This window comes from Squalius cephalus (assembly GCF_949319135.1).
Source record: "Squalius cephalus genome assembly, chromosome: 19".
In the NCBI taxonomy this organism is placed as follows: domain Eukaryota; kingdom Metazoa; phylum Chordata; class Actinopteri; order Cypriniformes; family Leuciscidae; genus Squalius; species Squalius cephalus.
In genome coordinates this window covers 21917221-21989309 of record NC_137140.1, presented here as the reverse complement: position 1 = coordinate 21989309, position 72089 = coordinate 21917221, and the positions used below count along the sequence as shown (strand labels likewise).

The window sequence follows — 72089 nt, the reverse complement described above, 5'->3', positions numbered from 1 at the left end:
AAGCCTAAAAAAAATCTGTTCATCATATAAAGCGATCGAGTCTCTTCAGAAAATCGCTCAAGTCATATGGATTAGTTTTACAATCTCTTTATGAACTTTTTGAAGGTTCAAAGTGGTAGTTGCTTAGCTGGAGAGACAGACATCTCTTAGATTTCATCAAAAATATCTTCATTTGTGTTCCGAAGATGAACAAAAGTCTTACGGGTTTGGAACGACATGAGGGTGAGTAATTAATGACAGAAATCTTTGGGTGAACTAACCCTTTAAATATTAGTACGGTTCTAACATAAGATATTTAATTTATATATAGAAAATAGCACTTTATGCTGCTTGGAAAAAGAACATCTACAAAGGCCATTCATTTTATTTTTATTTTTTTACCTTGGGTCAATTAGAGATCCTAGACAAGTTGAACAGTACCAGAGGGACGTTTAAAAAGTTATTTGAATATGGTACAAGAGGACTCTGGTGGTGCAGTATAACAGGAGTGATGTTTCCTTATGAGACTGTGTTGATTTAATGAGAAAAAAAGACAGAGATGGAAGAGGGAGAGTGTTCAGTTCAAAGAGTGGGACATTTTATGGTGAGAATGGGGTTGGTGCACGAAGCATGGACACAGAAGTGTGAGGGAGGGGAATAGTTTCCCATCTCCAGACGGAGAGAGCTCAAGGGACCATGTAAACTATCGCACACCATAACCTGTGTGTATGTGTGTATATGTGCGTTTTGGGTGGAGCACTTGACTTTGCAAAATAACCTCTTATCTGTTTTATCAGACAGAGCACTGGTCACTCTAGACATCCTGTGAAACTCCCTTCTCTTTAAAAAAAGTTTATATAAATGTAAGACTCAGCACTTAGACTTCTTTCGTATGCGTCTGTGAGAAGATTAAGAATAGCAATGCTTTACAGTCGCTTTAAAGGTGGAAAAACCCTATTCTGCCATTTTTGTATCATTACTGGTAACACAACATAAACATCATGACAAACAGTATTTAATCATATTTGCTGGATCATCCCCCCAGCATCTGGAATTCCAGGTATCTCAATACCATGGCAATATTTTAATGTTTAATGCATTTAAATTTTAACCCTGAATTACAATTTCAGTTTTTATTTATGTTTAACACTGAATTATATGTTAAAAATGATTAATTTCATCAAGTTAAATATTTTAATATAATTTTTTTTATTTAATCGAGTTAAATGTTGTAAAAAATAATAATAATGTAATCAAGTTAAATGTTTCAATATTTTACTTGTTGTATTTAAAGTTAATTATTATAATTAATATATATATATAATATATAATATTATTATGGTTAATCAAATAATTTTGTTTATTTAAATAATTGTACAAAATGAATGAGTTCAATTGACAGCCATATTTCAAACCTATACTTACTATTGACAGTAAGACATCATTTCATATGTTTTTAAAATGATACCTGTAACGTCTAAATCCCATCAGAGTAACATTAAAAAATGAAAAATGAAAAAACAGGTGGATTTTGAAACATTCTGAAGCAAGCCTGTACCCCTACAACATGTGTCTCTAATCTAATCATTTTAGTTTATAGGCAGAGCCGCAGAGGTTAATGAGACCTGTTACCTAAAGCCAACAGTTTGATACTGAAGGGTGTTCGTTTTCACACATATCTGCTCTTTCATGAACACAGACCAACTTCTAATATGAAGCTGCACGTCATGGCACAGGGCCTGGGTAATTCATTTAGCATGCTGAAGTAGATGAGTCCACTTAAAATACAGGATCATGTTAAATACCATTTATTCCATATCCAATGTGGGATACTATATGTTACCATTATCTACAGCAGATCACTGTTTGGTTTATGGATTTTTGGCTAAATGCCCTGAGGCCTGTTTGCAGCTAATATGCAGAGAAATGGAGAATTCTTATATAAACAATTAATGTGGAGTCATAAAGTCTAAACACATAGATTTCACACACTTATAACTATATTTATGTCTGTGTTTTACTCCTAAATATGAATGTACACTATCAGTCAAAATTTTGGGGTCAGTACATTTTTCTTTTTTTTTTTATTATTATTATTCATATAATTATTCATTATATTGATCAAAAGTGACCTTTTTTGTAGCGATGTAAAAAGCTTTATTATTTAAAATATATTAAGTGTAATGCTGCTCTTTTGAGCTTTCTATACATCAAACCTATATTTTGTTAAAGTGATGTGGCAAACGTGGTGTCTGAACATCTGTGACATACACATGCACCTGTGTGTGTGTCTAGCTGCTGATCGTGTGTGTGTGTGTGTGTGTGTGTGTGTGTGTGTGTGTGTGTGTGTGTGTGTGTGTGTGTGTGTGTGTGTGGCTAGAGGATTTACTCTAAAGGTCCCCTCAGCATCCCGAGGGATAATTCCCTGCAGCCAATGTAAACAATAATGGCCTCTCCCTCACAATCACACACACACACATGCACTCCGCCCAGGACTTAAAGACTACAAAGTGTGTTTGCCGCTTACAGTAAACTCTGACCTGCCCGTGTTTGTCGCTGGTAATTAAAAGGATAAGTGCTCTCTGAAAACACAAAATGTTAGCGTAGATAAGTCAATGAAGACATACAAAAGGTAAATATTTGTAAAGTGTCAGGCTTTCTTTAATTAATTTTGGACGTGTTTGATAAAATATTGGCTACTGATAATTATAATTATACTAAAAGGTTTGTTCTACCAAACTTCTCATTTTAGGTCCACAAATATAATTTCATAAATTACTTTTTTTTTTCTTTTTTCTTTCCAGGTTGTGAGTCAAAATTCCTAGTGTTGTGGTCATACAGCCACATGTTCAGCCTCCACACAGCGCAGGACAGGGAGAAGGAGAGATTACAGATTACAGTGGCACAAACATAGTAATTAAACAGCTGTTCTTCCTCGAGCAGGTGTGTGATTATGTGTGCGTGTCTTCTTTGAGAACTGTCCTTTCTGAGAACTTTCCAGGTGCGTGTTAACATTCTGTCTGTGGTATTTACAAACTCAGGAAAACATTCACATGAAAACACGCTCCCAGTCTCACTGTCCAAGAGGTCAGATTAGATTTGATTCCAGAGAGGTTAGTGAGGTTATTTGTATTATCAGTAACAGGCAATGGGTGAACGATAACTGAAATGCTATGTATATATATGTATATATATATATTAAAGAGAAATCAATACCCCTGTACAATCTGTTATTGAATGTCAGTGATCAATAATACAGAACTGTACATGCAACTAAATCTAGTAACATTTATTTTTATGGTGTTTTGGATTTGATCTTAAATGAGATTTCATTGAGCCAGTTTCTTAAACCAAGGTTAGCTGGTTTGCTATAGAAAATTAAACAAGGCTTGCTGATCTAAAAGAAAACGCTAGCTCGCATGTACCACGTTGCATAAGAGTCATCACATGGTTGTTTAATAGATTCTTTCTTCTATATGTGACCCTCCTGGATCACAAAACCAGTCTTAAATCGCACAGGTCTATTTGTGGCAATAGCCAACAATACATTGTATGGGTCAAAATTATAGATTTTTCTTTTATGCCAAAAATCATTAGGATATTAAGTAAAGATCATGTTCCATGAAGATATTTTGTAAATTTCCCACCTTAAATATATAAAACATTTATTTTTGTGAGTGGATGCAGCACAGTCGCCAATAGAAATGGACAACTTTAAAGGAGATTTTCTCAATATTTCGATTTTTCTGCACCCTCAGATTCCAGATTTTCAAATAGCTGTATCTCGGCCAAATATTGACCTATCCTAACAAATGTGTAACAAATTATGTATTCAGCTTTCAGATGATGTATACATCTCAATTTAAAAAAAAAATTACCCATAAGACCAGGGTCACATATAGAAGAGAAGACCCACATTTTACATTGGATGATGGTAATCCATGTCCACGCCCCAACTTGAATCAGTAAGAATATTTTAAACAACCATGCAATAACTGTGTGTGTGTGTGTGTGTGTGTGTGTGTGTGTGTGTGAGCTAGCATTTTCTTTTAGATCAGCAAGCCTTGTTTAATTTTCTATGGCAAACCAGCTAACCTTGGTTTAAGAAACTGGCTCCATGAAGTCTCATTTAAGATAAAATCCAAAACACCAAATGCATCTCATAAACATGGACGTTATTGGATTCGGTTGCATGTTCCAACAGGGTGGAGAGCTTAAATATTCTTTCTCAGGAGGAGCTGTAAATGTGTAAGTTCAGGTGCTGGGCAGGAGAACAGAGAAAAAAAGCAAATATTGTTTTTCACCTGACGTACATCAACAGTAAATGTACAGTGAGTGAGAATTTTAAAAAATAGCATGAATATGGTTCTCTCTCTATAAAATGCTCTTAGTGTGTGGTCTGTCTGCTTCTTGAGCACTTGTGGTCACTGTTAAGAAAGTTCTTACACTCTTTCTTTATTTCATCTAATCAGTGGCTGTTTTTCCATTAACCGAGTGAAATTATCAGCCCTCGCTGCTGAACATTGACTACCAGTAGATGTCTGCTTATAGCTTCAGCTTATAGCTTATTAAAGTTTGGTTTCTCTAAGTGGTGTTACAAAGCTTTGGTTGAAAAGAGAGCTCATTTCATCTGTCACTCAATATAAATGATACCAGCTCCCTGCTGCTGAGTTCCTCGGTTTGTGTAATTGGCTAGCAAGCGTAAACCACTTACCATACTTGAGTAATAAGGCATGATGGTGAGGCATGTGAAGACACAATCTATCAAAGTGTGGCCTGATTGGAATGATAGAAGAAGGTACAATGTGATCTTTTACGTATGGCTTTAAACTGGCATTTTACTGACACATTATCAATTCAATATTATGGCTCTTGGTCAGTTAAAAAGTGAATTATGTATTATATATATATATATATATATATATATATATATATATATATATATATATATATATATACACAGTGCTATGCATAAGTTTAGACACCCATACTAAAGTTGACTAAAAAGAGGAATAAAAAATCATCTTTTGGAAACTGAACTTAATGCCTTAATTTAAAAAATTAGGAAAAATCCAACCTTTAAGGACACCAATTTTCTTTGTGAATGAATAATGTATCGTAAATAAATAAATATTCTTCCTTAAAATACAGGGTGCATAAGTTTGGACACCCCTATGTTAAATTCCCATAGAGGCAGACAGATTTTTATTTTTAAAGACCAGTTACTTCATGGATCCAGGATACTATGCATCCTGATAAAGTTCCCTTGGCCTCTGGAATTAAAATAGCCGCACATCATCACATAGCATTCACCATACCTAGAGATTGGCATGGTTTTATTTCAGTTAGCCTAATAGCTAGTTTGATTTGCATTGAGAGATGATCTTATGGAAAGTACGCCATGCCAATCTCTAGGTATGGTGAAGGCTATGTGATGATGTGGGGCTATTTTAATTCCAGAGGCCAAGGGAACTTTATCAGGATGCATAGTATCCTGGATCCATGAAGTAACTGGCCTTTAAAAATAAAAATCTGTCTGCCTCTATGGGAATTTAACATAGGGGTGTCCAAACTTATGCACCCTGTATTTTAAGGAAGAACATTTATTTATTTATGATACATTATTCATTCACAAAGAAAATTGGTGTCCTAAAAGGTTGGATTTTTCCTAATTTTTTTAATTAAGGCATTAAGTTCAATTTCCAAAAGATGATTTTTTATTCTTCTTTTTAGTCAACTTTAGCATGGGTGCCTAAACTTATGCATAGCACTGTATATATATACGTGTGTGTATCTATTTACATTTATTAATTTTATTTAAATTGCTGACATTTTGTATATATTTTTTTTAAATGACAAATGTTTTGTAGGTAGTAATTCAATAAAATGCTCTGTGTGTGTGTGTGTGTGTGTGTGTGTGTGTGTGTGTGTGTGTGTAGGTGTAGGTGTTCAGGTTAACCCTTAGTTATCTATATACATATTATTCATATTATAAATTAAGAATTCTAAATGAGTAAAACAACCTAGAGCTTAATAAAACATTTTGTATATATTACGGCTGTCAAACGATTAATCGCGATTAATCGCATCCAAAATAAAAGTTTGTGTTTACATAATATATGTGTGTGTATGGAGTATAATTATTTTCTATATATAAATACACACACATGCATATAAGAAAAATGTGTTATTTATATATAAAATATTTATATATAATATAAATATATATACACAGTATATACATGCAAATATTTCTTAAATATATACATGCATGTGTGTGTATTTATATATAGAAAATAATTATACACCGTACACACACACATATATTATGTAAAAACAAACTTTTATTTTGGATGTGATTAATCGCGATTAATCGTTTGACAGCCCTAGTATATATCTTAAACTTAAATTTAAACATATATATATATATATATGAATACGAATCACATAAACTAAATAGTCCATTCCCTTGTTCCATTTAGATTTAAACAAAATGTTTTATTAAGCTCTAGTTTATTTATTCATTTAAAATTCTTAATTCATAATATGAACAATATGTCAGGAATCAGGATTATCCAATTCAGATTGATGGAATTTTACTTTTAATTGAAATGCGTAAATCTTTTTTTGAGTGCAGTTTGTGCAGTATAACAAACGTTATGTTTATGGGAAGTCCCCATAAAATACGGAAACCATGTGTGTGTGTGTGTGTGTAGACAGAATGTGAAGCTATAAGTTTAACAGCAATAGCTGCTCGAAAAGAACTCATAAACATGTCACTAGGACCTTGACCTTGCAGTAAACAGCTCCACTCCCCATGGTACCTCTCTTTCACTCCTTCCTATTTCTTTCTATCTCACTTCCTCTGCTTTTTTCAACTTACCTCTCCCTGTCCGTCCCCTTCTAACCCTTTGACCCAAATTTGTCCTCAATATTTTTTTTAAATTCATAAAATCTTTGTTTAGTTAAATGAATTATATTAAATTGTGCAAAGCCTTTAGTTCAATCCCTCATTCTCTCTCAGGACATCTGCCCCATCTCCTCTTGAGCCCGACTCTGCTTTCAAACAATCCCTGTCGTTTAACATTAGCCAGAGAACTGCCATAAAACATCTCAAAAGAATAATTACCAAGCATTTAACCCTTGTGTTTTGGACCGACTGTCATAATTCACTTCCCGCCGAGCAGATGATGCTCAACACGTGGTGGTGGTGAAGATGTCGTTCTCCAAAACAAACAAACAAACAGATAAATTCATTTTGTCGGTCAGTTTTATGACAAGATGATATTTATTGCCCAGCAATTCTACAACCGTACAACCTGCGAATCACATTTGTTGTTCTATTTATTTAATATCTTTATGTAGCGTTTGAAGCTCAAGTTTCAGTCTGACTACTCAAACACCTGGCGAAAGTGTTACGCTATCAATTTTTTTTCAAAGAAAAGCCGAACACAATGATGATTATGAGTCTTTCTGAAAAGGCATAATACTCCAGCAAACAGGTCTCTCAGAAGTGGAGCTGTTGCCAGCAGACTCATTGTCATATAGAGCGCTGTGTAACCACACCCTTTAAATAATTGCTCAGGAGGTGTGGTTACAGGTGTGGCCCTTGGCATTCTTCACTTATCACCAGCTTGACTAAGAGATAATTGCCTTTACAACCTGTAATATACAGTCCTGGCAGAGTGTTTCGATAAGACGCACATGAAAGGTCACGTCCACCGTAACATGGGCTTTCATCTTGATCAAAACCAAGAGCTGGCACAGAATAAAATGCTGATACATATACTCAGCTGCTGATTGAAGCTCGCTTTAGTTAAACCACTACATCTTACACTACCTATTCACTGTATATCCTTCAAATGTTTGTGGTCGGTAAATCTTTTAAAATGTTTTTGAAAGAAGTTTTGCCAAAGTTGCAGTTATTTGATCATAAATAAAACATTTTTTAAATGAGATATTGAAACATTACAACTGAACTGTTTTCTATTTTAATATGTAATTTATTACTGACATCAAAGCTGGATTTTCAGCATCATTACTCCAGTCTTCAGTGTCACATGATCCTTCAGAAATCATTCTATGCTGTTTTGCTGCTCAAGAAATATTTCGTATTATTATCATCAATGTTGAAAACAGTTGTGCTGCTTAATATTTTTTTGTGAAAACCGTGATGCAGTTTTTTTTCAGGATTTTTTGATGAAAGAATTGATTTGAAATAGAAATCTTTTGTGACAATATACTGTACATGTCTTTACTGTCCCTTTTGATCAATATAACGCACTCTTGCTATACATATATACGTATATATATATATATATATATATATATATATATATATATACATATACATATACATATACAGACACACATATATCTGATCTCTGATCATGATATACAAAATAAATGTTCTTTTTTCTTTTATAATTTTTTTTATAAATATATATTCAGAGTTATAACTATATATTCAGACTTATAACTATATATTCAGATTTACATTTATATATTCAGGCTTATAACTATATATTCAGATTTGTAGATTCAGATTCAGATTTTGGCCCCCCATAATATATATAAATACAGTATATTATCAGATTCTATAAATATCCTGTTCAAAAGTTTGAGGTCAGTAAGATGAAAAAGAAAAAAAGAAGATTTATATATATATATATATAAAATCTCCAAATATATTATATATATATATAAACAAGAAAACAAAAATACTTACATGTATTTGAAATTCATAATACATGGCTTAGTCAATTTCCATGTTATTAAACTCTTGGGAAACTGTGTCAAATGTATTGAAAGTTCAAAACAACAACAACAAAAAAAAAAGTTGAAAAAAAGCCCAAAAGGAAGCGCTGGGTACATCAATGCCGGCGCTTTTCAGTGGCAGCGTAGCAAAGACACAGACTGCTCTTCTTTCAGTGCTGTAATCCAGGGCTCTGCACTCACAATACACACACATTATATCTCTGCAGGAGGCCTCAGGCTACGGCTGCCAAATCAGGGTGTGTGTCACAGTTTAAAAAGAAGAGAAGAAAAAAGATAAGAGGCTTCTCGGGCCAGGAGCCAATTCTGTCTGTGAAATCCATTATTAGTCTTCGGCATGCACGCAACCTTTACCGTTTTTTTTTTTTCTTTCTTTCTGATTCTTACCTTTGTTTTGATTCCTGCCTCCCACTTCAAAATCATTAGAGGACATTTTCAGACTTTTTGGCAGTGATAAATTGTGTCTGCATTTACAAAGACATAGTATCGCCAAATCTTCACAATATCCTGATTGAAAAAACATCCTGACTCGAAATCCATGTGAGATCAAGTTTTTTATATATATAGAGAGAGAGATAAAATACCATATTTTTAACATCATTATCATCATAAGATAAAATAGTATTTGTGTAATCTCACCTATATTGATTTCTACAGTCAAAAATAAAAAAAATAAAGATGAATCCACAATCACTTCGACAGTCCTGTCACCTGTGCATACCTTTTTAGTCCAGGTAGGTAGGTAGGTAGGTAGATAGATAGGTAGATAGATAGATAGATAGATAGATAGATAGATAGATAGATAGATAGATAGATAGATAGATAGATAGATAGATAGATAGATAGATAGATAGATAGATAGGCAGGCAGACAGACATTTGCATTATAAACATAATCTTGACATTTGTGTAAATGTTTAGACATGAGAGTTAGATGGGGACATCGTTCCGGTTTGTGTGTTTGTGAACTTCAAAGCTTGTCTCCCGGCTCTTTGAGTTGTTCAAATATTTAGGTTCTGTGTCCAGTACACGGACTCTCGACAGAGGACTGTCACTTGAGTTTCCATGCCATCAGGTTTCTTCCAAATCCTGCCTGCATAAATAAGGATTGTGGGATGACATGTTGTGTTTGTTTGTTGGGAGTGGCCTGGTTTATTTCATTGGTAGAACTAATAAATAATCAACCGAGGTAAGGAGAAGATCTGTTATTATTTTTAGAATTACAGATTGGGCTGGAATTTAACATTTTTAAAAGGCGAACAGTATATACAAATTTTAATACATACACATAATGTATGTACGTTTGACTGATGTGCTGGATGTACTTAAATGAACTTGAGACTATTAACTTGATTGGCTAATCACACACGTCACAATCAGACTGTTAATAATAACGGCCCGGCATTGAGGCCACAGAATGATTTAAATGTTTTCATTTGAATAAATCTAAAGGAACTATGCCCAGAGGCTACATGGGGAGGGGGCTCAATAAAGCTGCACTCCTGAATAGGAGGAGAGCAATGGTAGTTTGAAGTCAATTCAAAACAAATTAAGCTTGTAAAGAAGGCTCAGCCGGTGCCCTTGTTAAATTTGCATGTCAATACAAACGGCCATGCTGACTACTGCCACAGCAATGAGTGATGCAAACACACCTCATGCTGCTTTTACACAGACCACTGAGACCAGTGTTTTTTATTTTATGACAAAACTCATTGCAGCATCTCATTCAAAGCTCTCTTTATTCATTGATTGTTCAATTACTAAAATGTAAATAAAAAGATATTATACCAGAGTGGCCAGTTAGCTGCAAGATGGGGACGAAAAGTGAATAAAACTTATTTGGAGACACATTTGAGTAAAGCACATTTAGTCTCAGAAACAGGTGATTGGCCATAGTTAAGCTGAGAACCCAATGAGATCATTAGCTCGTCCAAACTATCAGGCTTTTGTTATCATTAACCATGCGCTAATAGTCCAGGGGGAGGCTAAACTCACTAATGCTAGCGTCTGTTAAGTGGACCGCCTGCTAATGGCGTCGTCCTGGGGTCTTGACATACAGCAAGGTCAGCTGAGAGAGAGAAAGAGAGAGAGAGAGAGAGAGAGAGAGAGAGAGAGAGAGAGACAGAGACAGGAAGCTGCAGACAGGACAGTTAGTCTTTAGCCCGAGACAGAGTAATACTGGAAATATTTCAAGTTCAAGGTATTATATAATCATGTCTTTATGACTTAGTTATAGAGCTTTTAGAAGGAATTTGAAATGGTATTAATACTACACTAAAGCTTTCTATAACAATGTAACTTACTGTAAAGCTGCTTTGAAACTTGCTTGTGAAAAAGACTACATAAATAAACATGACTCGACATAAATGATGTTCATCCGATCATTTTTAACACACAAATTTGGAGCTATTCACATACAGTGGCCTAAAAGTATTTAAATGTGCTTTAGGAAAGTGTAAATGTATGAAACTCATTGCATGAAATTATCTACAAACTAATGATGCTAAAGCTTTTCTCAGAACTAACTTCACTTTCTAAGCCTAATTTTGCAGTGACTTTTAACCAAGTGTTTATTTATTTTTATTGATGTATGAACCCAGCGAACAGGGAATGTTCTCAGAAATTCTGGCAAGGTTCTCTCAAAGTTATGAACATAAATATTGTTTACAAACATTAAATAAATGTCTGTGTAAAGTTATCTGGTCTTTAATAAGGCTCTCAAAACATGATATATGCATTGTTCGTGGAACCTTTTTCCTGAAACAATTTAGTTAGAAGTTCATTTTTATGTTTTTTAAATGTTACTCAGAATGTTCAGAGAACATACAAAAGTAACATTCCCATAATGTTCACAAAAAGATCAAATAGAATGTTCCCTTGCCGTTCGTATAACCAAGAAATGATTATTTTTTAAACATTTAATAAACTGGATTTTTTTAATGTTCGCAGAACATTACGAAATAACATTTTCATTCCTTAAGGCTTATGAAAACAGTAGCAAAAGACTCTTAGAACATATTGTGTTTGCTGGGAAGTCTTTTTTTTTAAGTTCACACAGGCGTCATTAATCACATTAACTATGTATGTACATGTTACAACCAGAAAGTGTCACATACACTTTGTCTTAGTTTTAACCGCTATATTTTTTGCTTAAAGTGTGCTTGTAAAAAGGGTTTAATATTTTCTAATCTAGCGCAGTCATTTTTAAGTGTGCTTTTTTTGTGGCCACTGTATATAAACCTAATACTTTTTTGCCCTTCTCAAAAGTATCTTATAATATAAAGCACTATAATATTTCAGTATGTTTGTTCCTTTACCATCTAAAGGAGTCTGGAGTCCATGCCGTTCACATCCACTGCAATGAACTAGATCACAGAGGAATGTTAGCACTTGCTGCTGTTCTTAAGGACATTTAGTGTGTGAAACTGCAAGCATATATTTTCAAAGTAGTTAAAAAAAAAAAGTTGCACAGTTCTCAAATCTGTCCGTGATTTGTGGATTATAAAGTCAAGCCAGAGTGCATACAAGGGAATTACTGTGTTCAGCGAGTGCAGGCGAAGGACTCTGAACTCACAGCTTACCGACATTCCCTCACTTACTAAATAAATACTCGCTCTACCTCCAGTATTAATCCCAAGAGAGCAGCCCGAGAAAGCCAGAGAGATGTAATGTGTCCCTTTTGGAGGGGTTTCAGAGATGACGCAGTCAGATGAAGGGCACTACTTTAGAACAAGGCCTCTGTGTCAGTTTCCCTGCTACTGACTGAGCTCCATCACTCAAACACACACACACACACAGTTGAATAGAGCTAAAAAACACAACTACACAAATCTGTTTGATTAATGAAATCATAAGCAGAGGCTCGTGATTTGTTACAGTCAAGATTGGATCCTTTATTCATACAATTTGACTACAACAAACCTTATTTGTACCCTGGTGTCAGTGTAAAATTCTTCAACAACAAAAAAAAAGCCGCTTCGATTGCAACTTTTCAACCATCCGATAGTCATCTTGTCCGTTTTATACAAATGTGCAAAATAAGACCGTCTTTACGAATCCTTCAGTCTTCAGTGTCATTCCAGGATCCACAGGACACGGCTTGTTGGGTAAAGGGCGGGGTTTGCAGTCCTTAGCCCCGCCCTTTTTCATATTTACCACAACCCCACAGTGACCGGCCATTCTAATTCAAGTAAAGTGCTCTTTTGAGAAAACACAAAAATTTGCGTCCTTGAAATTTCTTCACTCTCTATGGAGACAATAAAATAACGCACCAAGCGGGACGATAATAAAATTACGACAGCAAACTAGTTACCCTTTTGTGCCCGAACAAAGAATTTCCGAGTAGTCATACGAACTCCAGCTTTCCGTGCCCCGAGTACATCCCCCAGTGCACCAGAGATAGTAGACGTTCGCCTCCGCTTCCTCCTCCCGCGCACAGCTCCGTCTGCCGCAGTTTATCGCAGCCCAGACAACAGTTCTCATGTCCCGTTACCGGCACCATGCACTCCAAGTCCAACTTGGCCACGTGGCCTTTCTTGGCATGGTGGTGTCCATGAAAACTGTAATGCAGGCGAGACAGCATCTGTTGGCGCTGGGCCTGCAGACGCTTGTTTTCGCTCCGGAGCATTCGCAACGCCAGCATAATCAGCAGGACCAGGATAAGGCCACCTGCGATGGGAACCGCTATCACTGCCGCCCGGAACCACACCTCTTTAGCGGACGTCAACTCTTGTACTCTTGTGATCAGGTTCTGATTGGAGCTGTGGTATCGGTCTAGACAGAGACAAAGCATAGTGAGAACAAAGTGAGATTTGGATTGGGGGGAAAAAACAGCATGAGATTTAACGCTAACGTGTGTTACGTTACTTGTTCCACTCTCTTTAATATCTCAGCGCACCTTTTTCATTAAACGGGATTACATTTATGTGATTCGAGCCGTCTGTCAAAGGACGCTGTGAGAAGCACATTCCAGCACAGTGGGAACGTTTCATGATCCACGTGAAATAAAAAGTATGTGATCTGAATCCAAGTGCTAAAAGGTAAACTGCCAGCTACCCGCAAACTCGCGCTGCACTGGAAACCATTAAATATCAGCCTACAGTTTGGAGCCGTGAGAACCGTAAAAGTCATTGTGTGCGCACATGTCTGATACTAAAATATCTGTCACAAGGGTCCATGTTTGCACAGGATTGACGTCAAACATCAGTAAAGATAATAGCCTACTTCGATTAGATAAAAAACACAACTATCTACTCATCAGGGAATCACTGTGTCCTATTGGCCTATTCACTGCCAGACATTCTGTACCAAGGCAGGAAAACTTAGTTAGGTTTACAGAACAATTCACCCAGAAATTTCATGTTGTTCCAAACCTGTAAGGCTTTTTTCTTTCTTCTGTGGAATAAAATACTTAATTGTATGGACAAAAAGACATTTATCAAAATATTTGTTATGTTCCACAGAAGAAAGAAAGGCTATACAGGTTTGTAACCTTGACATGAGGATGAGCAAAATGATGATTTTTGGGTGATCTATCCCTTTAAAACGTGAAACAAACATATGATACAATCTACATTTTTGTCACATTTGTGTATCTCACCTGTTGAGTCACCTCGAGGGTGTGTGAGGTCATGCAGACCCCTGTAGTTACACATATCATCATGGCAACACTCTACGGGAGAAGAGCTTCCGCCGGAAACATCCAAGTTTTTGCTGGAGCACACATCTGCAGAGTTTAAAAGCGAATCTACACAGCCGTGCGTTAGAGGTGAGTTCGTGTTAAGTGGGTCCAGGACCTTAGTGAAGCACGCGTTGAGCTCAGATTTACACATGTATCCAGTGGCAACGCAGTGCGGTGCATCACAGTAGCACCTGATCTCTCCTGCAAAACAGAGAAGTCGTGTTAGTTCAAATTTTGAAAAGAAAACTGATAATCATCTGTGGTAATAGATAACACTGACATTAATGCACCATCTTGGATGTATTAAATCATAAAACACATATATTATGTATATATTAAAATACAAAACTGTCCAGATGTTTTTGCAGTTTCCAAAGAATCTTGACTAATTTGAACATTTTAGACTAGCACCAATAAATGCAAGTGAAAATTTGCCTGATAGAGCGTGGGAATGCTGAAATTCCCTTCACATCCATTCCAACAGAAATTGAGCATTTTACTAGGAAATTAAACTGTGCAGTTTTTCTTACATTACTAAGATGCTGAAACTGGTTAACTTTATCACCAGGAAGGCATTCTTCATTTCGCCAAATAGGATGTGAGGAAAAATAAGCAACTAAAGCTAAACTACTCAGTTCTCATGCCAGAAAAAGCCAAAAAGAGACCGGGTTAACACAGTGCTATGACTAAGTGTTTGTGTCAGAGCACTAATATATGGCAATTCTGTTTAACACAGTAACTATGTCATGGCTTTTCATGCAAGGGATCATTTTAGTCTGTCTTATAAAACAGGAACCGTGTAGCTTATAATTAGTGGTTTGTTTGCCAAAGTCAATTTCTTTCAACCCAAATGGAAACTCGTAAAGGGGGGTGAGAGCAGGACTCCTTTTTCAGTTAGCACGCAAACTCACTTGTGGTCAAACCTGGCATAATCTCGTAGAGTAACTTTAAAGAGACAGTTTCCTGAAAAAAGAAAATTCTCTAATTGTTTTCACACTCGTGTTGTTTCATACCTGTATGACTTTATTTTTATGTAGAACACGAAAGGAGATGTTACGAATTGACATCCACGGTCACCATTCACTTTTGTTGAATCATTTTCCAATACAATGAAAGTGAATGGGGACTGTCATTCTGCTTAACATCTTTTTAAATTTTGTCATCTAGATTTGGAGCGACATGTGGAGGAATTAATAGTTCCTTTAAGGTTTCCTCCAAAGATTTGGCAATAAAGGGGTCAGTTAGAGGACGGCGGATTGTTTCGCGCTTGTATATTTACGGTTAAAACGCTGTTTCAGTAAGCGGTCGGTCAGTCCGTAATTTTTACCTACCACCGAACTAGCACTGCGCGTGGACGTGAAACAAAACACTAAACACACACCACGACACGAACACAAATAAACACGGCCTTTGTGTTGTTGTAAGCTGCTTGTATACACTGTCCAAGGCTGGAGTTACATGTCATCTCATTAGTGTGAGAAATCACTTCAGTTCTTCTTATCAGTTAGGCTAAATGGGTTTACTATTTATTTTGTGACTGGTTGTGGTGCTTATCCAACAATGTACAAAAACGAAGCATAGCCTACTGTTCTTGGTAAGTATTGGAAGTCGAAATATTTAGGAAAGGCTCAGAAAATGACATAGCTGTGTTTTGGAGCATAATAGCTGGTTTCAAGATGGTCTAAAGCCATATTATACCACTTTAGACCAGCAACAAAATAGCTCAAGATGTGTTTTTTTTTTTTTTTTTTTTTTTTTTTTGGGAACATGTTAGCTGGTCAACCAGTCTTTAGCAGCTAGAAATATTTTATTTCGGCAGAAATGCATATCCAGCATGCTATAGAGACCAAATTCTTGGTTTCCCCCTTATTATAGGCTATATTAAATGCTACAATAAATCGACTAGTCTATTCCAAAATAGACGACCAAATCAACATCCAAGTTGTAAAGGCACAGTTGTAAGAGTGAAATTTAATAATGAGTTGTTAACATATAAGTTTATCTTACAATATTAATTAACATTGTAGCCACGCGTTGAGACGTCAGTTTTGTTTTCGGCAAACAAGGCCATTAGCCGAAACACAAGTGTTGAGAAATGTAGGCTATGTCCTATATAAATATTTTGAAGGACTTTTTGTGTTTGAGCGCTGCAGTTTTACATGCTCTTAAAGTTAGTTTTAGTAGTGTCGCGCGCTTCTAGAAACGACTATATAATCTCAATGTTACCTTTCGTGAGAAGAACAGCCATCGCACAAAGTTCCAGCTGAAACCAAAGAGAAACAAGGCTGGAATGACGATCCATTTACAACTGCTTTTCCTTGTCTTGATACCCTGTGGCAAGACCCTCCGAATGGTTTGAGGACTTGTTACATATGTCCTACATTGATTACTGCATTCCAAGGGATCTGTGATCTACGCTGTATCCAAAAACAAACGGGCACAGAAAGCCTGTGTCTTGTTCCATCAGAGACCAATGCCGAACTACCGCAAGTGCAGAAACATTCCTTGTGCGTAACACGAATCCGTCAGGCGTAAGAAACCCCACTATGTACGCAAAACAAACTAATTCGTTAAATAATAAAAAGAAGGAGCCAAAAGAAATGAGACACGGACAACTATCCTCGATCACGGAGCAGCGGATCACTGGACGGACAATTTCACAGGATCAGTTTTTGGGGCTCAGTGTAGCCACACCCACTGGTACGTTCATTGGTCGGACACGTTGAATCATTTGCATACTGCGTCCTATTGGCATTGGTATTGGTTCACACAGCGGTCATACAATTTGTCTTTCCGCCTACAGATGCTGAGACAGAATCGCATGATGAGGCAGGTAGCAAGGAGAAGAAAAAAAAAAAAACATAATAGCATAATGGTTATTAAAATGAAAGCTGGTGTGGCAGATTACGATATAGAAACCTAACATATTGTGTCATCAAGATTTAAAGACCCTATCAAAACCATTAAGATCTTAATGGCAGTATTAGAATATGGATTTTTTTTTTTTTTTGATTTTTTTTTTAAGAAACGCATTAAAGTATGTTTCAGAGCTTTGTCAGCCATACGACAGTGTTTCCCAGGCTGCTGGAGGTGGAAACTGCAGGTCTGCACTAGAGAGTGGATGTAGGCGGGTCGGTTAGAGAAATTAGCAATCCAAAGAGGCACATGGCGCCAGCGAGACGACACAGACAGACAGTGACACTCAATTACCCCCCAGACAATCCCATGCAAAACACACAGAGCACAACGATCGATATCTCAACTGCCCTGCCCGCCCTAATGTGTTGAGCACTTTGGTCAGGGCATGTGCTTCCCAATTGAAGGCATTTTGGGCAACCTTGAACCATAAATAAACGAATAAATGTAACCCAAGTGCTGCTGTAGACCCACTAATCAAACATACCCTACGATGCTTAAAATTAAAAAATTTAAATAAAACAAAATTCATAATTAGAAATTATTAAAGTATGTTTTGGTTAAAAGGGGGTTCTGTAATTTAATATGTCGTTGGTTTGAAAAACCTGCCTGAGTTTGTTTATTTACCTCACATTTGTACACGTAACTGTTTTGTTGTATGTAGGCTACACTAAAAAAACGCTGGGTTGTTTCAACCCATGTTTGGGTTAAATATGTATAGTATGTATGTATTTATTTATCATAGCGTATAGTGGGACGAGATAAAAATAGAAAATGTCAAACATACAGCTGAAAAAATGTCCTCCCATGCTACACTGTAAATAAAAAATGTAAGTACAATCAACTTGCATGTGTAAGTCATTTCAACTTAAATTACATTAAATGAGTTGAATCTTGTACAACTTATAAAAAAGTTGAAAATTGCTTAACTTTCTTTGGAGTTAAAGCAATGTAAAACATATTTTGTCATAACTTAGGCTATTAATCATACCAATTTTTACAGTACTGTAAAAAATATAACTCACAATTGTTACTTTAAAGAGCTATAGGCTATGTGATTTAACGCATAAAACATTTTTTTTTGTCTGCATTAATGTATTCAGTGACGTTAAATAATATTTTAATATAAACAATTTATTTGAATAAAAATTAACTGACTGAGCTTGGTTTAGCTCAGTCTAGCTCAGCACCCAATTGTTTTGCCAATAAACTTTTTTCCTTTAAATACAACCATATGTTTATGAATTTTACTCTTTCTATCAGATTCATAATCAGCATTCACTTCAGAAATCGCCAGATAGGCTACCTTTGTTGGAAAATTAGGATGCAACAGTCTATCGTATTATTTATTTATTGAGGCAAGTTTAATGGATGGCCTAAAATGCTCGTAAACCAAAACAATTTTTTTTTTTTTTTTTTTTTTTTTTTTTGTGACTAAACGTAAAAAAGTCTTGATAGTGTGGGGAATGTGCAGATACTGAGGTTTATACTGGAGGTAGAGACGGACGGCAGTGGAAGTGTTTGATGAAGAGAGACAGACTGGGAGACGCTCACATCTGATAGATGGCCATCGATTCAGTGTCAAAGGCTAAAGACAAGCGATTCCGCTTCAGGGGACACATTCAGAGACCTACAGAAATTACCGGATTGACAGCAATTATCCTAATTGTTGGTAATTTAACTGAGGCGCCAGTTCAAAACCAGTCCTCCCTTCAAATGGTGAGATTCACACCTCCACAGACTAATCCAAGCGTCTGTGAAACTGCCCACGGAACATCACTAGCCTACTGATACTTCTAATGCCACTCTCAGTGAGTTGTTTGAGGGGGAAATGTTACATTTTTGTGCAGTCATTCTTAATTCGACCCACTTTAGCTCATTCATCATATTGAGTTTAATGTTAAGTGGTTTGACTATGAATAATGACTGTTCAGTATAGCCTATATTTCAGTAATCCACTCTAAAGAACAGTCTAGTCTTACTAATTATGAGGAATCACAAGATAATGAGGAATACAGTAATCAAGGCTTTCATCAGTCTCAAGCACTTTACAATAATTGACCAAATAACACGTTTTTCGTAATAGGTAGGCTAGTTTAAATAGGGCACCAACCTTTGTAGAGACTGTGAAATTAGACTTTTTATAGATAAACACTTCCAACTTCATGTCAAAAGATGTTAATTAACATTTCAAACAACGGCGTTAGACTATTTGCAGTCGTTCAGTTTGAATGATCACGTGCCGCCCTCTGCTGTCCATGAGTGGAATTATTTATTTATTTTTTCGCCATGTCCCTTGTTCTGGTTCTAGTTCGATAAAAAAAAGCAACCACTTACAAAATCATTGTTGTCTAATGGCTACGACGAGGAGTAGAGAAGAAACTGTAGCTACTGACATTTGCTATAGACTAATTGGATGATTTATCCACATCATCAACCACAAAAAGGTCATGTAGGGCGAATACAGAGAACACTTTATGCTAATTTGACGGGTGATAAATCTGATAGAAATGGCTCCAGCCTTCAAACGATATCATTTTAGATAGCTCTACACCAGGGGTTTTCAATTTTTAGATGACACAAGACCCCCAAATGACAATCCTCGTTTGAGGGATTCCCATCCTTAAATTTAAAATCTATCTTTTATAAACACTCAATGTATACACTGAAAAGTAATAGCCTATTATAAATCTAAAACGAGTTTCTATGAAGTTACATTACTATAGTATATTCTTTCCACTCACTAGTAATGTACTGTTAAATGTAGGCTATTATTTAATTTTATTTATAATAATCAAATGTCTTATTTAATGTAATTTAATCTAATAGATGGATACATATTTCTAATCATTCTTAAACTTATTTTAACCATATTATTATTATAGTTTTTCCTCTAAACTTTTCCACAGACCCCGTCACTCCCTTGCCCTCTGAGGGTCCCGGGACACCAGTTTGAAAACCCTTGATCTACATTATATACAACTAAAAAGAAGGATATTATATACAAATGCTTACTCAAAAGAAATATCTGAAATGAATGCTTTATTATTATTGTTATAGTGAATGGGTGTGAATGCCAGTAGATGGCAAACCATCTTAGTTTCATAAGACTTTCAGCAACCTTAATAACGAGTTTCTATATGCTGAAACCATTGAGCATTTGATGTTGAGTTACTCAGCATGCCAGCATAACCTACTCTTCACATCTCAAGACCTCAAGCTGAGGCACATCTGAGTCCTATAGGGAACAGACATCCAGGCTCAACGTTACCCGTTTCTCTGGGCTTTGAACTGTTTTTAAATGATGGGACACGTCATGCTGCTGGTGTGCTGTTAGTTGAGAGGCATTCAGTTATTTAAAGTTCATGGTTGTGTTCCAACCTCTGTTGATTCTCTTTGCGTCCACTCCACACAGGCAATATGACATTTATTTTAGTGAGTGTATTTTAAAGTATAATCTACAGTTGTTTTTATTCCACAGATGGACCTTGTGTTGGAATATCCGGACAAACTGGAAAAACATGGAACACGGGCCAGGTAACATCTGTCCAGATCTGACATGATGCAACTTTTAAAATGGAAAACCTAAGAAATCTGTCTTGTTTCAAGTCACATCAGTAAAATAAAAAGCTAGCAAATATTCACTAATCTGTAATAAACAACAATGGCTCCAGGTGGACATCACCTTCTTAGAAACAGTTTTAAAAGTAGGGATGCAACTATATTCAGAAGATTATTTACCATGAACAATAAATGGCCTGTATTAATGGTTTAGATAAATTAAAACATTAAATTCATGCATGTTAAACGTTATATGTGAATCTAGGCATCACATTATGGACAGTGTGAAAAGTGATGTCTATGTAGTATTCATTAATGTTTTAAATGAGCTTTTATTTATTTCAGTCTTCATTTAAATTTTTGTAATTTTATGTGCGTTTAAAAAAAAAAAAAAAAAATCAGCTTTTAAAAAATAAATAAAACCAAACTTATTTCAATTCATTTCCAAGGTAAAATTTCTCACCTTCAAGTTTTTCCATCTAATATATATATATATATATATAGTACGTCAGCTTTATTTCAATTACTGAAAATAAACGTTAATGGTTCTAATTAACAATAACACTTGTATGAACAAATATTCATTGAGATTTGATAGTGTTAAATTCATGTTTTTAAAAATTAACTAGTAGATGGTAAAGTTAAATTAAATGTACATATAGGGCAAAAGAACAAACCATTAAAAATATCCAATATTGACTGAGAAATGAACAAGTAAACAAACAAATATCAATTGATACCGATAACTGAATAAGTACCTTAATATCCTCCAAACTGTGTATAACCCATCTTTTAAACTTATTCAAGTCTGATTTAATTGTATTTAAACTTGACATGGAAGAAATTATAGCATAAACACCTTGCAAAAAAGCACAACAAAAATGTTAGTTTAGCATGTTTATTACAATACATACATTTCACATTTGACCTTCTGACCCCAGGTGACCCTGCCCTGACCCTGGTATAACAGGGTTGGTGATGTCCAGTCCTTGGCTGACCCTCAGTTTCCTGTTTTCCAGTAGCACCCCCCCTCCCTCCCCCCATCCCATTCCATTCCATTCCATCCACTCAGGGTGCAAAGGAAAATGTGTGGTAATAATTTATGAATACAACATATCTGATAGACTAGTAATCACTGCAACTTTAATAAAACTTTAACTTCATTATTACTTAGCAACTGTACATAGGAATGAACTCTAGTTTTTAACGCAAGTCGCCACTGCATCTCACATTCATTTTTTCCTTTTTCTTTTTTTAAAGTACAGTTTTTTTTTTAAACAAAACAAGGGTACAGAAAAGAAATCAAAAGAAAAAAAGAACCTGGAAAGATTAAGAGAAAAGAAAAGGGGATTCTGGGTGACAACCAGTCTTCATCTCCTGCCAAGGGAGGTGAGGGAGGGGAACGACATGGGTTGAGCAGCAGGAATGATTCTTTTTCTCCTTTCGTTCTTGCTCACATTCACTCCATCACTTAAGCAGGCACTGGTGTTGACCATGGGCATATCGCTGGGCCATTAGGGGTAGGTAGGAGACCACTGAACCATTGTGGACAAACATGATGTAAACCCCCTCAAAAGGCATGGGGTGAGGGAATGAAACCATTATAGTGCAACCAGAGAAAGAAAGAAACTAACCAAATAACCATGTAGCATTACTACCATTTTTTCTATGTAGCGAAAGAGAAATGAACCGGTGGATACGTGTGCAGAGTCGTGAGAAGACAAAGAGTGCGCGTCATCGTCCTCGTTAAATGTCCCGGTCGACTAGTCCACCTTTTCCATGCAGGTCTGGTACATGCTCAAGGCAAATGGTTCACCGATCGTATAACTGAAGAGCATTTGTTTTGTTTTTTTAATCATGTCATTTAAAAATCTGCAGTCAAGAGTTCTACATATGGTGACAATGAGGGCACTTGAGATCCCAGTCTGCCTCGGTGCTGATTAGTTTAACGTTTGGATGTCAAAAGCTTTGATAGGCATGGCTTCATCTACAAAATATATTTACAACATGGAAATAACATCTACAAATAATCTACATGTACAGGGACGGGGCGAGGGCAGCTCCTCTGAAAACCTCTCCGCACCCCTCTCCCCTCCCCCTCTCAGTCCACGCAAGACCTCGCTGCAGTTTGTTTAATGTAAGACTGGGCCCAGAGCAGAACGCAACAGAACTTTGGTTCTCCAGGGTTCCGCGCGCATGAAATGGGTTTTGCCCGCCCATTCACCTACCCCCTTCTCTCCTCCTGTTACAAGACCACATCGCAAGCCCAGAGTTCCTCAAACCATGAAGGAATTTTGATTCTTCAACTTTTCAAGTTCTTTAATTTGTTGTCTCAAAAACAGTATCCTGTAGAGAAAGAGAACCAAGTTAGTGCATATGAGCAATAATGGGCGTCACATGAACATACAATGCTGTGCGAGAAAGAGAAATGCACCTCTGCTCGCGCAATGTGGCCTGGATCTCGCACACTCGCACCAGTGAGCGCAGGTTCTTCAGCTCTGTGCAGTTCTCTGACATGTAGATGCTGCCCATGGTGTGAGCCTCTTCACGTAACCGCGAGGCCTGGGCGGGAGAGCCGCATGTGAATAGTTAGCAATGCAACAAAAATATCAACATTTTTGGATCATGTGTGCCATTTTGCGATGAGACAGAATATATAGTGCCAACTAAACTACGCTTTCTTCATTTTCTTTCCTTTATTTTCAATTTTTTTGTTTATTTAAATAGTAAGACTTAGTTTTCATACTACAATTGAAAAATCAGGGGTTGTTAGGATATTTAAAATTTTTTGGAAAGAAGTCTCTAATGCTCACCAAGGCTTATTTGATGAATTTCAGTATAAAAAGTAATATTGTGAGCTCTTATTACAATTTAAAACAGAGTTCTATTTGAATATATTTGTTTCTGTGATGGAAAATTTAAATTTTCAGCTTCAGTGTCACATGATCCTTCAGAAATCATTCTAATATGGTGATTTGGTGCTCAAGAAAAAAAAAAAAAAAGGATTCTTTGCTGAAAAGAAAGTTCAAAAGAACAGCATTTATTCAAATAGATATCTTACGTAACATTATAAATGTCTTTGTGTTCGCCTTTGATCAATTTAATTAATGCATTTAACGCAAACCCAAATGAAATCCAAATAACAAATAAGGTTGACAGATTCACGTTCCCATACCTGCTTCTCCACGTGCTCCGCGGGCCACCCCTGCACGTGTTTGATGAGGTTCTCATTGAAGTGCGCGGCCAGCGTGGGTGTGAAGGTACATGTTGCTCTGCCTGAGGCTGCGCCAGCAGGTACTGAACCCGGGGGCATCGCTCCGCTGACTACACCTGGTCCCTGACCTCCACCGCTGCCGCCATTATTACTGCTGCTGTTACTGCCCATGTGGTTCGAAGCCGGAGATGGACTTCTCTGACTGCTGCAAATCACAAACAGTGGATGGGTCAATGTCTTTCTACATTTTTATGAAAAGCAAAACTACTTTGTCTGCACCAACTCTTTACAAACACATTCATTTTAATGTGATCCTAGAACACCAAAAGCAGCAATACCACAAACAGCCAGAAGATGGCAGTCGAACACCACAAAAGCCACTTTAAGCTACAAATATGACATGCAGTGGGCAGTTAATACCCATACGCCTTCAATAAACTTCAACAAAGTTCTGATGGATCTGTTCAATCACTTCCAAACGTCTCATGTCACCTCTGTCTCTGCAGCGTCCGTGGAGAATTGCCGTTGTCGTGATGTTTGTCTGTGGGGAGGGACTGCTGGGATGACGGTGGAGGGAGAGAACTGGACTTATTTGTCATAATGTTCATCTGAGAAAGAGAGAGAGTGCATTACAAAGCCATAGTTTCATTTGACATCTGTCATCCTATTTGACCGCTGTATACCTTGGTCTGTGAGGAGACCGGCGTGGTGCTGAGGGGCGGTTTGAGGGAGGCTGAGTTGGTCTGCGGCGTGCTGATTCTGGGAGACACGTACGACCGAGGAGAGGAAGCGTCTGATGTCAGAGACATCGGAGACTGGCTGGACTGCTGGGCTACTCCATATGACGAAAAGAGAGAGGAGAAAGATAAGGTGAAGCGATATAGTGCCATAAGTAATCACAACAGACATGTCATTAGCAACAAATGCAGTTCTGGCTCCGATTCCAATCTAGTTTTACACACTAGTGTTCTTATTAACTAACTGTGCGTTCACTCCGCCGCAGGCGAGAGCATCAAAGTGCCCGGAAGTGCCAAAGTGCGCGTCTTGGATGGTGAGAGACCGGCGAGGAAAGTTGAAGTCAGGTCAACTTTATGGAAATAAGCTATGACGCGGTTCGGAGGCAACCAATCAGAATGTAGAAGTCCTCCAGAGAAGGATTCCAGAGAACGCAATACTGTAAACATTGGTTTAAAAAGATCACACCTTCGATCTACGTCAGCGCGTCCCCAAATCTTTCTCCGGTGTCGTTGGCAGGGCGGCAAGAGCGAATTTTGCCACTCTCGCCAACGGCGGTGTGAAAGTACAGTAAGACTATTAAAACATTTGTAAATTGAAAAAGCTGAAGTATAAATATTAGATGAAAAACCTAAACTAAAATTTTGAAATGTGGCTTTGGCAACTGACTAATAAGTTAAGTTGAAGCACTGAAGTGAATATATATATATTTTTTTTTTTAAATAATAAAAATGTCAAAAGCACATAGTTACAGAATGTTAAACTGAAAATATCTATATTTTTTATTAAAAACAAACTATAAAAGTACATAAATAATACTAAAATAACACTGGCACACTGTAATTTCATTAGTATTTTTATTCAATTTATTTGTTCTTGTGTGTCTTTTTTTGTAAATTCAATTCAAGGATAAAATCAAGCTTCCTTGTGCAGAGTTAACTCATGAGCAACAAAATAAATATACAAATCTGCATATACAACAAAATATACAACAAAATATACCCCACTATAAAAACACAAATAAACAGAGTGAGCAAACAATTTAGGTGAGATAAATGACATTAAAAAAATCCCATAAGAGTCACTCAAAGAGGAAATTCAGGTCGAATTTCCCTTTGTACAATCACCTGTTGTAAACAACAACTAAATATACTTTCCCAGTGAACTCCTCATATGAATTTCACAATAACAAAATGAACATTTTGTGGACAAGGGGTTCTCAGTAATAGTCATCAATATCACTAGAAGAACCGAAAGTGGTGAATCTTACTTTATTTTTAATGAAATGTGCTACACTATCTGAGGTTATTTACAGGCTAACCAGCCAAATTTGACCTATAGTTGCTTTGAATAAAACACTAAACAAAAATGTGACAGCCTTTATAAATGCATCGCGATTTTCATGCACATTGGTGTACTTTTCAAAATTGCTTTCTATTTAAGCTCTGTGTGATTTTTTTTTAAGCCATGATGTTTAAGCAACAAAAATTGTTCATTTAATTTTTCAAAAGAAAAATATAGGTTGAAATTTACTTATTTTGAAGCCATTATAGAGATGATGTAACTCGAACAAGAAAAGTCACATGTTTTTAATGTTAAAAAATACAGCTTTAAATAAGTACCTGACTAAGAGTAGTTGACTACAAAAACCACAGAAGATACCCACAGTAAGATTTACATAGATTTTTACAGTTTAGAGGTGAAGGGGTGGATTCTGGAAACAATGCTGCTTCAATGTATATCTAATGAGTGATTATAATCAAGGTATTAATCAATATTTTTCCTTCTAAATATCAAATGAGTTGAATGACTTCTCTAGGCTTGTGAGATTTTACTCTGTTATATAATTTACCAGTGTGATTACTGAAATGTTCTTTTCATGTATTCTTTAATGTCTGTATTTGATATCTGAATGCAGTAAAAGTGCTTGCTTATTTAGCCCCGTTTCCAGAAATGAAACATGGACTCGTTTTGTGTTTGAGAAAGGTCTTCAACGTGTTAAAACATACAGGGGTCATTGATGTCTATAGTTTAAAGGACCATTTATCAGTTAAAGCTTTACTTTACTGTGTTATATTAAAGTGTCCTCTCATTGAGAGAAAGAACATATCTTGATGTTTTGAGAATACTCCAAATCCAACCTGAAAGAAGCTGTGTGTTGGTGTGTGTAGGCCTGTCGCGATAGTCGATAAGTCAATTAATCGCACGATAAAAAAAAATGAGCTCGATAATTTTTCCGGCCGCGATAATTTCATTTGCATGCTTGTTTGTTTTCCTCGTCTCTCTCGCTCTCTACCAAAGAGACTGGATGACCACTCTCACTCGGTTCTTTAGCGTATAGGAGGAGTGAACCCTCTTGTTGTCAGTTGCATGGTCTTTGTGTGGGGAGGCGGCGCCGCGTTTGCGGCTACTGCCGGGAGAGAGAGAAGACGCTAATTGTGAGTTGCGACAGCGAGCCCGATCACATGAAAATGCGTATCTATACCACGAATGTTATTTCTCGTGCCATTTATACGCCAAAAATAGTTTTTGCGTGCATATGATACGCTCTTTATGGCGTGTAATACGCACGCACTCCTCACCCCTAATCCTAACCAAGTATTTTCAGTGCGTAGCATACACACGCAATAAAGTGCGTCTCCGTCTTCCCGACAGTACACAATCACTTGACAAAGTAACAGGAGGACAAAGTAACCGGAGGACAATGCAGAATGGTGTGATATGGCTTGTTGAGGCTTTTTTTTATTTGTTTACAAAGGTCCTAACTGTCAGTTTGGCCTGTTATGGAATGTATCACTATTTATGCCTAATGTCTAAAGCCTATGTTTAATATTTTTTGAAGTGCAATTTTACATCCATTTTATTTATTAACAGACATTTATTTTGTTAACAGACACTAAAGGGGGTCACACACCGGACGCGCAGCTCAGCGCCGCGCCGCGCCGCGCCACGTCTAGGACAACTGTCACCTGAAAATCCGATAACATAAGCAATTTTCTGATTTCTGTAAATAAATATAAAACTAAATGTATATTGCAGCACAGGGTTAAGTCCATATATACATTAACTACGATTTGAGACACATAAATGTAAATTTAATATAAAACTATTTAAATGGCGCTCTGTGGCGCGGCAGGATTTTGAACACGGTCCTGAAGCCGTTGCTGGGCGCCGCGGACAGACGCCGCCGGTGTGTGTACTCTCATAGAGAATAATGTGTTCGAATTTAAAAAACGTGGCGCTGCGCTGAGCTGCGCGTTCGGTGTGCGAACCGAAGAGTCCATTGCTTTCATTGTTTTTGGTTGTTTTGTTCATTTTTTGGATATTTAAAATGTTTTCCGTTTTCAATGTTTAATATTCTTTAGAAATAAAAGTTTATAGATCGTTGAAAAGGTGTACCTGCATTATTATGCCATTATAATTATATTAAATGAAAATGGTCTCAGAACGACAATATTATCGTTTATCGCGATAATTTCTTGGACAATTTATCGTCCAGCAAAATTTGTTATCGTGACAGGCCTAGGTGTGTGTGTTAGTCTTCTTGGTTACAGGTTAAGGAACCACTGGCATTATAGGAGATTGACTGACTTCTTGTTCTGGACAGGCTGCAATCCAGCAACCCAAATCTGCGACTTGGAAGGTCACGACGTGCCTAAGTTCAGGGTCTGAGTGTCAGCTGCATAATCGATGGAGATATGCTTCCGTCTATCTGTGTATGTGTGGAAAATTACTGTTTATCTGTTTCTTAGCCAATCAAAATCATTCAACCTGAAGCAAGGACGTAGCTTAGACCTTGGTGATGGGTATAACTGCTGTGGTCTTTGTAACTGTAAGCAGGGCGGCCTACAAAATCTTTGTGAGTCTTGAAGCTGACTACTTCTGATGAAACTGCAAATCTTCAGTAAAACTTTTCTTTCATTTATTATAATTCTGACTCTTGTCTTAATCATTTTGGATTCTGGGTCTTTGACTGTAAATCCCCTTACAGTGGACTATAGAAATACCAATATAGAAATATCAACAAAGCACAGAAACACTATGGACACTGACCCCTAGTTTCACCACAGTACAAGTTTTATCCATTGATTACATTTTGAATATCTGAAAACTAATGCTAGAATAGGACTGATCCCATTTCATATTAGATTCACACAATGCTGTGGCGATGATGATATAAAAAAAAAGTAAGTATATCCTCGCATCACTAATAGTAACTGACACAGTGACAAAGAAAAGACATTAGAGGCGTGCTTGACATTCAAAAGAGTTAATAAAAGAAAGAGGAATAAACTGCAAAAGAGAACTCAATTTGGTACTGGCACACTGAAAGTAGCTTTCTGTGCACTCGCAAATCACAGTCAAATTGAGTTCTCTTTTGAGGATTACTGCACAAGGTCAAATACACACAAAAATGTGTCAAAATGCCCATTTTGGCAAGTATTCACATAAACAATTGGTTATGATATCTATCATTACTGTGAAATAAAATTACTCGTATTGTGAAATAAGAGTGTGGTGATATTGCTCACCCCCATCTAACACACACAATCTATATTCAATATGCAATTAAGACATTGCCAAATAACAGATGCTGCATGACAAATCCATACACAAAGCTACTTGTGTTAAAACCAAAAATCATTTTTGAAGCCCACGTGGCTCATTATCTGCTCAGACAGCAGCAGCCAAGCCTGTGTGAGATCCTTGTTAAGCTACCAACCCCATCTGCTAACTCAAGGAAGCTGACTCAGAACCCCACAGCTGACATGAGTCGACAACAAGCAACACAATCTCACGCCAACAACCAATCAAAACCATGAGCTCAAGTTATAAACTTCAAGATCAGGTCACAAAACAGAGCTGACCCTAAAACCATGTGATGAAGGAATTGAGTTTGGACTACATTGTAGCACAAATGAAAAACATTGCAAGTTTGAGAGTAAGAGGTAGTAGCAGCAGTGTGTGTTAGGGCTGGGCGATAAATCGATTTGATCAATTAACTCGAATGTGTAGTTTACGTCGACTTGTTTGAATGAAAATCGGTTTTCTCTTTAACATCCGCCAACGCTCCCCTCTGGACTCCCGTAGTTCTGAATGGGCTCAGCCCTCCCCCCGCACGTTTGCCATAGAGATACACAAACAACATGGCAAATGAACAAGACCGCGGAAGCACAAGCACACCCGCCAATAACATTTACAAACTGAATCCGCAGAGCTGCCAACTCTCACGAATTCACCGTGAGACTCACGCAACTGTCACTTTTTACACGCTCTCACGCCACACGCCCATTTTCTCACGCAGAAAATCACGAGGCAAAAGAGGACACTGACACTGACAGACTAGACAGAGAAGGTCAGCGTTTTTTAACTATGGAAAGAGGTCCATTAAACAGCTGGAGAACAATGCGTCACGTAACGTTACATTTACCTCAGGGAAGCCATTAAATGACCATAGCATGTTAGTTGGACTTTTTGCTAAATTTTGCCAACATTTTAACATTTGCTATAGAGAGGAGCATTTTGCTAAATATGATAACTACATTACATATTTATTATATTTTTACCTACATCTTAAAATATTATAATGTTGTTATTCTAAAAAATGCATTATATTTAATTCGAGATGTTATTTTTAACCTTTAATAATAATACCAGCTGACAGGGCTCTGTATGTTTACAGCATTAGGTGAGATTTTTTTTGGAGAAAAATTAACATGTATCTTCTGTGCCTAATATTTATCCAAAGGAATCAATATTGAATCAAGATCAGAATCAAATCATTGAAATTGTGAAATTTGTGTCAAGCAATAATTAAAACAGTAGCATACCAGTCATTGTACCATGTAAACATTGTGTTGTCACTAAACTTAATAAAATTCTGTTTAGTTACCAAATCTTTTGACAATAACTATACACTTATCGTGATGCAAGTTTATTTATTTACTTAATTATTTTTTAAAGGGATTTTTTTTTAGGCCGTATCGCCCAGCCCCCTACTGTGTGTGTGTGTTGCAGTGTGTGTGTACCTTGGCTGGACAGCTGAGTAGCCTGGGAGAGCAGAGTTGTGATGTTGAAGGCAGACGGACCAGCAGTCAGGATCTTATGGAGCATGGACTGCAGCGAAGCCTGAGTTACTGCAGCCGTGAGAACTACAGAGAATGAAGCAAGAAAGCAAGGACAAAATGTGAAGACAGGAAGCAGTCAAAAGAACAGTACTGAAATCACTCAGTGATAAAAGGTGTCTACATAAAAAGTAATATTGTCAAATATTACGACAATTTAAGATAACTTCTATTTTAATATATTTTTTAAATGTTATTTATTCCTGTGATGGCAAAGCTTAATTTTCACCATCATTACACCAGTCACATGATCCTTCAGAAATCATTCTAATATGCTGATTGGTGCTCAAGTAAAATTTCTTCAATTTTACTGAAAAAATATAAATAAAATGAAAAAAATATCTTACTGACCCCAAACTTCTGACCCAAATTTATTTAACTTTCAATAGCATATACACATGTATATTTATTTATTTATTTGTTAGAAAATGGTGAAAGTTCACTGGTATTGGTATCATGACAACCCTAGGTCAGAAAAAAAAATTAAGTTTAAGTTTCAAGTGGGGTGATCGAGAACTGAACACCTCTAAGCAAAGCACTTTACCACAGCTTGAACCACAGGGATAAATTCCACTGCAACAAATTCCAATATTCATGCATTTTGAGGAAAGGATACAGCAGTCCTGGCACTGGGTCATGCCAATTTCACTGTTTAGACATGTGCAATATGCAGCGATTAGAGAGCAAACTCCAATCCAGACTATTTGGACCAAACTTCTCATTTGCCCTAGCACTGGCTTGGAAAATCAGCGGGTAATTGAGTATCATAGTTTGCAAATGTGGCCAATGATGGAAAGCAAGAAGCAATTCACACAGGCCATGTTCAAGAAGCAGCAAAGCTATGATTCATCCCTGAGATGTGAAGTTAAGAGAGGAAAAGCTGACGCAAGCCCAGCATGCACAAGTACACAAGCAATTCTATACACCTGCTTGAGTGGTACAAGAAACCCAACAAGAATAAAGCTGCAAAACCTACACTTGCAAACACACCACATTGAAGTCGTAGTGGCTAAAGCTCAAAGGTTACCGCCATCACCGCAGTACCATAAGCAAGATTTTTAACCTCAGGTTCCTTAAGTGGGACTGTCCCTTTAATGTTTTGGATGAAAATGTCTGCTAACAGTTTCAGCGGTCCATATCCTACCCGTTGACAGATGCAGTACACTTACCTTCATTAATCTTGGCCATGTCTACACTGGCGTTGTTCAACTGCAGGGCCGTTTGTAGAGCGGGGAGGAGCTGGCGTAAGAGGGAGGGGTCTTGGAGAAGAGTGGGCGGGGCCGGCGACTGCATCACCGGAGAAACCGGGACTGTGGAGCCAGAGGCGCCGCTGGCTGAGTTGGCCATGCTTAAGCCAGACACAGCAGCAGAAGAAGAAGAGGGTGTGAGTGAGGAAGGCTTCTCTGTGGCATTTGAAGACTCTGTTTATAGGGGAAAAAGAAGTTATAATAGAAGTTAATGATGTTCAGTAGGGATGGGAATCTTTAGGCACACGATCAGATCCAATTCTGAGAATCACAATCCAATTCGAAAACAGTTCTTGATTAAATTTTTTTTTTTTTTTTTTTACAAACTTTAAATATCAAATTTCAGCATTTGTATAAGTACTTTTTAAAATATTACAAACTAATAAATCAAACCAATTGCATGTAAAATTGTAATTTAAATCACATTTAAAAACATAAATAAAGGGGAACAAAGAAATGGATTACAAGCAATAAACAAAGTGCTCTCAGTGTCAAAGTTTTCCAGACAAGGGCTGTGAGGGATTTTTCTCTCTTCTCAGCATTACTGCAGTTTGATTATTACTAATAACATCATAGACTCGGCAGGTCTAATGGGCCGCATTCATACTAAAGCCAAAGACCTATTTTAACATATCAGAAGTTTTGTACTAAGACAACTGGCTGTGTTTACATTAATTCACATCATAAAAAAAATAGCATTTGAAAGCAGACATCTGTCAGTAAGTGGGTTGCATGTGTCAAATTTATTCTGCATTTCAAACGGCATAATTGAGTATTTGGAAGGTAAAACACTGAAATTACAGAGAGTGAAACCGCACATTTTCAAGCAAACTGCTCGTTTCTCACAAAGCAGTGAAGACTGTGCGAGATTGTGCTATGGATCTCACTATCGCGCTTGTATTTCACATCAACCATGAAACCTTATGCAAGTTTATGTACTTTTTCCAATGGTTCGCTAAAGACAGAATACATCTGTTTTTAGCGTACACAATAGTGATGCACAGATCGTTACTATATCCGTGGACACTGCGGATAATCCACTGGTTGGGCAGGCAAAGGAATAAATAACATACCAATTAATTGCGGGTGGATTTGATAAATTATTAATGGAAATATTAAAGTGTTTACAGCTTAATTTTTCATCAGGGACTAATTTGGACTCATATTTCATAGGTTCTGGAAGGTTGATTTATTTTTAACAGTGGATTCAGGTGACGTTAGAACTGATGCGCATCTCTAGTACACAAGTGCCATCACACACACACAAAAAAAACTAAGCTCAGAATTGATTCTTAAGTTTTCTGAAACAATTCAAAATCGTTGAAGAGAGAATCGTGATGCATCGGAGAATCATTTTTTCCCCCACCCTTGACGCTTAGCGGCTGCAGTGAAAAAATAAATAAATAATTTATTCCCTCTAAACTTTCTAACTTAGACCATGGTTGTGTGGCCTTCATAAAATCTCAATCGGACACCAAGCAGATCAACAAAAAGAACCCTGAAACAGCTTATTGAAAGTTTCTCAGTAGTTATTTCAGGTTTTGCCAAAGGATACTCTTAACATCTACAGTCAAGATGTCACCTGAAAACATCTTATAGACAGTTGATTCAAAAACTGGAAATGAGAGCATGTCCATCTGTGGTGCATTCAGCTTAAAGGGTTAGTTCACCCAAAAATGAAAATTCTGTCAGTAATTACTCACCCTCATGTTGTTCCAACCGCGTAAGACCTTCGTTCATCTTCGGAACACAAATTAATATATTTTTGATGAAATCTGAGCCATGTCTCACTCCTCCGTAGGCTGCTATGTGACCGAAACTTGCTGGCCCAGAAAAGTTATTAAAGAGATTGTTAATATAGTCCAAGTGACTCCAGTGGCTCAATCTTAAGTTTATAAAGCGACGAGAATACTTTTTGTGCGCAAAAACAAACAAAAATAACGACTTTATGCCACTATTCATTTCCTTCTCTCTGGACCTCTAGTTGGTTCGCGTAGTGTTTTTGCGCAGCGCGTCTGTGTTACACGTCACCACGTAGGCTCACTATTGGCCGACGTCGGTCATGTGTGTGATGCGTGATGACGTGCAACACAGACGCGCAGCGCAAAAACACTACGAGGCCCAGAGAGAAGGAAATGAAAAGTGGAATAAAGTCGTTATTTTTGTTTGTTTTTGCGCACAAAAAGTATTCTCGTCGCTTTATAAACTTAAGATTGAGCCACTGGAGTTACTTGGACTATATTAACGATCTCTTTAATAACTTTTCTGGGCCAGCAAGTTTCGATCACATAGCAGCCTACGGAGGAGTGAGACATGGCTCAGATTTCATCAAAAATATCTTAATTTGTGTTCCGAAGATGAACGAAGGTCTTACGCGGTTGGAACAACATGAGGGTGAGTAATTACTGACAGAATTTTCATTTTTGGGTGAACTAACCCTTTAAGCTGAGGGCAACTGAAGTTAAACTGAATTTTCATTGTTTAATAACTGCTGCATATGTCAGGATCTAAAAATAGCCCATGATTCCCAATGCTGGAAACATGGCGATACGCTACTGAACATTTCTTAACAGGTGCCCTCAGAACAAGCGCTCTGAGTAGGCATGTGCCGGTATTCGGTAATGCGATAAATCGCGGTAATGAATATGCACGATATTGTTATCGCGGGAACTTCAAAATACCGTGAAAAATAATAGATCTGAATTTAGATTTTTAGAACACGCATTATAGCTTATTTTCCATCAACCGCTTAAACAAACACTGCGTATATGCTGCGCGAAACATGTGCGCACTCTGATGTAAACAATCGCCACGTGTATAAGCATGCGGCCGGTGCGCACTTCTAGTCCAATGTAAACAGTCCTCACATGGAGAAGCAGCATGGTGGAAGGAGGAAAGCCGCCGCCTACAGTCTATGGCCGCCGCCGATCTATCCGGATCCATCCCGCTTCTAAAAGCAGAGCTGCCAACTCAACGCATTCAGTGCGAGACTCTTCACACGCTCACGCCACACAACCGTTTTCTCAGGCAGAGAAAAATCGCGGAGCAAAGAGGACACGAAGACCGTCAAACAAGACAGAGCAGGTTACTTTTGATATGAAACAGGAGAACAATTGTGTCACAGAACGTTACATTTAAACCATTTAATGACCAGCAGCATGTTAGATGACTAAAACAAATAGATGAAGAGGAGTATTTTGCTGAATATGTGCACTTTTTTACATATTTATTATATTTTTACTTGTGTCATTACATAATTGTTATTATAATGAAAACCACATTATATTTGATTTAATTAGTTATTTGTAACCTTTAATAATACCAGCTGATAGGGCTCTATATGGTTACATAGCATTATGTGCAATATTTTTTTTCATGAGAAAAAAATAACATGTGGGCTATCTACTGTAGCCTTCCTAATATGTATCCAAAATTAGTCAATACTGAATCGAGATTTAAATCAAATCCCAAGTATTGAATTGAAATCGTTAAATTTGTGTTAAGCAATACAAACAGTAGCCTACCAGTCATTGTACCATGTAATCATTGTAACATGTTGTCACTAAACTTAATAAAATTCAGTTTAGTTACCAAATGTTTTGACAATCACAATTACACCTTGTGATGCAAGTTTTATTTTATTTTTACATCCCCCCCCCCCCCCAATCCATCTGTTTCTCATGTGCAATTAAAATATCGTGATAATACCGTATACCGTGATAAAAGCTCACTCAATTAATCGCAGCATGAAAATGTGATACCGGCACATGCCTAGCTCTGAGACGCTTAAAAAACAATTAAGAGACACAGCTTCTCGTCATAAACACAGCAAGCTTTGGACAAAGTAAGATATAAAAATCGTTACAGGCAAATCATCTCTGCAAATCTGCCTGTTAGGCTTGCTGCGGTAGTGTTCAGCCACAACAGCGGTATCATCACTTGCCCACCGTGGCACCGCCGTTTTGCTTTTTTATAGTAATAAAAATAATTTAGTTCAGTTAGAGAACAGACTTTGCAATTAAATTCAATGCAGCGTGAGCCGAACAAGAGTCATAACAGCAGTCAGATTTCACCTCACTTCGCCCATTTCCCCTCACTCTTGAGTGACAAGACGATGGGGGAAGATTTGGTTTCAATGCAAAATATAAAAGCACCTTTTTAAGCAAGTTTGTCATTGTACTGTTTTTTTGTTGTTGTTGTGTTTTTCATTAAGAATAATAATGAACCCACCATTTGAGCAATTGCCAGACCCGAATTTGCCCTAATTGTTTGTTTTATTTATTTTTACAAAGACTAATTTCAAAATACTGTCAAGTTAATGTTACATTTAGGGATACCGCTAAAGATTATTTCGGTAATCGGTCAATTATTCGCCAAAAACTAAGCTCAGAATTGATTGGAGAGAATTGCGATGCATACCAAAAAAAAAACCCCAAAAAAAACCACAGAATCGATCCACGAATCGCTAAGCAACGATTTATTGTCCCAGCCCTAGAATTCAGTTTGATTCATAGATTAAGTAGGCCATTTCAAATAGATTGCTTAGTTTTTTGACATTCTTATGGGGGTTTGTTAGACTACTCGGTTACAAAATTTCCATTTAAACGTTAATGAAATTAGTTGTTGGGTAAATCCTTAAGTACTAGTAAAATCTCTTCTTAAGGCACTTTTCCCTGTTCACAATGCTATGTCCATTAAATGTTAAGTGATTACAATTCCTGACAGAAGACCAACAAAAAGAGACCGCCTTCAGGGTTCCCACACTATCTGACAAATCAATTACTTTCCAATCATTTGTGTCATTTGATAAGGACTTAAATTAAATCAAATTCAATATGATTCATTAATGATATAATGTGTGAATAATGTGTTAATCATTTAGAATAATGTGTGTTCTGGCTTGTCTGACTCATTAGGGGAAAAAAAAGACGATTCATACAAAATCGTAGATTGCTACGCTTGCAAGCAATTTTACTCTACCCAAGAGCAATATCTAATTGAAGAAATACTTTAGAATAGAGCACAACAAAAATGTATTATTCATTACAGAAATTTCCATGACTCAAGTCAAGGAAGTTAACATCCTTTCCAGGCCTGGAAAACTATTTTAAAATTCCCTGATATTCTCAGGTTTCCCATGACAGTGGAAACTCTGTGCCTTAAACCTACTGCTTAGCACCTGCTACTCTCCAGCTGCTTTGAAGTAGCCAAGAATTGAAAACTAAACTCAAAGAGAAGTACTTCTGTGATGACTGGCAAATAAATAAGAAAAAAAGCAGCATGTAGCACAGGAGTGTTTAAAGAGCATTATCACGTCATGCTGCATAGGGACGCACCGATATTATTTTTTCAGAACCGATACCAAAAATTCTGAGTATCGACTGATACCAATACCGATCCGATACCAGTGCAGTTTTTTTTTTTAATTAAGTTGAATTTCTATAACTCTGTGTGTTGAACTGATAATCACTCTTTTGTGTGTTAAACAATCTACTTAATACAGACAACTTCATTATAAAGAAAAACAACAAATCAAAAAAAATATATGATCATAATCTATGATCTATATCTATAATCTATCAGTGGATAATTCAGCAGTAAAATTGACTCTAGAAAAGTCACAAGTGCATAATTTTATAAAATCTGAAAATTTAGTGAAAAAAAAAAACATTTAGTGGGGAACAAAGAGACAATAATTGTAGTACTAAATCTAGTAAAACGTTACATATTGCTCGAGTCACAGCGCTAGGGTTGGGCCGATAGACAATGCCATCGTCCATCACGATGGCTGACAGACATCACGATGTTGAGCCGGCAAGCGCTGAAAGCACAGTTTGAATCTGGCAGTTATGTCACGTCACTGTACATTCGCTTCTTAGTGGTCAGCTGCTGCAGAGTGTGCCAAAATCGAAATTGCTGATGAGATATAGAGGAAAATATCTAGTGGAAAATGAGAATGTTACGTTACCCCCGACCCCATCGTCCATCGCGATGTTTCACGGTGGACATCGTCTGATGCCAGATTTGTAGACATCGCCCAACCCTACACAGTGCGCAGCGCGTCGAGTCCGCATTGAAAAGTTCAAAGCACAAAGGAAAGACATATTGATGCGTAGTGTATTATACAGTATCTATCTATGCAATAGTTTATTCAGCATTTTCTTTTAACAGTTTTAAATTCCATTTACTGTGCGCGTGAAGAACAATTATAGTGCCCTCTACTCCAGTGTTGTGATCTAACAGACACTCGGTAAAAAGTAACATGATTAAGGTACAGCAATACAGACAGCAAGATAAAGTCATTTTATGCGAAACCATAGACCGTTATCTCCAGATCAAATATGATAATAGCAACACTGAATCATCTTAGAGAGAGTTTCATCGTGTTGACTGTCGTAACTGAACGTGACACGCTGTTTAAATGCTGAATGACTGACAGCCGCAGTGGAGGGAAGAGTTTACGTGAACTTGAATTTAACGACTTAAATATTCATTTCTACCTCACATTATACTATAGAATGGCTTCTGAATAGAGATGCACCGATTGATCGGCTGGTGACCGGAATTGGCCGATTTTCACGTGATCGGCTATGACCGGCGACCGGCCAGTTAGTCTGACATATGCCGATTTTATGCCGGTCAAATGCACCCGGCATGATTAACATCGCGCAACATCAGCATCACACGTGCAAACGGAATGCAATAGGAAACCTCGTGAATTACGGCCGTTTCACACCGCAAGCGTGAGCGGCGCATGAGCAGCGTGTATTTTTTTCAGCGTGCATGTTAATCAATGAGTGCATTCACACCGCGAGCAGGAGCGTCACGTGAAGCGCGGGTTTCGGCGCCAAGTCTATTTTTGCTGCTGCTCACGCTCAATTAAAGTGAAAGCACACTTTTGATGGACAAAATAAGTATTATTTTACACAAAATGTGCCCAAAATGCACAGAATTTGCATGTCTAGTGTGTTTTAACAAGAACTGGATTAGGCTATGTCAGAAAATAATATTTATAGAAAATCTACCCATTTAAACTGGTTTTTATTATTCAGTTTAGGTAAAAGTACTATATGGTGTTGTATAAAAAATTTTTTTTTTTTAAATTAGTAAACTAGTCAGATTATACAGTATAAGCTTTCTTTTAGTTTAATTTTAATTCACTTTTAATTTCCCACACCAGGAGTAATTTATATAGTTCCATTGTTCTATGCAAAATGTTCTATTAAAGACAAGATAGAAAATAAATATTTGTGTGTGCTGTAAAGTGGTTAGAAAAAATGAAATCGGAATCGGTTAAAATCGGTATCGGCAGATCAAACTCAATGAAAAATCGGAAATCGGAATCGGCCAAGAAAATTGTAATCGGTGCATCTCTACTTCTGAACACTTATAATATAGTGCACGAAAACTTTATGGTGCTTTATAATGTTTGTGTGCCTTTTGTGGGGCTTAACAATAACACAATAGTATACGAACAATATCGGATTTGGATCGGCCTCGTGTGACCGATACCCGTTCCGGCAAAGAATGGCAGTATCGGAGCCGATAGAGATACTGAGTATCGGATCGGTGCATCCCTCATGCTGCATAAGGCAAAGACTTGCTGCTGCCTCCTACCAGCATGGACAAGGAGACCCTGACACTGCTTATGTGGGTGGTGCGGATAAGCAAAAGTTAGAGACATAAACACACTGCAAAATCTCTGAATGTTGTCATTCTATAAATACAAAACCAATCTGTGATCTTTTGTGGGAAAAAATTAAAAGAGTATCTCAGTAATGACTCTGCAACAAAACACAAACAAAAGGACATTATATATTTAACCTCCACACCAAAAAATGTACCCAGCATCATCTGCTACCTACACTATCTCTCTGTATGTCTACCCAACAAAACATATGAAAAGTAACAAAACTAGGGATGTGCCAATCTGATACTCAGTATCGGCTCAGATACCGCCATTCTTTGCCGGATCGGATATCAGTCAGACGAGACCGGACCAAATCCGATATTGTGCGTATACTATTCGGTGTTATTGTTAAACCTCACAAAACGCACAAAAAAATAAGGCACCATACATTTTTGTGCACTATATTATATGTGTTCTAAAGCCATTCCATATGTTAATGTGACAAATGAATATCGAAGTTGTTAAATTCAAGTTCACGTAAACCCTTCCCTCCACTGTGCTGTCAGTCATTCTCCATTCAGCATTCAAACAGCGTGTCACGTTCGGTTATGACAGTCAACATGATGAATATCTCTCAAAGATGATTCAATGTTCCTATTATTAAACTTGATCTGTAGATAAAAGGTCTATGGTTTCACATAAAATTACTTTATCTTGCTGGAGTTTATTGCTGTTCATGTAACTTTCTCCCGGGTGTCTTTCAGATCACAACACTGGAGTAGAGAGCACTGTGAATAGTTCTTCATGCGCACAGTAACTGAAATTTAAAACTGTTAAAAGAAAAGGCTCAAACTATTGCATTGATATAATATACTACGCATCAATATCGCTTCCCTTTTTGCTTTTAACTTTAAGTAAATTAAACATTTTCAATTAAATCAGGATGATCCCGTTACAAGTGGCTTTGCATCTTTGTGGTATTACCCGAGCACTTTACTTTCACCAGGCAGTTCTTGCATATAGTGTTGATTTTGTTTGTCCCATCAATGGTATATAAGCCAAAGTGGGTCCACATTTTGGACTTAAACGTGGCTGGGGCATCTATTATTTTACTCACACTGCTGTCCGCCATCCCGTTAAAAAACTATTTTTCTTGGGCTAGTTAGCTAATGTTCATGTTTCCCTCATTCATGTGTTGAGCGCCAGCTCGAGGAGCCATGAAGTAGCGACACTGGGAGCAGGGGAATCTATTTAGAGCACCTTAGTTTATCGATATTTGGCACCAGAAAAAACTGAGACAGACAAAACCAGAAGAACTGTGGCAACGTCGCCAAAACACTAGAAACCTACCTGCAAAGCTACAGTACTGTGAAAAGTGTTAGGCACTTGTGTAAAAATGCTGTAATGTGAGGATGCTTTCAAAAATAATGTCATAAAGAGATTTTATTTATCAATGAACTTCTATTACCCAAATCAAATCACTATTTCTTCAAGCGTTTGAGACGTTGCCGCAGTTCTTCTGGATTAAGTCTGTCTCAGTTTTTTCTGTTTCTTGATGTGATCACAGGGCATTGAGACTCGAGGATTGTGAGATCAGATCTCTGTGTGCATCAAAAGATATAAATAACTGGCTTAAACCCATTTTTTTGTGAAATACTAACGTGCCTAAGACTTGCACAGTACTGTATAATCATTCCCTTCTGAAACGCTAGGATTTGAAATCACCCCATTCGTGGCATCACAATTTCTCTCTACATGACCCTTAACGTGCATGTATTATCAAGGTGTGCTCGTCCGATGTTATTCTGTCCCTGAATGTAAACAAACTGCAACCCCAAAAACTGCATGGCTGAAGTTTATTTTAATTATGTGCCTGACTGATTGAAAGAATGTTTCTATTTGTTTGTATCATTTTACAACAGATTCTTAATTGTTGTCAAAATGTTGCAGTTTTCTCTAAATATCTTGTACTGAAAACTACAGCACTGCCAAGAATTTTGACCTCAGAGGAAAATTATGTGGTTGCATTTGTTCATTTTAATCGGGCTCAAACGTATACAACTCTCGACCAGAAAAACACAAGTCACACATGCTGTGGGGAAGAGCATGGAGACAGTACGAGTTAACCAAGTTCACCAATCACAGCAGTGGGCCATTTACTTTAACGTCCCTTGACATTTTGACAGTGTTTCCAATTAGGATGGAAAATTATCGTTTTTACAAATATAGATTTAGTGCAAATAAAAAACTTTGCTCCATAAGCTGACCTCAAGAAACATATGCATTTTATGACCCCTTTAAGAACACAGTCTGAAGCCTAAACAACCGATTCTGGCCTTTTGATTCAGAACACAGAGTTTTTCCATGGTTTCCATGATCATGACATTCCTGGTTATAGAGATCCTGCATCACTTTTGAGATTACCCCAATAAACTGGACTGCACTCACTTAAACAACCTTTACAGCCACATTACACAGCTGAATGATGTGGGTTTTCAGACTTACTAGAGATGGAGAAGCTGGCGGGAGTAGCCTGCATGGCTTCACGCCTGTAGTCCCTGTCTTTAGGGAAACTGTTGACCACTGCAGCCGTCTTGGTTGCCTCCTTCTGCCTGTGCTCTCTGAAACAGGAAGACATTCACAAATGATACAAAACCAATATCGCAATATGGCTTAGCGAGATTATCAAATCCCAAAGGTTGTGATTTAATTACATATGTGCTATTATATATTGTTTCAAAGTGAAACTGAGTACTTTAACACATGACCAGCATCTAGTTTTCAGTGTCTCAGAGCATCTCTACGTGTGCAGTGAGTCTGAGGTCACTTAAAATGCATATTGAAACGCAACGTGATCTTTCCAAAATTGTCATGCAAAGTAATTATAAACCGGCTGTTGTCAACACAAGAAGCTTTAAGGGCTCCATGCGGTTTTCTGGCAAAATAAAAGTTTGATGTTTTTTATAAAATGAAGAAATTAAGTCAGATTTCCCCCCCAAATCATGCAGAACCTAGTGCACATGGATGGTTCTATACAACAGAAGCAGTTGCAGCCCTGAGCTTATATTTGCTGCATACTGGGTTGTGGGGTATTTTGACTATTTATCAACACAATCTTTTGCAAAACATTTTATGAAGCATCGCCATAAACGATCTCTGTGAAAGCTCAGTCGCACTGTCAGTTTAAAAGCACAATGCGTGATGCTGTTGCCATTACACTGCTTCTTTGCTGATGTGCTGCAGATGCAAGATATGTGAAACAGGCCTAAGTCTAGGGCTGGGCGATTAACGATATCATATCGAGATCCGTCGATAACGATGTTAAGCTCTGGACATTTTTACTTGATATGAATTTATTTAACAGCCTATCACACAGCAGAAATAAGCACGACAACAGACAGTCAATGCATGTCGCTAATAAGTGATTTCTGCGTCTCTTGTGAATGAACAACGTGGTTTCGCCCGATACACAAATTCACATATATGACGCTCACAGTGTTTCCAGTGTCTGCCGTCTCAATATACGAACTACATGAACAAATGAATTTAATCTCCAGAGCTGCTTTGAGAGTCACTTCACAAGCTTTTGACAGTTTCATTTGAGAAAAACTACCGTCAAATACACACTGAAACTAAAACTGAAAGATCTTCACGACAAACCGTCAAAATAAAATGTTCAGTTTAACTTCAAGAAATTATGACGGAAATAAATCACTACTGTACACTAAAATGTCCTCCTTAAAGTAATAATAATAATAATAATAATAATAATAATGTTGTTGTTTCTAATTACCATACAACCAATATATTTTTTCAACCATGTTTTAAATTTATCTTATTTGACACAAAATAAAAATGCAATGTTTTGTTGTAAATTAATTTGTTATATTTTCATTTGATTACAATGAATCAACAATTGATTACATTTTAAAAAGTTTACATGAATTTGTATTAAATAAACACAGAATCTCAAAAAAATCTAATGGAAAACAAAATAGACAATGGGGCCCTAAATAAAAAAGGTAGCTTACTCTGTGGAGTTTAATTGTGAACAAACAAGTTTACATAAGCAAAAATATATATAAAATATTTTATAATAAAATATATATCGCCCAGCCCTACCTATGACTGCATAATGCGAAAGCAAAGAGCTGCTAAAAAGCATTTTCCATATGACTGCTGGAAATCTTCTGCAGAAACATACTAGTTTAAACATTTTCTACTTGCATCGATCACCTGATGTTTCACGGGCAAGGTGCATGGATTAGAGTATTAGGGTATAATTAAGCACAATTTGTGTTTGAGGCGAGGGTTGAAAGAGTGCATGTTTAATACCTCTCCAGCCACTCTTTGGGTTTCTCCCACTGAGACACCTCTGTCCTGCAGTTGTAGTAGTACTTCTTCCCTGAAGAACTGATGTGTTCAGACCAATCATCTGCTGGCTCATACGGCTAAATAGAAGGAAAAACAACAGGTGTGAGGACTGGGAACATTGAGATTGTTTAAAGCGACAGGAGGTGTTAAAGACAAAAGAGCGGTAAAGGAAGGAAGATGGAAAGGAAGGGAGGGGAAAAGAACAAAGGCAAAAACAAAAGGAAAGACCTGAAAGGGAGGGAAAAAAAGAGAAGACAATCTAGGTGTTTGTTGTTTTTCCTCTGACTTAAGGAAAGGCCAAACAGAGCAACAGTATGAGGAAGTTTAAAATAAAGTATATGTCTGGGAAGAAAAGAGGGAATGGGAGCATTAGAGAGACAGACAGATGGAGCGTGCAAGCGAGAGAAAGCGAGCGCATGCAAGCTGAATCCTGATGCAAGCATGTGTAATATTTGATGAGGTGGATCTCTGCGCATCGCCCCTGCAGGATGCCTCTTTAATCTGCCTGAATACACCCTCCACTTACTAGCAGTCTGACTGTAAAAGCCTCACACCACCACCACACAGTCTCAATTATTGAAGCTAAAGTGTACAATTTATGTGCCACTAGCATCACCAACTGGAATTAAAATAAGTTTCCCCGTTGGCCTATGGGTCATGAATAGGTTGTTTATCATGACCCAGTTAGCTGTAGTCAAAAAGCATCTTTCTGCCTGGATGGTCATTCAAAACAAGACATGTATTCTGACTATATTTTTGCTTGCAATGCATTTATTGGGGTCCTGTGCGATAGTTATCTCGTCTCTTGTAGAGATTTCCTTTGAAAAACTCTTACTGACCCCAAACTTTTTAGTGGTAGTTTATTTCTCAAAATCTAACTCAGAATACAATGATGTTCCATGCAGAACTATGATTAATTAACACTGTTAATTTTATTGCGCACTAAACTCTGTCTTTGCCCTTGAAAGAAACCCCAATTAAGTAGTATATATTTCAAACCATGAAAAAAAGAATTCACCTCTGTATGGCTGCCCAAAGCTAGTTCTCACCTTCATAACATAATTACAAGGTTTAATACAAAACATAAAATCTTGGGAAAGGTAATTGAGCAGATGAAGAGGATTTGATGAGTGAGTTCGTAAAGTAGGTGGAGCATCTCACCATCTTCAGAGTGTGGAGGAGATTTTAACATATAATCATAACATATAATCAAAGACCATTTTATACCAACAGTGGCACAAGCACAGAGATAACATGTCAATACTAAAGGATTCAAATTTTATGCTGGCTAATCAAAACAATCTTGGATTCATAAAGAGAGCTTATGCCACAAATATTAGATCCATTCATCGAGTTTGTTGAAATTACCTTGGTTCGTTCTAACATTTTTTCACAAAACAACCCCTCAATATTACTATGGCTTGGCAGTCTGTTTTTAGACTTAAGACACTGAATACGGTCCAATTTGTCTTCATCCATGACCAAAACAGCCTTTTAACAAATGATCTGCTTGACTGCAATACTTTTTTTAAATGTCAATTTAACAGAAATCAAACCACATGATTTCAATGTGTATCGTAATTTACCAAGTTTCAAAACCTTAAATGAATGATGTAATGCTGAAAAGCATTAAATCTCCTTTCTCTACTCTGGTAAAAGTACGCTGTGCCTTGCATCTCCCAGAAGAGCTCATATTATCTACAGAAAGGGGACAGATGGTCTGCACACAGGAGGTTTGACACACAACCAGACAACACATTTAACAGTGCTGCCGAATTTATGCCAGATCCAAATAATGGCCCATAAAATAACATACCACTTATTAGAAGTCTGAAATATTTGATCAGATCTGCCAGGATAAATGTTTTCAATTTTGCCCTGGTACTAAATTAAAGCATCCTAATTGCGACTATTAGTAAGACAGTTATTCAACATGATTTATGCAAAACTAACAGCACAAAATGGCAATTAGGGTATCATTAAATGTTCTGATTTATTCAATAAACATTCATTCTATAACAGGATGATTGTGCCAAAGCGTGAACATGGCCTTGTTATGCACGCTGATTCAGTTAAGTTAGAAAACATTGAGAATGTAGGTCTTACCGTGTCTGATGATTTGTTGGGATTTGAATGAGAGTTGGAGCTGTGCAGAGAGCTGTGGTTATGAGAGTTCTCTTGAGGGGAAATACTGGTCCCTAAAAGAAAAAGAAGAATATTGCCTGTAATCATCTGACAAACCAGTTTAAGTTCTTTCTAAAAACTAGTGAAGGACAATGCAAATCTAAGAGTTATTACCACTTCCGGTTGGTTAAAACAACTCACCTAAAACATTCTACGTTATCTACGCAACTATAAAGCTTCACAGACAATATCCCATAATTCATTACCGTTTTTCCACTTACAGCTAAATCAAGCATCAATATCAATGACTCTTATAGCACTTGAGCTTTTCATAGCTCGATGCCGAGACAAACACTTCTATGCCATCCAATAAATTCCTGCTTATTTTGATTCATTAGAGTCATTTCAGCTTGAACTGCACCAACACGTTTACACTGCAAAGAAATACAAGCTCTCTAAGACGCATCTAGCAAGCATGATTTCAATGCTAAAAAAAAGAGATACAGAAAGAGTCACATTGTAAAGCGATGAATCAAATGATTTTTAATACTGATTTGTATGCATGTTCATCACATGAGTGTTAAAGCACTGTTTAAATATCTAGTAAGGCCGTTCTTTACAATATGCCCATAACCGAAAGCGACAAACTGAAAGGTCTTACCACAAATTGAGGTAACAAACCAGTGAAATAGAAGCATCTTCAGACAAATTACAAGTGTTCAGTGAGATTACTCATTCTGACAAAAAACTAATAATCAGTAGAGCTGGGAAGAGTTATGAGCATAATGATTTTATAACACACCAGACTCAAAACTCTTAATGATAAATCTGGCGCACAATCAGTAACAACACAAACAAAAAAATTACTCATGGTAAACAAACACATACTGGGTTTAAACCGATGACCAATTCAATGAGCAGATAGTCTGCAATAGCATTTTGGCGTAACAGACAAACCATTGCTAGGCTACTTGATTACTGTAGGAGTTATATGTCTTAGTGAGCTATTACAGTGCAAGAATACACAAATTCATACAAGTTTCATACACTGGGTAAACTCGCTTCAGGTGGAAAAGATAATGTTTCATGGTACAAGAAAGTCACACAGAAAGCCCTAAGTCACCTGCAGCCAACTGCCAAACCCTCACTGGGGCATTTCAGCTGCAGACATCCCTTAGGGTACAGACAGTCTTCACCGCCTCAGAGAAGATGTGTCAGAAGTGTGTCAGTAACAAGAATATAAAGCCACTGTGAGTGAGGAAAAGATTAGACTGAACAGACATACTATGTCTCAATGGCTTTGTGGCTTTGTGGCTTTTGGTCCATGCGTGTCAGCTTTGAAGTGATCTAGATGCACTCCTTAATGTTGACATAGTACACCTTTAGAAGATATACAGACAATTTACAGTCTCTCTGATCAGAGAACATAGACAAAAATATCGATGACTCATCCTGCACTACACAGATTTTTGTCCAATCAGATGCTCTTTAGAACGAGACTGTCTTTAGCCTAAATACCACCTGCAGTTGATGATCATGTAGTATTTTAGCAATTCGTCAGCCTCATAGCATAATTGCCTAAGTCTTTTTTTTTTTTAAATATCACTTGGGCAATTATGCTATGAGGCTAACGAATTAACAAAAATGGAGGGAAGAGCTTTTTCATATGTCCCAGTCCCACCCAAACTTGATGTGAAAATGAAATACTTCAACACGAAAAAGAAAACTGCACTTGCCAAGCCATTTAATGGGTCTTTCTTTTTTATCTAAAATGGGAAAAAAATAGTGCAACTTTTCGACGTGCACATACGCACACACACAAAACAAGTGGTAGAACAAGTTAGCAACTATTTACTTTACCCTACATGTGAACATGGAGTCAAGGAAATGCAATTTATTAGTTCAAGTCTGTACAGTGAAGTTCAGCTAGAATTTTTTTTAATGAAGAGTACTGGTTAGAAAAGCAAGCACACAGCCTTATAAATGTTTTAGGAGTCACTGTGATGGTTTCAGAAAACCTTTTTGTGTTTGCTTTAGGCATATGACAAGTTTCCTCATCTTGGTTTTGATCAAATTCATCAGAATGCAATAATATGGTCAATGAAGTAATTTATTTTAAAAAGGCCAAAGTGAGACATGTGATAGGTAACAAACTGTCCCAACTTCCATCAAGACTTCATATTCTCCTTAAACTCCATTTCATCCACTAGGGCTAGGTTGGAAATATAGATTTCTAATTTTTAATCGATATTTCTTTAACAAACCAAAATTGTTTTGTATATGTCAAGATCAATCTTTTATGCTGTTTTGTGTTTTTAGTTGTTGCATAAATAACATTATTTGTAGAGAAAAAAAAAACAGTATCAGTTTTCAAATTGTCAATTTTATCACAAAATTCTAATAAACAAATAAAAATTCGGACACTCTTCAATGTCACGTGAGGGAAGATATACTGAAAGATAGGGAACTCACTGAAAACAATCTCTCATGTTTCAACTGCAGAAAGACATCAATAAAATTCCTCAGGAAAGTCATTCAATGTTCATAAAAAAAGAGCACTAGAGAGAAACATTTAACTAAATATATGTATACTAAATTTTATTTAATCATATATTTACCTGATAGTGATGTCTTAGTGTTCAGAGATTTATTTAAACATGCATTAAATCATGAAAACTAGTTATGACAGCCACCCCTTAAATGATCATTTTTCAACAAAGCCTTAGTTTCTACTCCAATTCCATGTTCACACTGTCGATCCAAATCCAATTACTTGTGTATCCGATTGGAATCTGATCTAAATTACTGACCGTCCACACGGTGTACCGCAACTGTTCAGATCTTATTTGTGTGTCCCGTGGCGCTCTTTCGTGTTCCGGAATATCTGCATTGGTTTCTATGGGCCAAAAACAACAACAGAAGCAAACTGGAGGGGTTTGCAATACAGATGTTGTCTTATTTACAACATGACAATGTGTAGCCACCGCACTGGACTACTACGTCTTCAGGGGCGGCGTCAGAAATGTATGCGCAGCTTTATTCCGTGCGGTCATGTACGCCAGTCTTAAAATTCAACGTCTCCATTATATTGTCATTTTCTACTCAACCGGCACTTTGTAACAACACCGGCAGTTTCTTTCAGCATGTTTCCTATAACAACGTCTGACATGTTTATGTTTTACGTGGCGTGAGAAAGTGACAAACCACGAGAAATCTGATTAGTGTGGTCAGACAGAAACAGATTTCCAGAAATGCAATTTGTATACGATTTCAAACCACACATGAAAGCTCACATATGATCTGCCTACTCAGCAATTTAAAAGACTGAATGAAACTTTAAGTGGTGATTATTTTATCTAAATATCAATTGAATTTAATCATTTGGGCTTTTAATCCATTTTGTCAACTTTAACCTTTAATATTATAGCAATGGACCAAATGAATGGTTTCCGTTTAGTTAACAGCATTAGATTTTTTCCTTAAGAAAAACTGAAATCCTGAAATATTTCTAAATTAATCGATATTGAATAAAATCGAGAGCTTGGGAATCGAAATCTAATCAAATTGTGAAATCTGTCATGATCCACCCACTAAAGCACAATATAATTGGGTATATGACATCCAGTACGATATGACATGGGTTAGCTGCTTTTAGCATTTATGGTTATTACAAATGCATATTACAGCCAACAAATTATGTTGTTAACATTTTTAAATAATGGTTATACTTTTTACTGCTCCGAGGTGATCTTTAACAAGATGCCAAACTTGACCTATGTCACCACCAATACTCTTAAGATGCAGCACTAACAATAATGAAAGCATACAACGGCACACAAACAGGCAGAAAATTAAGTAGATTTATCACTTTTGTCCACAACTGAACACGCAATATGCATCACCGCTTTCAAAAATTTGTGTTTTTTTTAGTTTACATAGAGATGATATCCCATCATTTAAAAAAAATTTTTTTGCATTTTGAAACCAGTTTTCAAAAGTTTAAGTTTTCAGGCCTCCAAAACACCTTTCTCATCTAAATGAACAGCCAAAACATGGTACAAAGTTTTCAATTTTTAGTTAAAATAAAAACAGCGTCGTGTAAACTGCCCCTCACTATCTAAAAAATGATCATTTGAAAGACAATGGTCACCAAAACTGTTTGGTTCCCAACATTTTTCAGAATATCATCTTTTATATATCATCTACAGAAAGTCATACAGGCATGGAACGACATGAGTGAGCAAATCATGAGAGAACATTCATTTTTGGGTGGACTATCGTAAATATGCAAATGTTATATTGATTCTGCTTATTTTAACCAACTGAACAAAATCATTCAAGCAAAACTGAAAAGTTATTTCCAAAGAATGTTTACCATACCAATAAATTCATGTGGATCTTTCTAGAAAAGAAAAAATAATTCTGCATGATAATTTCATTGGTGATTTGAGACCAATTTTGATCTTTCACAAGTTAGTCAAACTGGGTCTTTCAAGCCAGCTTATCTTTGATAAATTATATAGCGATCTTCATGTAGATAGCAAAATAAAGTGTCTTGTTGAAAACTCTGGAAAAAAATGATCATGCTAATACCTGATCGGAAGAGAAAACACTCTGTATAGACCTTGAACATGAAGAAAAAGCACATAGTGCTCAATCAAAGCCTTCTGAAACGGCATCATTCATAAAGTGAATGCAGGGTGCTTGTAAACAATTGAAGCAGATCCCACTTCAGGTACTGTGATTTCATTTACTGTCCGTTTACCACAAAGACAGCAATCTGTTCAACTTATATGCAAGATGTCTGACTAGTGTTTACACAGAAACAATTATGCACTAATTAAGATTTACAACATGGATCTAGGCACCTGTATCAGCCTCAGATCTGTGCCTCTTATTTAATTATAAATATGACTCCCTGTCTCCCCTCTTACCTCCTTCTCTGTCTCTCCCCCGGTGTGGATGGATGGCTTTTGCTCTGCCATGGCCGGTGCTGTCCATGTGCTTATTTTCTGGACTGTCTGACCGCCGCAACATCTTGCACGGTGGAGTGGCGTCGTTGTTGTCACGCATCTTCTCATGTCTGTGATCGGGGTGACTTTTGGATGAGTACTTAAGAGTCTGTCAAAACATGATATTTCTACATTGAACTCTGCTGCACAATTACTCTCTGACATACAAAGTACATTAGAGCTGGATTATAGCTGGTCTACGATGGTCATTAGCTAGCTGACCAGCTTGTCTAGAATGGTCTACCAGCCATTGACCATCATCTAAAATGTTCCAAAACACCAAAATACTTAATAGGAGCATGTTTGTGTCATAACATACTTTGCACGTCATTGCAAGACTTAACTGAACACAGAAAAGCCTTTAAGCCTATATCTTTCTCTCAGTATTACATACAATTAAGCACCTCTTGATGGTCTACACAATAACAACACTCGTTTTATTGGGATTTTGTTGCATTTACTCGCTCGCAACTATCAAGACTATTTATAAACAACCTCGTACCTTTAAATTCGTGTTTACGTATACAACCGTTTCTCTAAACTAACATCATTTAGAACCTTGAATCAATGTTAATAAACGTTACTACATTGATAATTTAGAAGTAAATCGCTGTGGCATACAGGCCCAATGTAGCCGCTAGCGAGCTAATGTTAGCCTGTTAAAAGTCGCTAGCGCCCTGAGCGCATTTAAAACATGATAAATTCGACGGGCAGGCGACTAATGACAGCACAAATATATGTTTGCAGTGTAATGTAAATGTGTGTGTAATTTTAAGCCGAACCCAGGGAGAATAAGGCACTTTTTGCTGTGTTTTACGCACAGAGGCCTAAACTGCTTCAAAAGCCTGCACTAGATTTACCCCATTTTAATCTTATTTGTTTCAGATCTACCTGGTAGGGCTGAGAATCCCTTCGGTCGGTGCACCTACAAAATAAACAAGAAAAAGAGACAGAGGAATAGTTAAAAAAACATCTTCACAAACAGTGGCAGAAATTGCAACAGCTGAATCGGCTTCCTTAAGTTTCTACTTATTTTGGTTTGGCTAAAAATGGCGGATTGTCAAAGCGGAGAAGGAAAATCGGAGTATAAAACAGAGCTCTTTACCCATCGCCGAGTCTTGGTTGTTTCCTTGCATACATTACCATCAATGCCGTGTTAGTGTGTGTGAAGTAGATGTGAAAGATTGGCGACTTATTTTGATTTTGGAGTGGCCTATCGACGACCCGATCGCGTATATAATTTTAATAGTTCTATTGGAGTCGCTCTTCGCCTCTGCTAGTCAGTAGAGCGCCCTCGGTCCATCTCCCACTCGCACATACACCAAAACTCTGCCCCTATCTACAGAACAGCGAAGCTCAGCCTTCCTCACACACCTCAATCCGGGTTACTTCGAGGCTCGCTTCGGCTCGACTCGGCTACTCTCGCTGGTTGAATTGATATTAGGCAGTGCATGAAGTAGGGATCTGCGTGGTGGATGTTCGCATGGCTAAAAACGCGTACAAATACACTGTGCTGGGTATACTAATAGAGAATAGAGATGTGCCGAACGAGGTTTCTGAGGCAGTGCGAGGCTTTTACAACAAACTGTGTTGGTGCTTCGAAGCTTTTGACACAGTGTTCTACTTCGGCATCTGGTGGTCATTAATGGTGTGTGTGTGTGTGTGTGTGTGTGTGTTTAGTTACAACCCAAGAAAACTCACAGCTGTAGTTGCTGCTGGAAGACATTTGTTTAAGATATATTCTATAGAATTTAAACTCAATACTGAAATCTACTGGACATGTTGATTCCAGTAATGAGACGAATGCAGAAAGGTCCTGATGCAGGTATGAGTAAAAAAACATTTTATTTAAAAAAAAAAGCATTAGTGGCACAAATCCCTTGTTTTGTTAATCTAACATAAGATTAGATTAACATGAAAAGTAGCTTTAAACAAATGTCTGCCAGCAGCAACTACAGCTGTGAGTTTTCTTGGGTTGTGTATGTCCCTGAGTCTTGTGAGTTTAGACTAGATTTTTGTTGGTTATTCCATGCAAATTCTGTGTCAACTCTGCCAAATGAGACAGAGAGTGTGCATGGACAGGAATTTGCAGGTCATACAGATTTTCGGTTGCATTTTATTCCAGAGTTAATGCAGATTTCAAACCCTGTCAACTAATTTATTTGTATAGCGCTTTATATAATACAGATAGTTTCAAAGCAGCTTCATGGAAATAAACTAGAAAATTACATCGTTGCAAAATGCATCAATTAATACATAACTTTTAGCTGTAAAACAGTGACAATAATGTCATTATGCAGCTCAATTTAGTTCAATAACTGTCAATGTTGCAAAGTTCATCATCAAATTGAATTAAGCTTTAAAGCAGCACAGAAGACAATATAATTATTCAGCTCAAGTAAGTTATTGATTCAGTTTGGTTCAGTGAAAGTGTCGATGTTGCAAAGTTAATCCATTTTGAAACAAATTCAATTCAGCTATGGAGCTTTAGAGTACATCAATTAAGGAACAACTCCAAAGGCTCTATAGAAGACAATAGTGCTGTGTTTTAACTTTGAGATCAAAGGCAAAGGGCAAAAGATCTTAACTTTGAGATCTTCCAGAAGGTTTTAGGTTTTATCTCATGGTTATAGCAAGCACGCATGGGTTTAATGTCTGCCCATATGACAAAACCAAAGTGATTTTCTCATGTCTTAGCCATTTTCATTTGATCTAAAAACACATTTATCCATTTTCTTTCAATGGATGATTTGGTGTTCATAAATGACTTGGCTAAAGTTTTTCCGGTCTATTTAAATGATTCTCCACAGTTTTTCTCCTAACAACTTCATCTTGAATATCCACAAACAGCATATAGTTGACATAGGCTATTATAATCAAGTTATAACTCTAAGTGATTTACAGGTTGATGATTATTTTAATATAATTGTAATTTCATTAGTTTCTTTCACTTTCCACTCATTTTAACATTGCAAGAGAATTATTACTACACTAAACAAATCTATAAATTATACACAAGTAATATTTCACAGGCTTTTGGGACTCTGTAATGCTGGAAAATAACTTTTGACATCAGTGTTAGCTCAGTTTTTGAAGACACACTGTTTATTCTAACAATGGAAGCAGGTGCATCAGCACACTGATTGTCTGTGTCCTTTCATTTGAGCTCCTGGTGCCTCTTTGCAGATACATTTTCCAGAATCAGTTCACTCATACCTGCACAATAGTGCAAATAAAACAAGTCACACTATTACTGTATTATAAAATATTACCAATGAATCTTTAATTAAAGGTATAGTGGAGGATCTTTCCGAATTTTAGATAAGACCCGCCCTCTCCACTTTTTGAAAAGTTTGATTGATTCACCAGAATGATTGACAATTAGGAGGACCAATAATATAGGTGATCCACCCGGAAGTAAAAAATCCTCCGCTATACCTTTAATTAAGCTTGTTGGTCCAAATAAGACATTACATGTGGGTTATTCTCAGCACAGCATATATATATATATAGCATATCTATATACTGTATATATATATGTTTTTACCAAAATTACTATACCCACACACATAAAATGATTTAAAACCACATTTACATTTTTTTTGCACTGTTTACACCATAAAAAAATATTTGTTTAATTTGATTTCAATAGAATTTCATGGTTGAACCTGAATTATTTTTCCAGGTTCCAAGTAATGATGGATAAGTAGAAATGATCATTGTCCAAACTTTACTCCAAAAATATAATGTGTAGTTCTCAGTGCAAGTGTCATCAATCTCATATGTCGACCACAAGAGGGTGCTGTAGTCTTAATGTAAAGATGTTGCGTGGTTTGTATGTGTTGGTTGGGCCCTGTGTACGCACGTCAAAAAAAAGAGGGGCTCTGCCACTGATCTATATAATGACTATATATCTATATGTCATTATATAGATCAGTGGGCTCTGCTTATTTTTCTTTCTTTCTTTCTTTCTTTCTTTCTTTCTTTCTTTCTTTCTTTCTTTCTTTCTCTAACTTACAATTGGTGATAACTTTTCATTCTTTGTTCTGAACATTTTTCATATTTGTTATGAAGAAAACTAAACCTTAGTTGAAGCCACGAGGAGGCATTGTCTTATTTCAAACTTGTCAAACCAGTCTGCGTAGTAAATTGCCTCACCGCAGAAAACCACTGAGTGAGACAACAATGACTTAGCGTGTCGAGACGGATCAAATCAAGTTACTAGAGATAGGCGAGATATTCAAATAGAAAAAAAACTGTGGTCATGTGCTCTAGAACAGGAAAGACAGGTGTTCTGTCGTCTGGATTCTTAAGAACAGACCTACTCGTACTCCTACCCCTGGCAAAAGAACATTCAAAGCAACAAAGAAACGTGTATTTATGATTTATTTACGTTTGCACACTCTCCATGTAGACCTCTTATAATAAAGCATAATTTTTGTAGAGAATAAGGGCAGGTGTGGCATATGATTGAGTATGTAACCGCCAATCGGATTTCAGGATTACAATTTGGTCCCGCCCTATTTTAGTTAACTGTCCAATCAAGAAAAGGATTACTTCCGCCCGCCCGCCTCGTTGAACGCAGATTGTACGAGGCGTTTTGCCTGGAAAGAAAAACACGTTGGACGCAAAGACCTACTCAAGCCTAGGATGTTTTAATTTAAATTCTGCATTTTTTACCTTTTAAAAGAAACCTGAAGGCAACTTTTTTTTTCTCGGGAGTGACCGCCCAAGAAACCCAAGACGTCTTGGCTGGACTTCCCAAACACAATACACAGCTCGAGTGAGTAATAACAACTTATTTATATACAGGGACCACAAACATTTACGGCGTTGTTTATATTTAAACATGACTACAAATCTTAAATGTTTAGTCTTTGAGGGGAGTATCAAAAGAAGTGCTTTTGAAAACTCGAGTATTGACTTGTTTCATTGTTTTTGTGTGTCCGGTTTTGCTCGAGCCAACGGTCGGGTGCACTTGACAGCGCGAGTTCTCTGTCAAGTGCAACCGACCATTGAGCTGAGCTGGACGGGACAAACAAAAACAATGAAAAGAGTCCACTATCCTTGATGCGTGGAAAGGATCTGCTTTACTTCAGCAGAGAGTGTTGACGCGGAGCTTGACACTGACATCACCGGGTGGGTTCGCCCTGAGCAACAGGGTAAACTCCTCTCTCATAGTGAGTGCTCAGCTGCTAGGGTTGGCCTAGGCTTGTTTTATACTATACTGCTAGAACTATACTATGCTTTGTTGTTGTTGTTGTTGTGATGCATGTTAGATAGAGATCAACTATTATTGGTAGCACTTTACAATAAGGTTTCATTTGTAAACATTTGTTACTAGGCTACATGAAGTAACATGAACTTATTAATTTGTTTATTCATACACATTTATTAACTTAAAAGTTACATATTTATGATCAAGTTAATATACATTTTTTATACACACACAATTACTATGTTCCTGCCTTATACAAAAACACTTTATACTCAAAATAGAAGCTAATCAAATGGCATAGTCTAGGTTGTAGGCTATGTTTTGCAATTCCTGATCATCATGTGCATCTATCATATCTTGACCCTAGTTGATAAGGCCACTTGGACAATTCGCAAAACTGAGAAGAAATTCAAAACCGAACAAGCTGTACTATCCATTTCTTTGGTAGGTTCAGCCCTCTGGGATCTTCCTTGGCAACAGTCCATTGAATTGTAAAAGCAGAAAAAAGCAGTGTGATAGTTTATTCTGTGACCATGAGCAATTGCGATCTAGTGAAAATGGTTAATATTCAAGTAATGAAATGACTGAATGCACTCTAACCTTTGTTCAAATAGGTACTAAGAGGTTTTCTGTCCTTCTGCCCTGTGGGAAACGCTGGAGACAGTGGTTTGTTTGAGACTTGCTATCTGCTGTGTCAGATATCACTGCTCAGAAGTGCCCTGTCTGCACTCCCTCTGATTCCCCTCTTCTTGACCTCTTTACACACACTCACTCGTCGTATCGTAGTGTCAGTTGACAGGCTGACGTTACAGTCCATGTCCTGATCGCTCCCTCTTTTGACGGTTGTAACCTTTTAGAATGCAAGTAATTAAACACAAGAGAGGGAATACAATGCCTTATGTGTGTGAGTGACTTTAGTTAAAGTCATTAGAGGTCAGTTAGCATAACTTTTTTTCTGAGACTAGAATGCAGAGAAGCCCCTACATCCCTTTGAATTCCATGTGTGTTGTGTACCGAAAGGAGGGAATGTGTTCTTTGGCGGTCCTGCAGGATTAGTGAAATATGAAGGACTGAAAATACACACTTGAAGTGGAGAAGAAATCACTTATGAGTTAAACTGAGGTGAAATGCATAGACCATTTCAGGTCATCACCTGTTTTTGAGCATGAAACAAAGCTAATGTGTCTTGTAAACGCATGTACTGGGGTCTAACTGCGATCATCAAACTGTGATTGATGGATGCATCTGGCCGTTCAGGCTACATAAGCCACTTTTATGCACCGTCGGTCCGAACGGTTCTAAGAACCTTAAGGTACGGTTCCAGTTATGTTTCCACTTGAGCCTGGTACTGTACGACACAGCACGATTAAAAATCGTTCTCGGCCCGGAATTCTCAGCACAGTGCTGAACTGTGAAGGTAGAATGTAGTGACGCTGGCATTCATGATTGGTCTTGGTCACTTGTCTGTTGCTTGGCTACCAGTTTCTCTGATAGCTGACTAATTGCGGTATTTGAGTGGCGTAAACACAAATTAATAATAAAATTAAAAGAAATATCTGATCATCTCATGACATCAGTAAACCGTTGCGTTTCCAAGGCAATGACTGACACATCAGTATTACGTTCCAAATAGGTGCATTATCAGCCCCACAAGTGGAAAATGAAACCATACTGGCTGGCCTGGATCGGCATGGTTACGCAATGAGAACCGTTCAGCCCGAAGGTGGATAAGCGGCTATGCATTAACCTTCCCTCTCCCAAACAGAATTATGTCAGCATACGGAAGTTTAGGAACCCCACAAGTGAGCGAGCAGAAGAGCGCGTTCAGCAGAAGATTTAGCTGCATTTCATTGGCATCATGACAGATGTGGACTCCAATATGATATAAGCATAAAAATAGTGGGTTTGATTTATATTCTTTTTTGCAGAGATGTATTTTAGTGACTATAAATGCGCTGTACAGAGATTGCAATCCGACTCTATACGGTGTATGCGCAAAAGAGCTGTTCTGATGTTTACATGGTAAAGAAACACTGAGGGAATAAGGAAAACATTTTCCATGAGAAAGACTTCAACATGGTACTACTACACCTTTAAGCACAGATTGATGTAACCATGTGACTCTTCAGAGAGGCAGAATATGAACTAGAGCGCTATCTAATTCGTTGTCAGCCCACCTAGTCTGTGCAGTGGCACTGTGGCAGAACAGGTGTCTAATGGCTTTGTGTTAACTGGCCCTGTGTGTGGCCCAGCATTACTGGGATTCCTGTGCTGTTGTTTCTGTAGTGGTGAGGTCGAAGCTGAGGGAGAGAGAGAAGTCTTGGAATGTGATGTGAGAGGTTTTGAGCTGCAGCAGAGGTTTAGTGTCTTTAAACAAAAGATTATATATAATAAATACATATTTTATATACCTTGTGCTTTTATTCATTCCACTGACCTGCATTCTTTGTGAACCGGCCTTAACACATACATTTTATTTCTCAACTGTTTACATTCACTTTTTACAAGGATACTTGCCAATATGGGCATTTTTGACATCATTTTGTGTGAATATGTCCATTCAAACACAAGAACAAGGGAAAGAGGACTCAATTCAGTATTTGCGCAGTGTTGCACGCACACAACTTCTCAAGCAGCGAGTACAGCCTACCAAATTGAATCTTTTCTTCTTGCACTTGAATATTTAAATTGGCGAAGCTTAAAAACGTGTGAAAATGATCAACTTTAGTGACAATGCAGCAAGTGACACTTCCATCTACTTTCCTGAGCGTTGTTCGTGCCCCGGGCCATCGAACAGTCCTTATTGTCAAACCATGGGTCTCATTATCTGGATTTTGGTGTTTTATTAAGGGAAGTTTTAAATATGCGGTGGCCTTGGTTCCTCATCATTAACTGAGGGGGAAGTAAGTGAGCAGTTCAGTTGTTTAAAAGAATGTGGTGTAAAGGTCATGCCCAGCAGAGTTAGCAGTAATACATTTGTCATCACTATATCTTGCAGTGTGTCAGAGCTCAGGTGTTCTTTTCAAAGAGCTCTGCTGCTTTTAGACTACACAGCAGCATCTGAATCAGTGGTTCAGTTTTGCTGACATGCACATTATTCCACAGATCTGCTGCGTATTTCCCATCTGGCCAGCCTGTGTCTGTTATTCCTTGTACACTAATACTTCCAGATCAGAAAATGTTGCGCTGCCAGTGCTGTTTAATAGCCATTTCAGATCGATCACTGTCAGCTCAAACTCACTTTGGGACCAGGAAAATTGTGGCAGCATACATATAAAATTCACCTCTTATAAGGTCTTCAATTGAACTTGACTTGATATATGTGCTCCTGTTCTGCAGACCAGTCGTGTCTGTGCCTCTTCAGCACTTCCTGTGAAAACTGATCCCAAGCAGGCTGTAAAGAAGGTGCTTCTTCAGACATGCAGGAGGCTCATATACAACTCAAAGCCCATAAACTCTTGAAAAGGAAAGCAGTATGATGTGAAGCCTCCTGTAATGCATCGTTCTACTTATCAAGTTCAAGACTTGGAGAGTCAAGCGTGTTAGGATGAGCTTGTAACATTGGTGGAGATGTCGCACTTGGTTGTATCCCAGTGTGTTTTATTTATGAGAGATTTCCCATGGACTACTTCATGCATCATAACTTCACTCTGCTCAGCACTGCTTTTAATAATTTAGTGATACCATAGTGAAGAACGGAGGAACAAGAAGACTAAAATAATCCACTGTTACTTTGTAAACCTGCATTTTTTTTATTTTTTTTTTAGAGGACCTAAAGGAATCATTTACTCACCTTCATGTCATTCCAAAACCTTCTTGTGTGGAACATAAATGAGGATGTTTTGAGAAATGTCTAACTGTTTTTGTGCACACGTTGGAAGACAATGGGCTCCAATGTTGTTTGTTTTCCAACATTGTTTAAAATATCTTTTGTGTTCTGCAGAAGTCATACAATTTTGGAATGACATGAGGGTGAGTAAATGATAACAGAATATTTTTTGATTTTGGGTGCATATTATACCTTTACTACCAGATTATTTGCAGCCGATAAAGACAAATTCACAAATGCCTGAAGATTCTGTTAGAAAATGAAGTGTTTCACTGTCTGTAACTTCTATAGTCATGTCTGTACTCTGTTCTTTTACTATATTCTGTCTTCTCCTCTGCAACATTTAGCCCTGCTCTACGAAAGTTTTGTTGGCTTGGCTTTGCGCTCTGTTCTGCTGATAATACTGACAACATTTGACGTGGCGTCTTATTCTTCTCATCCACGTCTGTGGTCTGCTGGTTCTTTTCGTGTTCTGAGTCTTTAGACATACTGTCAGTGTGTGTGTGTCTTGGGTCTTTTGAGTATGTTCCTGTATGGACGTTTGTGCAATTAGTTTGTGGCTTTTTGTCTACCAGTCAGTAATCCTCTCGTTATAAGCAGCTGTCTGAAGTGGTTTTTGGCTGTGGCCTCAGCTCTTTGAGATCTCACTCAAAACACTGGGCCTCACTCCAGACCCCCCACACTAGACCCCAGGTTTGAGTTCAACAGTAGCCAGGCCCCCAGGCCAAAAACTCTGCTACAGACCCTCAGTCTACTGCTGCCAAATTTCTTGCTGTTTTCCCAATGCCTAGATTGTGAATTTGTTTGTGAATTAATGAGCATGAAATCGCCAAGAGAAAGTGAAGGATTGTGGATGTGTGTTACAGGATTATTAAGCTTTCTGAGGGTGGCCTTGGCATGTGACCAGTCAAAGCAATTCAGCAGGTGATTTCTTCTATGTGTAAATTACTTGTGTAATAATGTGATTGCTCAAATTATGAAATCCCACACAAGTTGATCCTCCCACTGTGAGATTTTGCGGTATTAAGGTGCAGTCAAATCATTGTTCAGCTTATTTTAATGGTGCTATTGGCAAAGGTTCAAGTTTGTCACATGAATTTGCAGAGTTGACCAATAAAAATTTGCCAAAATTTCCCTAATGTGACTGCACCTTTATTCTGAAAATACCATTGCCAGTGGAGTGGAGGATTAGCTTGTTACTCCAGTGTCAGTGGCTCTAAAGCAGATTGGTTTATTTGCTTAATTAGTTAATTAATCTAAGTCAGTTTATCTGATTTGATAAGCTTTTTTTTTTTGTGTGTTCCAATCTTCTAATAATAAAAGTTGACAAGCAAGCAACACAAATGCTTCAAATGAGCTTGGAGTTGTATCCAAAAGGTGTTGAGAGCCAAAATGTCTCGTCAAGACCACAAATACACCACATTTTATATTTTCCAGATTCTTTGAGTAAGTTATCATCTGGTCTGAACTCTGAACCATTTTCCACCTTCCCTTCCAAAAATATAAAGAAGAGTAATGCTTTATTTATGTGATATTTGAGCTTCCTTCAGGACTGGGATCACAAATGGCTCCTCTCTGCTCCGAGAGGAAGCTGCAAATATTGAGCCACAGCGTAATTTGAAACTAGCTTTATCCCACCGCCCTGTTTTTAGATGCCGTTTATGGCTTGTTGGCTGAAAACGTCCAAAAATCCATAACGTCTCCAGAGTCTCTGGTTAACAGGTGTGTCATATTAATGGCAGAGAGAGACATGTGCTAGCCTATAGATTTAGATATTTTTAGAGCCTATAGATTTAGATATTCTTATAATAATTACTGTAGTACTTGCAGAGCTTGATCGACTTCAGTATACCATGAAACAGAAGCATAGGAAGAACGTCCTCTTCAGTCTTAGACTCTGTTTTTAAGTCTTTTTAAGTAATCTGACACAGAGGCTGTTCCAAAAGGTAGGCAATATAGTTATACTGCTTTCTAAGAGACCCCAAAATTATAAAGAAAAGACGCATCTTTATAAAATTTTAACTGTACAGTACAGTATGTAGCCTTTGCAGAGAATGGCATCCCACAATGCACTACAAGCTCAGTGAAACATACATCCTACAGATGCTATAGTCATGATTTTATTGAAATTTCTTGGTACTGAATATCTAATTAAAATGCACAATTTTGTACCATTTTATTTTTACTTACTGTGCACTGTTTTATGCTTATCAGTTATATGCTTTCTAAATGTATGAATCTTCTCTTCCCTCATTATTTAAATCAATTACAATTCAGAAGGTAACGATTCTTGATCTTGATAATCTAGTGTTTTTGATAGAACTTAAGTTATTAGAACTAAAATGTGGCAACTATGTGAATGAAATGCATGAATGCATGTTTGTCCTATTAAACAGAATTTAGAGAATTCTGGGCTGGTGGTGAGGCTTAGGGCATTATTATTCAATGTTTAGACTAACAATAATACAAATAAAATATTACTACTACTAATAATGATATAAACAGTCTTAAGTTCTGACTGGCTGCTTGGCTGAATAATAATAATAATAATAATAATAATCATGTTGTCTGCGTTCACTCAAACTGATTTGCTGAATCTAAGGATCATTTTTTTTTTTGTGCCCCCAATCTGATCCAAGTAATTTGATATTGAGTGTGCTGATACTGAGCCCTGGTCCAATACTGGTATTTTCCTAGTGCTAGATGGACACTTCAAGTACATTAAAGTCATAAAAAGCGGTGCGTGGCAAGGCTAAGGGATAGTGTACAATCAGCAGTAAGGTAGGGATGCTCCGATCTGGTAAGGTAAGGATACCTGGGCTTTAGTATTGGCTGATACGGAGTACCGATCCAATAAAATGAAATAAAAACGTGCTGAATTACCTAATAAACTGACTGAATGCCTGGGATCATTATTTTGTGCAAGGCATCAGGCTTGACTTAAAGGGGTGGTATAATGCACTTTTCATAAGATGTGAAATAAGTCTCTGTTGTCCCCAGAGCGTGTATGTGAAGTTTTAGCTCAAAATACCCCACAGATATTTTTATGTAGCATGTTAAAATTGTCAATTTTTGAGGGTGAGCAAAAACGCACCGTTTTGTGTCTGTTCCTTTAAATGCAAATGAGCTGCTGCTCCCGGCACAGGGGGCGGAGCTTCAACAGCTTGCACTCACACAGACATGCACTGAAAATTTCAAAGACTTTTAGCCTTTTTGTTCAAACCGTAGTCAGACAATGATGGAGAGGAGACACTCAAGAAGTGACCACATGTAGAATGCAACAGGACATTTCTGAATGGTTAGTTGATGAATTTGAATGATGTAGCTTATGTGTAGTTATCTTCTAGTCATTGATTAGCATATTCTGTCTTGATCATCTATAAATGTTCCGGGGGCGAGGTTTATGTAAGTTTTAGGGTTGGTGATGTCACTAACCCTGGAGGAATGTCGTGTAGTCACCACCAGCCGTTAGGTCCTTAAAAAGCGATTTCTTTAAAAGCAAATATCTCCCTTTGCTTTGAACTTTGAGCATTGTAACTTTGCAGATGATGTTTATGCTCGAACAGCAACATTACACACTAACTAAAGTTAAAAAAGTGAAATCATAATCAACCACACCTTTAAACATTAGGCTACTTTTCTAACTTTGTAAAACAAAATAACAGACACAAATGTTGTGAATTATTTATTAAATAATTGTGCACCAGTGTAACAACTGTAAATAAACCAATAGCTTCACTAGCTTGATAGACATGAAAGGCAATTAATAATCTTTCATTGTGCAAAAGTATTAAAATATGAAAGGCTCCAATACAGAGCGGCACAAAGAGCTTATGCACATGCAGTGCACAGAATGATGCGCTTAAAGCAACATGGAGTCACAGTGCGCAGCGCTGCACAATTGGGAAGAGTTGGGAAAGCACAAAGGGAAGAGTTATTGATGTGTAGTGTATTTCATAAATGTTTGAACATAAATGTGTGTTGGCAGTGTGTACACAACCAACCTATAATGATAAAAATCCACCCAGTGCTTTTTTTTTTTTTAAATCCCCATAAATCATATGCACTTTCTCAGAACAAGCCGTTCTCAGATTCGGGGCAGTGTGACGTCACTTTTGCACAAGCCCCTCCCACGACTGTTGACTGACACTGCAGTTTTAGCGTAGACCCGCCCTTAGTGAGCTAAACACAGTCCGCCTTTGTTTCGACACCGGAGCAGCTGTAGACAAGAATGTCTCGTAAGCGATTGAGGTTTTACTATAGCAATTTAGTATAAAAGGTGTTTATTAATCACGGCATACTATAGGTTTCATGTTGGGCGCTCTCCACCATTCTGACTGTTTTCTTCTGGTTTTTAAGCACATAAATAATAATGTACTTATAATATATTAATAAAATAATTTTTAATAACTTTTTAATCAGTTTACGCAAATTAACACCCTACATTTATGAAAAAGTATTGAAAATTTAGAAGCGTTGTAAACTAATGCGCTTTTTTCACTTTTGCTCACGCACACACATTCAGACAGTCACACACACAGATCGCGCTGCGTGCACACAGAAACATTCAGCAACACAGATACTTCTCAACGCTGCCCTGAAATTTTTTTATGAATAAAATGGCTTTGCCACTGAAGTGCTACACAATCTTTCTCAGCAAGGAGTTGGTAACATCACTGTTTTTGAAACAATGGCCGACCTATGTACACAGACTTGATGTATTATACTTTTCCGTGAATAAAATATCGAACTGGAGCTCGCTAAACCACAAGCATACCGGTGCACTTTTATCCACAGTGTAGACAGAGCGTGTGCGTGTTCCTCTGCGGGCAAGATTCAACTTTGTTGTAGCCTGTATATTATTTTCTGTTCATTAATTACAGCAACTTTCCACTCCATTTTAATCGTGCTGCGGAAACGATATAGAAGCAGCTCGTAGTATCGACAAGTAGTATGTGACGATACATTGTCGTATCAATCTATTGAACACCGTCATCAGATTGTTATGCAAAAGAAACCTCTGCAGGGTGATACAACACGTCACTGTGAAGTTGTCCAGCTTATTATGGTGCTGCCACAAGTAAATAATTGAACACAAAATATTAATTCGGCATATTTTATTATCTCAAGATGACTTGCAGTACCCGCTTGAATGGTCTTTTCAGTTGTTGTGGTTGTTGTCATGCTATAATAGACCATTTGGTTGAGCAATTATTAATGACAGAAATTTCCTTTCTGGGTGAACTAACCCTTTAAGGCCATATGATTTTCGTGATGCAGAGGGAATCCCAGAATCCACAATACAGTCGTGAATATGAAATTTCCAGTATAATACAAATGTCACGTAAAATGCACAAATTGATGGGTGAAGGAATAAATCGAAAGTAGAGCTGTACAATAAATAAAACCGCGACATGGCAATATTAAAGCGCAAAAATATATAATCGGCTTGATCTTTGTGTCTCTGTGAATGAGTGGCACCGTTTCGTCTACTACATAGTCAAGTATGCGTGATGCTCATTGTATTTTCAGTTTTCACAATATGAGGATGTGAACACATGAACATATCAAGAGCTGCTCTGAGAAAAAGCTTAATGAATATTTCGTCAAAAGTCAAAAACACTAAATACAGCCCTTCAAAAAAAAAAAAAAGGTTTGGTTTAACTCAAAGAAATTATGACAGAAACAACAATGCAATTTATTTAAACATTAAGGAATTTAGGAATGTAATTTTAAGGAATATAATTTTTTTCCAAGTTTTAATTTAGTAAATCTCAGTTGTTAAATTTTCTTTTGATTTACATTTTAAAACATTAATTAAATTATTAGTTTAATGTATTCATTGATTACTATATATTCATTTTGATAATATCTGTATATTAAATCATTAAAAATCTGAATAAAATATATTTAATAGGACTCTATTATTCTTCAAAAGTTAATAAATTATAAATGATATAAATAAGTTAATCTAATCCATAATCAATTATTAAATGTAATATTAATTCAAACAAATGTGTGTTAAAGCATTTGTTAAACCAAAAAAACTATTTTCCTTCATTTAACGGTCATTTTAACTGATGATAATAATATTTGGTTTAATACAGTATACTGTGACACCATGATATTTTCGGAGATTATTATCATACCGTGAAAATCTCATACCGTTACAACCCTAACCCCAAAATGGTAACAGCACCTATTAATGAGAAGTAAGACTATGTCAACATTCACACATAGTTAGGCTCTCAGTAGTTAGATTAGAGACTGGCAGAACACCTTACTGAAAACATTGAACACCAAATACATTGATTTTAAACTAATTCATAAATTTGTAATCCCACACCTGGCATGTTTTGGATATTGCTGATGTAAGCATGGGATGAGCATTCAGCTGCTTATCATTTCCTGGTAAGCACCTTACTAACTGATCCCACTAATTCCACTCCTGCTCTTAGAGATCACAGAGCTGATTGGATCAGTCTGTACAGACTTGGAATAGTCTTTGGGCAGGTATTTAAGTTTCTTTTTGTAACACTTCCAGGATTTTTCCAGATCATAATTGATCCATTGATCTCATTACAAACTGCCCAGACATGATCTTTTATTTTGTAAACTGTTCTTGATTTTTCTTGTCATGGTTAACTTTACACTTCATATTCTGGCTGAGTTGAGGGTTGTAATGCTTTGGTTTATGTCCTAATGAGTTAATTAGCTGAACAGTGATTTACATTTTCACTTCAGATGGAATGTTGGCAATCTTAAAGATTCTAAGTTTACCTGTTTTAGCTAAATGAATCTTTCAGCTGATTGTGTAACCACCAGGTAACCCTGGTTTGTGGAGGTCAAGGGAACGACCTGGCAGGGTTTCCCCGGTTGGATATCCGTTCACGGGTTAATCTCCTCAGGACTTTCATGCAGCATGAAAGTCATTAATACATGCAGGCACACAAACACAGGAAATCTATCTCTGTTAGTGCTTCATGGATACTGAGGTAATTTCAGGACACTCTAGCACTCAAGTCTCAGGTAACAACAGCACAGGCAACAACAGGCATGATTTGTGAGCATTAAAGGAAGATTGCACTTTTGTGTATCTGCTTACACTGTGACTTTACAAATTTCCAGCAACAAAATATGCTGCAGTGAGATGTCCTAGCCTAGGTTGTGTGTGTGCGTGTGTGGTTTTCTGTGTGTTTTTAGATGCTGTTTGGAATGGGTTTTTTGCCGACACACCTATCACTTGTTGGACACATAGTAAAATGTTGCTGAGACTGTGCGTGTGAGAATGTGGAGTTTGATGGTCTGTGCAATGCTGAGTGTCCTGCCTGGCATTAATTTGTTACGTTTATGTTTGGTTTCCTTGCGTTAAAATAAATGTTTTTTTTTATTTTTATTTTTTTTAAAGAATCGACGCATCTGGTCTCCTTTTTGTTGCAGCCTAAGAGCCAGCTGTAACAAATGGGGACTTGTCCGTAATCTGAACCCAGGACCTCACTCACAGCCTAGACTGTGACATCACAGTAGAAATAAAAACCAAACAATCAACAATCTTCAGCTTCTTGCCATGGTCACTGCTGGTTAGGACAAAAATGTAGATTTACATGGAAGAGTTTTTTATCGCTCGTCTTTTTATGGCGTTGCTTAGTTTTAGTTGTACTGTAGTTGGCCCATTAAGGTAATTCAAGTGCTTTTACTTTGCCTTTGTTGATGGCCTGAATTAGGTGTTCTGGCAACGGTGGATTCTCCTTTTCCGGTTTGAGCTTTGACTGACTGATCCGTTTTGGATCTTAAATTTGGATCTTAAATTTAGACCTTAAATGGCTGCAAGCTTCTGCTGTTATAATGACTTCAAGACCTACAGAATAAATTATATTCTGTGTACTTACTATTACACAAATCTTAGCCCTAGAGTCTGTTTTATTGATTGCATGTTCTGATCTTATTTCTGAGCTTGCAAAATTTTCGTCTATATTGGGAAAGCTTAAACGCAAAAGATAAACTAAGTTTTCCTTTACAGGTAAATGTTTCTTATACCTCAGCTGTTGACAACAGTGATGCCCACTGAAGTTGTGGTACGGGTTTGTCTCTCAGGACAGTTAATTCATTGGTTTCCTGCTAGTTGATTTTGATCAGATTTAGATTTGATTATATTCCAAGCATAATCGGAGCTGTTCTTGTTATGAATCAACCAAGATGAGAGTTTCAAAGCATCAACCATTGATGTCAGTTGAGCTGTGAGTAAACTGTGCTTCTAATTTCACAGAGTGATCTCTTAGCTTTGCTTTCCATTGATGTGTGAAGTCTGGACTCCATGGGGGACGTTGAGCTTTGAATATCTCTTTACACTACAACAGGATTAGTGTTCCCCCTCACTTTCTTTGCTTGTTTTGACCATGTAAAGGCATGTCACACCTTGCCGTATGCTGTGCGATATACAATGTTTCATATCGTTCGGTATCGATAATTATTGACTTTTTTTTGTATAACTTTTTTTTTTTTTTTTTTTAGAAACGTTTGAATTTAAAACACCATTTTTATTATTTTATCCACATTATTAAGGCAAACAACAAATTATATTAGTTTTAGCAGTCAAAAATAAAATGTATACAAAAATATAATCTTTAGGCCTATGTCTTTATATTAAGATAAAGTACATTATGAAAATAACATTTAAATATGATAATATTTTAGTTTTGAAGTGCTGGAAAAAGATCTGTGACATACTTGAAAGCATTTTACTATTCCTGCCCAAACTTCCATGGTTGCAGTTAGTGTTACTACATTAAATCCATGGTGAATGTTGCTGATCTGTGGACTTAAAGGGTTAGTTCACCCAAAAATGAAAATTCTGTCAGTAATTACTCACCCTCATGTTGTTCCAACCGCGTAAGACCTTCGTTCATCTTCGGAACACAAATTAAGATATTTTTGATTAAATCTGAGAGTTGTCTCACTCCTCCATAGGCTGCTAGGTGACCGAAACTTGCTGGCCCAGAAAAGTTATTAAAGAGATCGTTAATATAGTCCAAGTGACTACAGTGGCTTAATCTTAAGTTTATAAAGCGACGAGAATACTTTTTGTGTGCAAAAACAAACAAAAATAACGACTTTATTCCACTTTTCATTTCCTTCTCTCTGGGCCTCTAGTTGGTTCGCGTAGTGTTTTTGCGCAGCGCGTCTGTGTTACACGTCACCACGTAGGCTCACAATTGGCCGAAGCTGGTCATGTGTGTGATGCGTGTTGACGTGCAACACAGACGCGCAGCGCAAAAACACTACGAGGCCCAGAGAGAAGGAAATGAATAGTGGAATAAAGTCGTTATTTTTGTTTGTTTTTGCGCACAAAAAGTATTCTCGCCGCTTGATATACTTAAGATTAAGCCACTGTAGTCACTTGGACTATATTAACGATCTCTTTAATAACTTTTCTGGGCCAGCAAGTTTCGGTCACCTAGCAGCCTATGGAGGAGTGAGACAACTCTCAGATTTAATCAAAAATATCTTAATTTGTGTTCCGAAGATGAACGAAGGTCTTACGCGGTTGGAACAACATGAGGGTGAGTAATTACTGACAGAATTTTCATTTTTGGGTGAACTAACCCTTTAAAGCCTATAACTAGTTCATTCATGGCACAGTGTTTCTACTGGTTTCCACGCCAGTGCTGTTTGATCCGTTAATAACAGAGAACTTGCTTCTCACTAGATCTCACAGCGATGTTATTACTTCTGTGGCGAATTCAAATGCTTTCTTTACTCTTAGTGCTGTGTAAGTGTCGCTTACAAGATCAAGATCGGCTCTGGCTTTTTTGATTACGTTTTCATTACGTTTGCCATGATTTGGACAACATTGATGTTGGGCAACGTTATGGTGGTCGCGCCAGCACGACTGCTAACAAAATTTTGGTCGCACCAGCAGGAGAAATGGTCCAACGAATCGTTCGGTTTGTAATGTGTACCGAACAGTTCAATACGAATGCGTGTATCATTACACCCCTAGAACAATACAAACCTCTAAAACTGTAAGAGATATTGGAATGTCAATGCGCTGACGCAACCGAACATGAGAGCAACGCAACCTGGCTGTTTAGATCTTATTGGTTGTTTGCTTGTCAATGGTAGCACACTGATTTATCAAAACATCTGATTGGCTGTTTAAGATCTACGGGCGATGTGCATGTTTTAATGAAAATATCAAGTGCTATATAAATATTATATTTTTTTTATATCGTTAACAAAAATGGTGTACAGTCGATAATTATGATACCGTTTATCACCCAGCCCTACCTTGCCGTATTCTTCTGTTAAACCTGTTGGACGTTTTCATGCTGGGTTGAGTTGTATGGTCTAAAGCGGAGTTTGGACCACCCCCCCCCCCCCCCCCACTATACCACTATAAATACTAGAGAAAACTGTTCAATGCTGTAACAAGGATATGACTCAAAGAGCTACAGCTTTGCTTTATTCATGTTTTTGTTGCTTCAAATTTGCCACAAAATTGACATGCACAGAGCAGCACTTGATTTGTCCTAAGGCAGTTTATTTGGAAACTAGAGGAAAGAGAAATGCATAATATTATGTTGAGTGTGACCCGGGAGCATGCAAAGATATAAATTATAGATCATCTGTTGTGGTTTACGTCATTGATTTGAGACCAGTTGTGTTCATTCTGACTGAACCCTGTTAAGTTCATATGAATCATGTACTCAGATCTGTGTCTGTAGCAAAAAGCTCTAAAGGCCGTGACGCACCAATCCGATGTCTAGTACTAGCGGTGAAGAAGGTGGATTTTGTTGTTGCCTCGTGTCGGCTGCGTCGGGGCCAAAAAGCTGCGTTTGAAGCGAAATGCAATAACTCGTTAAATTATGATCAATGTGTCATAAGAGAATGCTTTAAGTGCATAAAATGAATTTAAATTATGATCAATGTGTCATAAGATAATGCTTTAAGTGCATAAAATGAATTTAAGTTATATTTAAATATATTTAAAACCTGAAAATTATATAATCAAAAAATACATGTTTCACATTCTTTTTGTGAGAAGAAAGCATCCATACAACTCCTGAAAGTGAACAGCAGTGTTTTACTCTAGCATTACATAAAAAGTAAGTGTCATTTTAACGTCAGTGGGATTTTAGGGATTCAGGTATGTGTACATTTAGGTTTATTTAACAACAGACATTGATTAATCAAATTTGAAAACAAAACACTTCACTGTATCAATTAAATTCATACTAATTGTTTTTAAAGCTACAAAAGTTGTTTGATTAAAGGTCCCGTTATATGCCCCTTTTCACAAGATGTAAAATAAGTCTCTGAAGTCCCCAGAGTGTGTATGTGAAGTTTGAGCTCAAAATACCCAACAGATCATTTTTTACAGCATGTTTAAATTGACATTTTTTTGGGGCTCAGAAAAACGAGCTGTTTCAGTGTGTGCCCTTTAAATGCAAATGAGGTGCTGCTGGACGACACAGGGGGCGGAGCTTCATGAGCTCGCGCTCAGTCTGTCAGGAAAAATTCATCTCACGGAATGATGATAATATCAGAAACTCTCAGTAACGGCGTTCATTTCGAGTCGGACAATAATGCCTACAGAATCAGAGTGCTGTATAGAGATGAAACGGGTATGGTTTAGTAGTTTAATTACGGTTATTATAACGTTTTTGTCATC

General features: G+C 37.2%; 3 protein-coding genes across 5 annotated transcripts in view; 1 reads left to right on the top strand and 2 right to left on the bottom strand.

Annotated features, from left to right (window-relative positions):
- Positions 1–12590: 12590 nt before the first annotated feature.
- On the bottom strand, positions 12591–17114 carry bambia (BMP and activin membrane-bound inhibitor homolog a). Its single transcript, XM_079850523.1, has 3 exons — positions 16660–17114; positions 14353–14634; positions 12591–13526 (listed from the first exon to the last, which is right to left on the bottom strand). Exons 1-3 carry the CDS (start codon positions 16733–16735, stop codon positions 13099–13101), a joined length of 786 nt encoding a protein of 261 aa, XP_079706649.1. The 5' UTR covers positions 16736–17114; the 3' UTR covers positions 12591–13098.
- A 5261-nt stretch (positions 17115–22375) lies between these two features.
- On the bottom strand, positions 22376–52998 carry waca (WW domain containing adaptor with coiled-coil a). Of its 2 annotated transcripts, none has more exons than XM_079852081.1 (13): positions 52477–52998; positions 52263–52296; positions 51294–51480; positions 46342–46433; positions 44197–44312; positions 42367–42482; positions 32154–32405; positions 30889–31011; positions 24808–24956; positions 24617–24732; positions 24086–24329; positions 23345–23472; positions 22376–23256 (listed from the first exon to the last, which is right to left on the bottom strand). In XM_079852081.1, the coding sequence occupies exons 1-13, from the start codon at positions 52515–52517 to the stop codon at positions 23187–23189; spliced, it is 1668 nt and encodes a 555-aa protein (XP_079708207.1). In that variant the 5' UTR covers positions 52518–52998; the 3' UTR covers positions 22376–23186. The 2 variants fall into 2 exon arrangements, with proteins under 2 accessions (XP_079708207.1, XP_079708206.1); XM_079852080.1 differs by having other exon boundaries at positions 24086–24326; positions 52477–52712.
- Positions 52999–55948: 2950 nt separating this feature from the next.
- The window catches only part of mpp7a (MAGUK p55 scaffold protein 7a), a 118771-nt gene continuing 102630 nt past the window's right edge, over positions 55949–72089 (top strand). Inside the window, exon 1 of one of the 2 annotated variants that reach the window (XM_079851732.1) lies at positions 55949–56154. The gene's annotated coding sequence lies outside the window, so the exon portion shown is untranslated. The remainder of the gene's footprint in view (positions 56155–72089) is intronic. The other variant, XM_079851731.1, reaches the window with a different exon arrangement.

Coding starts and splice junctions, on each gene's coding strand:
- bambia (XM_079850523.1), bottom strand. CDS start 16,735: ATGGATCGTCATTCCAGCCTTGTTTCTCTTTGGTTTCAGCTGGAACTT. Junction 14,635..16,659: donor GGCTGTTCTTCTCACGAAAG/GTAACATTGAGA, acceptor TCTGTTTTGCAG/GAGAGATCAGGTGCTACTGT. Junction 13,527..14,352: donor CCCTCGAGGTGACTCAACAG/GTGAGATACACA, acceptor GTCTCTGTCTAG/ACCGATACCACAGCTCCAAT.
- waca (XM_079852081.1), bottom strand. CDS start 52,517: ATGGTAATGTATGCAAGGAAACAACCAAGACTCGGCGATGG. Junction 44,313..46,341: donor CCAACAAATCATCAGACACG/GTAAGACCTACA, acceptor CCTTCTATTTAG/CCGTATGAGCCAGCAGATGA. Junction 31,012..32,153: donor CATGGCCAAGATTAATGAAG/GTAAGTGTACTG, acceptor CATTCTCTGTAG/TTCTCACGGCTGCAGTAACT.